This window comes from Haliotis rufescens, unplaced genomic scaffold (assembly GCF_023055435.1).
Source record: "Haliotis rufescens isolate VD_foot unplaced genomic scaffold, xgHalRufe1.0.p SCAF_2, whole genome shotgun sequence".
NCBI lineage: Eukaryota > Metazoa > Mollusca > Gastropoda > Lepetellida > Haliotidae > Haliotis > Haliotis rufescens.
Genome location: NW_025963890.1, coordinates 20,569,181 through 20,628,903, shown reverse-complemented (window position 1 = coordinate 20,628,903; position 59,723 = coordinate 20,569,181). Strand labels below are relative to the sequence as shown.

At 38.8% G+C, this 59,723-nt stretch overlaps 3 protein-coding genes across 3 annotated transcripts; 1 reads left to right on the top strand and 2 right to left on the bottom strand.

The window, feature by feature from the left end:
• Positions 1–13,218: 13,218 nt before the first annotated feature.
• LOC124114194 lies at positions 13,219–23,717 on the bottom strand. Its single transcript, XM_046474786.2, has 3 exons — positions 23,596–23,717; positions 19,571–19,673; positions 13,219–19,121 (listed from the first exon to the last, which is right to left on the bottom strand). Exons 2-3 carry the CDS (start codon positions 19,662–19,664, stop codon positions 15,238–15,240), a joined length of 3,978 nt encoding a protein of 1,325 aa, XP_046330742.1. The 5' UTR covers positions 19,665–19,673; positions 23,596–23,717; the 3' UTR covers positions 13,219–15,237.
• A 4,209-nt stretch (positions 23,718–27,926) lies between these two features.
• Positions 27,927–33,184, top strand: LOC124114193. Its single transcript, XM_046474784.2, has 2 exons — positions 27,927–28,012; positions 30,473–33,184. Exon 2 carries the CDS (start codon positions 30,489–30,491, stop codon positions 33,021–33,023), a length of 2,535 nt encoding a protein of 844 aa, XP_046330740.2. The 5' UTR covers positions 27,927–28,012; positions 30,473–30,488; the 3' UTR covers positions 33,024–33,184.
• Positions 33,185–39,441: 6,257 nt separating this feature from the next.
• LOC124114192 (platelet binding protein GspB-like) lies at positions 39,442–59,520 on the bottom strand. The gene is made up of 3 exons (XM_046474783.2): positions 59,168–59,520; positions 45,651–48,269; positions 39,442–44,892 (listed from the first exon to the last, which is right to left on the bottom strand). The coding sequence occupies exons 2-3, from the start codon at positions 48,240–48,242 to the stop codon at positions 44,872–44,874; spliced, it is 2,613 nt and encodes an 870-aa protein (XP_046330739.2). The 5' UTR covers positions 48,243–48,269; positions 59,168–59,520; the 3' UTR covers positions 39,442–44,871.
• Positions 59,521–59,723: the final 203 nt, after the last annotated feature.

Genomic DNA, 59,723 nt, shown 5'->3' with positions numbered 1-59,723 from the left:
ACACCCAGGATATAACACCACACAATCACCTAAGCCACACATTGCAAACACCCAGGATATAACACCACACAATCACCTAAGCCACACATTGCAAACACCCAGGATATAACACCACACAATCACCTAAGCCACACATTGCAAACACCCAGGATATAACACCACACAAACACCTAAGCCACACATTGCAAACACCCAGGATATAACACCACACAATCACCTAAGCCACACATTGCAAACACCCAGGATATAACACCACACAATCACTAAAGCCACACATTGCAAACATCCAGGATATAACACCAAACAATCACCTAAGCCACACATTGCAAACACCCAGGATATAACACCACACAATCACCTAAGCCACACATTGCAAACACCCAGGATATAACACCACACAATCACCTAAGCCACACATTGCAAACACCCAGGATATAACACCACACAATCACCTAAGCCACACATTGCAAACACCCAGGATATAACACCACACAATCACCTAAGCCACACATTGCAAACACCCAGGATATAACACCACACAATCACCTAAGCCACACATTGCAAACACCCAGGATATAACACCACACAATCACCTAAGCCACACATTGCAAACACCCAGGATATAACACCACACAATCACCTAAGCCACACATTGCAAACACCCAGGATATAACACCACACAATCACCTAAGCCACACATTGCAAACACCCAGGATATAACACCACACAATCACCTAAGCCACACATTGCAAACACCCAGGATATAACACCACACAATCACCTAAGCCACACATTGCAAACACCCAGGATATAACACCACACAATCACTAAAGCCACACATTGCAAACATCCAGGATATAACACCAAACAATCACCTAAGCCACACATTGCAAACACCCAGGATATAACACCACACAATCACCTAAGCAACACATTGCAAACACCCAGGATATAACACCACACAATCACCTAAGCCACACATTGCAAACACCCAGGATATAACACCACACAAACACCTAAGCCACACATTGCAAACACCCAGGATATAACACCACACAATCACCTAAGCCACACATTGCAAACACCCAGGATATAACACCACACAATCACCTAAGCCACACATTGCAAACACCCAGGATATAACACCACACAATCACCTAAGCCACACATTGCAAACACCCAGGATATAACACCACACAATCACCTAAGCCACACATTGCAAACACCCAGGATATAACACCACACAATCACCTAAGCCACACATTGCAAACACCCAGGATATAACACCAAACAATCACCTAAGCCACACATTGCAAACACCCAGGATATAACACCACACAATCACCTAAGCCACACATTGCAAACACCCAGGATATAACACCACACAATCACCTAAGCCACACATTGCAAACACCCAGGATATAACACCACACAATCACCTAAGCCACACATTGCAAACACCCAGGATATAACACCACACAATCACCTAAGCCACACATTGCAAACACCCAGGATATAACACCACACAATCACCTAAGCCAGGCACTTTAATAGCAAGGATTTTTGATCACACCTTCACCTACTGGTCTGCCTGGTCCAGACTTTAATATTTCCATGCTGCCATGATAAAGCGGAATATTGCCGACAGTGGCACACATCATTCACACGTACAATGAGAAACAGAAACTGACAAGACAAAGAATGATATTACTGAAAATCACTTTATTGCAGGTATTTTCCCAACAGTGACAGCTATAAATGTATGGTGTAGGTCGACATCCATTCGACAAGTCAGTGTTTACATGACTTAGTCTAAACAAAGATCCTTGACATATCAGTATGTACAACATTATTCCAGCACGTCCCTCCAAACTGTTACTAATGTAACAGTAGCCCGTGGTTCACAGACACACACACAAAGTTCACTGGTGGATCTAGAGGAAGCTGCAGGGGTGCACACCACTCCTTTTCTCAGACACCTATCATGCCTAACTATAATGTGTTTTTGTTCACTTCATAACTTGGGTAATGTTTGCACCCCTTCTTTCAAAATCATGGAGTGAGTTTGGTTTTACGCCGCTTTTAGCAATATTCCAGCAATATCACGACGGGGGACACCAGAAATTGTACCCATGTGGTAATAGAACCTGAACCTTCAGTGTGGCGAGCAAATGCTTTAACTAGGCCACACCACTGCCCCTCAAGATCCTGGATACTCCTCTGAAACCTTATCATTCAACAGTATATGCACAACACGACACAACACTAAACAGAATCGTAACATCAAACTGAAATATAGTTCAAGAACTCAAATTTACATTGTGTATCTAACTAAAGTATGACAAGAAGAAAATGGCCATATACAAATTGAAACAAGACTGGTGATCTTTTATATCTCCAAAATGTACATCTGATCACCTGGACAACAACTGACAATGTAGGTAATTAAGTCATTGCATGGGAGCAGGGCAGTTTCAATCTTATTTGCCAACTCTGGCATCAAGTTTGTTGTCTGGATCAAACCCTCTTGGGAGCTATGTATCTATCACCTTATTACAAAAGAGAAGTCATGATATGGACCCTTCTCTGCCCATCTGGTATTCAATCTACATAATCCAAGAAAAATTCATATGATGCAAGTAAAAACACATTTTTTGTTTGAAGTGTTGAAATTGTTAGGAAAGTTATCAACCATACATACACCTATGAATGACAAGTGTTTTTTTCAACACTTGCTAATCTTTGGCTTATTACTTAATACAAAATGTATCAAAAGGATATTACACATGCCCAAGTTATAGGTCCAAATTGAATTTCTTAGAGACGGGATAACATAAATCTTAACATAATCTTGGATCACAAGTTACACATAGTTACAGATTTACCAGGAGTTAGGAAAATAAGCTTTCTGCTCATTATAAAAATACTTAAGTACTGGATCAAGTCATAAGTTATTTTGCAATGGATAGAAAGAAGAAAGACTGCATGTCAGCCAGATCCTGTTCAATAACTGTCATTAAGATATTTTGAAACTTAAAGTGTTTCTGTTTCCAGTCCCCCCCAAAAGGACTATCATGACACCAAGTCCCTCGAGGTAGTACCGGCACAATACAGTAACACACACACTAACACACACACACTTGATTGTGTGTTAACCATTTGAAACTTATCTTGAAAAAAACATATTTTCCTTTGCACCATAACAAATTGATAGTTTGTCCATACAGCCAACAATAAATCGGTCAATAATAATCACCCAGGAAAAGATTAATTCTAATTGACAGTCGTATAGAAAATATGATGAAGTGAGTGAGTGAGTTTGGTTTACGCCGCTTTTAACAGTATTCCAGTTATATCGTGGCGTGTCAGCTTAATGTGGGAGGAAAGCCCGAAGTGATGCAGGTCTCAGATGTTTACCACTTCGGTGAAACCCACAAGCACGGGTATGGTGCTGACAAACCTAGAAACATAATCGGGGCGAACCGGGATTCGAACCCACAATCATAGGTTTCTGGTGTGCCCAAGGGACGCAACTCTGCACAGCTAATCGTGACGACTAGGCAACCTGTGCCCCCGAAAATTTGATGGAAGGAAGTGTAGCAGCCAATCCAGCACTTTCCTTTCACTTGAACATTAGGGACAATATAAATATGGCAATTTTCATGTAAACTATTTTTAGCAGGGGCTGCAACCAGCCAGCCTCCCCCTCTTCAAAACTCCTCACATGTCAACATATGTTTTTGTTCACTGAGACCTGGTATAGTGTGCACCTCTTTTTCCAACTCCTGGATCCACCTCTGTATTGCTACAGCTATCGTAAGTGTACTTCTTCCACAGAGTGCCTTAAACATTTATTTTCAGAAAATAATATTCCGGTGGTGATTGCTTTTAAAAATTCAAGGCTCTTTCAACACTGTTTAATGAACTTTATCCATTTTTACTTGCAATGAGTTTTTGGTCACATTACTGGTGTTGTTAAAATAACCTGGACATTTGATATAAAAAGGTGATGTAAAATCAGCTTCTTTTTGCCTTTGTTATATAAACAAAAATGTATTCACAACATATCTTGAACACTATATTGCAATACATCTTGTACATACTGTATTATGATGTCAGTCTATTGTTCGGCCTGATGTCACTTCTAATAGTTTCATTTTTGTTCACACCCCAAGACAGAGTTAAAAGGACCCAAGCTTCTACATAAGTTAAAGAGAAATTCAGCCTAAAAGCTGTGTGCCTAGCAATATGAACAAAATGCATCAGTACCTTCATGTCTACTCTACAAAACACATGATTTGATTGGAATTTGACAAACTTTCACAGGCAAAAAGCAATGACTCAAAACAACAAGTGATACAGTATCTGTTAATTCAATTCACAGTGAAAACTGACTGTTGAAAAATCAACGTTACATGTATCAAAAAACATACATGATGAATGATGAAATGACAAATTTACAGCATGAGATATGATTAGTTACTTTGTAAATGCTAATTCTTTAGTCACCATGTTGGAACAAGGCTCAACTATGCCCTGAATAGAAGTCACCAAGAGTTGCCTCCCCTTGACTGCATGGTTTTGAAATGTGAGTAGTCACAGCACACACACCTGTGTACCAATTCCATTGTTAATAATGTAATACAGACTAAGTAGGGTATCTAGGATAATACACTCAAATTTCACAAGTAATTTTTTATACTGAAAATATCATGGATTTTATGTTTATGTAAAAACTGTAGCTTCTGTTCAAATTGCAAAAAAACACATCTCAGATGATAAGAAATCGCCAATGACAAAGACAATTGTATTTCACATCATGAAAATGACATATACTAAATCCTGACTTCCATTGAAACTATTCTAAAACCACTATTTTGATAAGAAACATGTCCAAACTCATTTTCATTCATGACAGCCAAACAAAATGCGTACAAACTCTGCCTTATTGAAAAAGTATATGAACTAAATCAAGTGTGCAGAAAAGGTTGACATAAAAAAGCACACAAAAGTTCAAACTTTTCCAAAATGTTATAAATAGTTTGAACATTTCTCAAAGGTTTTCCTTTTTTACAAGACATATTTACAATTACATATGCATACATCTCATCAAGTGGCAGAATTCACACCTTTTGGTTTTGTACAGCATGTCAAATGAAATCAAAGTTTACTTCCAAGATAGCATACACGTACCCTTGGTACTAAAGAGTCTCATACTTGAATGATGCTCCCTTGTTCATCTTGCTAATGCATTTGTAGCATCACCCATGACAAACTGTTTTGTAACAAAATGCCAAACCTCATACTGGCTCAGCATCATCAATACTGATACACAAAGACTGTGTTTGCAAAGTAGATTTCTAGAAAATCAAAGATGGCTTACAAACAGCCATATTGAAAATCATATTTGAGCCTTAAAAATATCTGAACAAAACTTCATGCACACCAATTTTCACCTCAGTCTGAACCTATTTGGTCTTCACAAGAAAGGGAAATTCAGAATATGTTCTGAAGGATGACAGAAAACGTTGTGACACATTTTCTAACCCATGCTCTTTAGAATCAGATCAGCTAACTCTCAGGGCACAAAGCCAAGGCTCTTTAGACCAGGTCAGGTAGCACTCTGCCTGAGTACACAACCAGGCTCTTGGGACCAGGCTCTTGGGACCAGGCTCTTGGGACCAGGCGAGCTAACACTGCCTGAGTACACAACCAGGCTCTTGGGACCAGGTGAGCTAACACTGCCTGAGTACACAACCAGGCTCTTGGGACCAGGTGAGCTAACACTGCCTGAGTACACAACCAGGCTCTTGGGACCAGGTCAGCCAACTCCATGGATATACAGCCATGGCTCTTGGGACCAGGTGAGCTAACACTGCCTGAGTACACAACCAGGCTCTTGGGACCAGGTCAGCCAACTCCATGGATATACAGCCATGGCTCTTGGGACCAGATGAGCAAACTCCGTTGGTATTCGGCCTTCTTACTGTCAACAAGGAATGGGACAACTCCGGCAAACTTCCAGGGCTGGTACAAGTCTTCTCCTTCATCAAGCCTAGCAACACACAAGTATAGAAAGAGACCATTAGAATATTGTTTTGTCATGGCAAAGACAATTTGTTTTCATTTTCAGGTATTTTGAACTTATCAACATTTAGCAAACACACGTGTTAAATATTCTGAACATACTAAATTTAATTTGTGTAAATAAAAAAACGAAGAACATAACATGTTGTGTTATCGAAGAGCCTTGATGTATTTGAGGGACTGTGAGAACTCAAGACAATTCATATCCATAATTAAGCAAATCAGGATCAAACAAAACAATCAAGATGGCACCAAAGAAACGTGTTTCAAACAGTAATTTTTATGTTCTAGTTTACAAATAAGGTGGAATGCAAACAACATTTTGAAAAACTGATATGGGATATTTCTGAAAAATTATTTAAAAATATGAACAGGCTTTTTGTCTTACAAAAGCAATTCTTTTCAAAAGTTTCACAAACGATTACTTCAGATATTATCCAACAGCAAACGTTTGCATTGCTACCTGCATGTGAACTCAAAAATGCCCTCTTTGAAATTTGCCAGATCAACGAGATATTTTTGTAACACAAACCCTCTTACATGTCAATTCTCACACAATTATGTTCCAGAATAAGTTGCATTCATGCAATCATGGTCTTTGGGATATTCCTAGGATATGACAGTGATCTTAACAAAAAGAATATGAAAAGAAAAAAGAATAAAGGATCAAATTAATCTGGTTTTATCATCTGATTGTATTATTTATCCATGACAAGCATATATCTTATAGATAAGTTGTCACTTATATGATAAATCTAGGATTCATCACAAGTGTTGTTTTTTTTAATTCTAACCATGTCCCTGTATATCATGCATGGGAAATAACGACAGAGTTGATACTTCCCATATTAAAAAAATAACACTTTATCCTCAATTTATTTTAGATTATACAAATCAAATCTTAACAAAATAAATATGTCAATTGTTCTTTCTATATTCAATATAAACTAAGGTGTCCTGTTCTTGAAAAATACCAACTATGTGACCAAATGGCTTGTTATTTTGGCCACTTCTAAACAGACTCGCATCCAAAGGCTGAATGCCAAGGGCATGTTTCTCAGGCCAAATGGTCTAAACACTAAGATATCCTTGTAAACAAAGGTAACAAAAATTACCATCTGTCATTTTCACGGACCCTGCAAAAACCTGTTATCAGACTAACACCACAATAAATATGTCACAGTAAGTATAAACAGGACACATAGTTTTCAAAGTTTTATTCAATCACAAATGATCACACGTTTCCAACACAATAACCTGATAAATCTTTCTCATGTGAACAATACAAATACCCAGTCAACAGACACCCTTACATTACAGTCTTTCTTGCATATACAGGCTTTGTGTAAAACATAGCACGAAACAAGGATATAAACATTTGAGCAAACATTCTCTACAATTTCCTGAATATCAGCTGCATGATTTGGACCCATAATCTGGGAAAGGAATTAATAAATGAAATCTACCCTTAATAGTGGCAAAATATAAGTACACACCCCAAAATGGTTGACATTCAACTAGATTTGAGAAGACCTTTCAATTAGTGGAAAATATCAATGGCAAGCGGCAGAGATCCAACCCAAAATTGAGCCAATTAGGAATATCTGGGATCTGCGTCTCAAATTAGACATATTCTGATTAAATGGTTTGAGGAAAATAAATCATTGTATTAAATATTATTGCCTAAGCTCCTCAAAATCTAAAACCCTTCAACAGCAGCTAAAACAAGCAATTATTACTTGATTGCATATGTAGCAATGTCTGCAGTGTAGACATGGTAGATGGGTCCACAACAGTTTTTGTACAAAATTTGCAATATATTTCACTTAATAGCATTGGCAGAATTTGGTTCAAAATATTGTAATGATTCCCCAAAAGGCATGATTGGCATATCTGCTAGAGGACTACTGTTAAAAGGCCATAATGTAATGTTTTCAATTTGTCGGATCAAAGAATCTGGAGGGAATGAAGGATACAACCTCAACCTAGGTCTGGTGATATGTTAACCCTGTAAGTGTGGGAGATGTCAGCTTTTCTTGGAAGATTAATGGAGATAATTCATGTGTAAACTACTAACTCGGTACAACTGATTTGCCAAAGTATTAACATCAAATGAGCATCACACATGTATTGGTTTATTTGTCATTTTATAAATCACCGAGTAGCCTCAAATGTTTTTGTGTTACATGCAAGTCGGGAATAGGTGCACATTTTGAATGTGTTCAGATAAACACATGGTCCGCTGATACGTGATCCAAGAAAGGAAAAAATAATGGCCTAAGGATAAATGATATTCTTCTTTCATAGCAAATACTAGGAAATAGATACTGATGCAGCCTCTGCATAAAATATCCTCGAAGCTGAATGCATACAAGTATAATTGATTGCTGAACCTTAAGTTATTACACAGCAAGAATAAATTGTTTTAAAGTTTAGCATTGATCATAGTTTTGTGATAATTTTTCTCTCTCCCTAAAATATCAATATTTTCCAAAAAAATAATGGGTTTTCCTTGAATTTGAACACAAAGAAGTCAATCAAAAAACATGAAAAAGTCAACTTACAACATTCTTAAACTTCATATCTAATCCAAAGACCTTTACATTTTATTTGGTTTACACAATTTTTGGCTTAAAATTCAATGAAGGTGGATGTTAAAAATGTGAATGAAACTTGCAGATTAGTTCTGCTACAAATGAATGATAAGCAAACTTGTAGGTCGACTTCACGGAAGTAAGATTGCGAAAACGAATTCGCAAGATAATTAAGGTGGATAATTTTCTCAGAATAAAGATTTTTATATGTACAGACATGCTAAAATAATGTTTCTTCATTCCATTTGATTGTAAAACAGAAAAATCTGAATCAATAACATATATACGTTAATCTCCAAATTTGAACCAAAAATAACAGCCACCACTTGTGTCTAAACAATCACATTTAAAAACATTTATGAGAAAAATATAATCTGATCACAGCCATGAACGTTATTTCAAAATGAAACTAACAACAATAATTTGTCTCGATTTAAAATGCAAGATCAGATTACACTGGTAAAGGGGAATGATACTTTTCACTGCCTATTTCCTTGGTGTATTACATACTGGTTGAATGAGGTTATCAAATCATTACATCAAGATAAGGGTGATGCATCTGGTCAACATCAGTCAGTGTCGACTAGAGCATTTGAATACAATCAAAAGTATTGTACTTTAAAACATTAACTCTGAAAGAAAATGTCAGAAACACTTTCAAATCTGATCTTGCAACTTAAACATGCTCTCTAAAGCGGGAGGAAATGTAGCCAATAGGCTCTGTAGCTCACAAAATAAATGAAATTCTCCAAAATGTCATACATCAGGTCACAGAGGGGTTTATATTACAATAGTAGAAGTACACCAACAAAGAAAAAACTATTTATACACAACAGGTATCCTAACACTGAGTCACAGCATGCATATTAAAGTGGGACAAAAAATTACATTTTCAACATGGTCACCATGGCAGCCACCGTTTTCATAGATCAAAATTGAAATTGCAAAGGAATCACAATGAAAAAACATTAATTCTAAACTTGATATCCCAATAGGATCATGTCAAATCATGTGAGTGAAAGAGCAGCCATGCTCCATGGTCTGTTGTCCACGTCTCTACAGGTCTGATTGTAATGCGTGCTGGATGTGAAACAGGTACATTGGCGCTTTAAGCAGTAACTACTAGACATCTTAAAATTTCAAATATAAATCAAACTGTTAATATTTTCTAGGTATAGGACAACCAACTGTCAAAGTTACTGACTAATAAACAAAACACTTCAGTAGGCTCAAACACAGTTTCGGTCACAAAATGCAAGGTCTTTCAAAGGCCATGGAAATTAAGTGCTTTTAATGTCAAGTGGCTAAAATTCAGTAAAACCATATCCAAATGACCTAGCAAACACCATCCCATCATATGCATATGAAATAGTACATTTCATGCCCTTTCATTCAATTTGTTATGGAATCATATTCAACTCACACTGAAGCGTCTGATCATTAGAAGGGAGATAACTCTATTGTTGATTGTATATAACCTGTTTCTTTGAAGTTTTTAACAAGTAACACTTAAGGCTTTTCCAAGCCAGGGTGAAATCGGTTTTGTCTGATAGTACACAGGTATTGATGTGTGAATTATACAGGTATTTCTCAAATGCTATATTTGCAATACAATACTTGCTACACAATGATACACTTTACACTTGCATAGTACACGTAAAGGAGGACACAATGGCGACTAACTGAATTAGCAACTTCACCATCTCACTACCATGACCACAATGACCAAATTTTTGTGAAGACATTTTCTGTCTATTTTAGTTCAACATCATAACTAATCTTGAAATACATAAAGTATGAATCCAACTTGATACCATAAGTTTGGTTCCCTAAATTGCAAGAGCCAGCACTTAGCAGGGTGTAAGGTCTGCAATTTTAATGATGAAATATAGAAGAGTTAGATTTGGAGCTGTGCATCTGAAACTAAACTACACTGAGAAATAGATGGACTGACCCATCACATTGGGAGACTACTGGGTTACTACAATAATAGTGTTGTGATCCACTGTAATAGTTACACCACAGTTGCAGTGGCACCGCTGGTATCAAACCAACCATCTCCCAGAATCAGCAGATTGCTTGACATCATGTTGGAAACTACTGGGTTACTATTATAATAGTGTTGTGATCCACTGTAATAGTTACACCACAGTTGCAGTGGCACCGCTGGTATCAAACCAACCATCTCCCAGAATCAGCAGATTGCTTGACATCATGTTGGAAACTACTGGGTTACTATTATAATAGTGTTGTGATCCACTGTAATAGTTACACCACAGTTGCAGTGGCACCGCTGGTATCAAACCAACCATCTCCCAGAATCAGCAGATTGCTTGACATCGTGTTGGATGTTTAAGTGAGGTAGCTCTGGTGTAGATGTCAACTTTCAATTATGTCGTGACTAAATTCAACAGTACAGTATTAACTAGAGGTGATCATTAACCCTGTTTTCCATCGTTTTACATCTATTGAAATTATCAATAATCAAGCAGGGTATCGATGTCAACTATCAACATTTTAACTTCACTGATGCATCACCATTGGCCCATAGACATTCACAATGCATCGATTGCTATTTATCACATCTCATGCTTGTGAAACAGCTATTTTCAACTAGAGTGAAGAGTTGCGCAGTGTGGTGTTCTCAGACAATGTAGAGTGAACAGGACAAACAATATGAAAAAACTCATGGTAGTATCATCAGACAAATTTAACAACATGATACCAAAAAACTAACTCACACCATGAACGTATTCTCAGTCAACAAATACAATAATCACTCATCTTGACTACATGTACAACTAGGATACATTTCTGTGTGATTAATAACGTGTCCACTGACTGGTCAGTACAATGTAGTGAATGTGTGACTCAGTGGACGGTCAGAGGCCATTAACAATCAACAGTTGGCCAATCAAGCAACAATCAAATCTGGAAGAAACCTTGCATAGTTTACTTTAAATATATAAAAAACAAACAGAGACACAGACACACAGGTGAACACGAACTTCTCCCATTAATTAAAACCTTGATAATCAATCTTTCTTATGAAATGGTAGGTTTTACATATACAAGGATCCAAACTTATGGAAATAAGAAATAAAATAAAAAGTTTTCAGTTCAAGCAGGGTTACTTAAATTTGAAACAATGCACAGCCACACATGTATTATATTATAGTTACCGCAAATCTGCATTTAATAACCTATAACTATACATAATTATTTACAAATGCCTTCTGTCAATGACTGACAAAGAAGTACTTTCGCTGTGATTCGGTCGTCAAATCGATTGTTTCAATCAGAGGCGGTTACTGTGATTTGATACCTCTCACTGACCAATCAGAATCAAGTATTTAAAAATTAATGGTAGAATTCTCATTAGATATTTTCACCAAGCATGCAACACAATTCAGTCTAAAAAAATCTCATAGGAAGATAGATTCGGAAAGGGAAGTGACACTTTGAGACTAATAATAACTGTCTAGAAAATCATATAGATTGAAATATATCCCATTCTCTCGGAGCTTCTGGCAACCATAGAAATAGTTTGACTTATCAGGGGTTCGATGCATCTGACTCCACCTCATTATCACCTGACCTACTTAGAAAGTATCCAAATATACCACAATGCGCATGACATGTAAATAATATTTATGTAATAAATAAAAACAGAAGCATTTGACATGTCTAGATTTATGCATCTGTAGGACAATATGCTTTATACAAATTCTATCTTGTCCTGTTTCTCCAAAACATTTCATTTCTGCTATCATGGTAACACATGCGAGTTCAAGAAAATGGGGTTTGACTAGGTTCGACTAGTTTGAGCAAATCCTAACATTGAAATGTGCTGCGACAGTACCCTAAGCATCAAATACAACCCAGACTCATTTTCTCCAGTTATCTGTATGTTGCATTGTCATCACAAGCTTGTGTCATGATACGCATCTCATCGCAATTTTGGGTATCCTATCCAGTCCTACGCACAGAAGTGTTTCAGTATAAGTACAAAGACACTCACACTGGGCTGAAACCATTCGGCCAAAATTGACAAGTGTTGACCTTACTTAATGTAGTGAGAATAACTTTTAGAAATTCTTACAATTTCAGTGTAAATCTGGAATGATAGCAGAGGTTCATGAGCAAATAATCAGCCCAATACAGTTAGCGTAGTCATGCTAATATTAGATATCCTTATAAATGTTAGTGGTGGGACGATACACCGATGCATCTTGATTTTTACTTCCGGATCCAAGTATCGATCACAGTCGCACACTAAGTAAATAATTTCGATTCATACCTTAAATGTTTACTTTAATGGCGGTTACACCAAACACTAATTAGTCGTGAAAAAGTAAATATTTTCGTCCATTGCACCATACTCAGCATTAGAACTTGGCACTAGTCCTGTTGTCCTTGCAATAGCTAAGGTATCACAAGGACTAGTAGAAAATTGCCATTTTAAGGGTTTTGCTATATGCTATCATTGTAAGGACTAGTGGACTAAAAATGTGAGTTAAATCATCAGTGTGCCAGGTATTCGACAATCCTGTCTATGAAAAAGATGGCTAACGCACCTCAGATAAGAGCACATACAAGTATCATGATACATATCGGATCGCACAGTTGGCGTATCGTCCCAGCCCTAGTAAATGTATTAGTTAGCCTGAGTTTGGTTCGTAGAAATGTAAATAGTCTTTTGGTTTTCAAATCCAATGCTTAACAAGAATCATAAACAATGAAAGGGGTCAATAACCGTTAGCAAGGTTGGTCAGAAATAAGGTTGTAAAAGTACTTTCTTGGCGGGTCAGTAACCTAGGGGACAAACAAGCATGTACTTATTTTGGCCTCTTAGTCACAGGGGTCCTGAGGGATTGTAGATTCTTTTTGTATCATGGATACTTACCATCTTCCGACTCCATACTTGACGGGTGTGAATGTACCACATTCCTCCATCATCCATGAATACATACAGCTGATGAAATGAGGCTGTTTACAACTCACAGAAGTCAAATGAGCGTTGCACCTTGCATGAGTTTTGTGTGCACCCTACCAGTGCTTGATAGGTAAGTAATGTGTGGAGTTCCGTCATGTCCGTAGATGGTGTAAGGCTATGACACATTGCATGAGATTATTTGGCGATGGAATCACGTGTGGTTGAGGAACGTAGTGTAGACACACCCTCAATGGTATGAAGATTAATACCATTACATTCAGGACACTGATATTCATTTAAATGCATCAGTTGTCATTTCAGTAGTTCAAATGCTATCAAAGCAATAACACTCCATTAGCTACAAAACACTCTAAACCTACCATGCCTATGCTGCTACTCTGGTATTCTAACATCAGCATCAAGCAGAACATACATCACACATATCGGAAAAACACAAACCTGTTTAAAATCACAGTCAAAAAATATTAAAAGGGCTCTAAAATAATTTAAATTATACATATGACAATAAAGAATGTTGCTTTACACAACATCAACAACACAGCTATACAGACAGCGATAAATACAGCTGCAATAAATCAAGTACAGTGTTACCCATGACGTTTGAAACTGCCAGTCCCAGTGGACTGGCAACTCTAAGCACTACCAGTCCCACCCTATTTTTGAATGATGTCAGATATTCAATGATGAATGGATAGGGTGAAGCAGTAACCACAGCTGGGACCAAATAAACAAACGCAGTCAGTATGATGCCACACTACCAGCCAGGTAATACAATGACTTGGTCATTGCCACCACTTGATCCTCTTCTCGGTGGGCTCACAACTAAATTATGCAAACATCTCTTTCATATCAATAACAGCTCATAACAGGAAAATAATAACTCTTACTCCCTACCATGAATACATACAGTTTTCTTACATATCTATCACAGCAATAATCAGCTATATATAAACAAATTGGCTGCGTTTGTATGAGTTTAACTGCCTCATTTATATACCATTTTGTATCAAAACACCTTAAGTGCAGCATTTACACAAATCTAAACTAAAATGATCCTTTTGATATGTTTAAAGAGCCAACATACATAGCAGCCTGATCTAAGTACCAGTACTTGGGAGTTTATCTCACTGTAAGCATCATGTGTGCTTCCCCGACCTGATGTCTGATTGAAGACTGCTTGATCAGCAAGAATTGGGGTTATTTTATATTGTCTCCATCACTGATAAAATTGTTAAAAATAAAGTGCAAATTTATTTCATCTAATTTGCAGTGATTTGTGTTTTACAAGGATGTCAATATTCAATCAAAACAATTAGCTTTTGAAACCAATTAAGTATTTTTCAGTTCATTTAGCCAGGGAAAAGTGAGCATCTTCAGTTTTCAACATCCAATATAATTATATCAAATCAATCAACATGGTCAAATGTCCAAAATATTCCTGATATATTATGTTCACTAAATATCAATTAAGTATACTACATGTTTGGATCATGATCATGATGACAGAGACGAGGCACAGCCTCATTCATACTTAGGCCCATCTACATGGTTCCTGCTCAGACTGTTACGTTACAATACGTTCTACACCTGAATCTAAATCTACATGTTGGCTGTCTTTGCAGGCCCATCACAAAGTTTCCTAACAGTTCTGCCGTCTTCGTCCAACTCCAGGTTGATGTACAAGATGTCAGCATCATCGTTATCGTGGAAGTCGTTGAGGTGGTCCATGACCTTCATCAGCTTGGGGTGACTCCAGTGACATTCGGAACATTCAAATACAGGGCTGTGGGAGTGGGCCAGTTGGTGGAGGAGGAGAGCTTGGGCATCCAGGAAGTGATGGAGACATGTTGCCTCCCGACAAACGTACCAACGGGACGGCAGTTTGTTTTTCCGTGCATTCAGGTCCCGCATGACAATGTCCTCATCTGGGTGATTGTCCTTGTAGTGGTCCTTCATGCCCTGTTTGGTTTCCGTGAAAAAGTTTGACTCGCACAGTAAGCAACAATATTTTGAAGGTGAAACCGATGCTGAGGTAGATGGGAAAATAGCACTAATATCACAGTCAGTGAAAAGGTTCCTTTCACGATGTTCACTGGTTTCTAAGGCAGTGTTAGTCTCACTATTGTCACTGCAAAATAAGGCACCGTCGGCGGGATCAGGCAGCTCAAGTTCATTGGCAGGATCAGTGTCAGACATGAGATTATCGTCCAAGCCTGAATGTTCTTTACCATAATGAAGTTCCACAGTCCAAACATCAGAGTGAGTGTAGGGACACATCCCATGTGAACAAATATGAAAGATACTTCTAGCTTTCTGTTTCCTCTTTCTCAAATTGACAAACGTCATGGGCTCCCCTTCATGAACTTTCATCAGATGCTCCTTCATTGTGAGAACTCCAATACAAGAGAAAGCACAGTACTGGCATCTCAGCATGGCTGGTACGAAGCTAACCGACCTTGGGCCAATAGAACTCCCTCGACCTTTCTTGGATTTTGACATAAATTCGGGCCGTCTGATACGGGGAGCAGAAGGCACCTGCAACTTGACAGGTGGACTACCTGCCTCCTCTGCACTGCCATTGTTCACTGTGGATGAAGCATGAACTTTCTTATTGTGCTCACAAACTTTCTCAGTATTGACCCCCGAGTAAATACATTTTTCAAAAGGACACAAATAGAAGTAGCTTTGGATTTTCTGCGCTTTCTTCTGCATGTCATAAAAAGCTAACACTTGTCCTGTATGTGTGAACTGCAAATGCTCCTTGATGTTGACGATTCCAATACAACTAAAGTCACAATGGCTACACTGAAGAACAGGAGGCAGTATTGACACCATCTTGGGAACACTTTGTTCATTTTTTATGCTTGTCAACAACTCTGGCTGGACCTCTACGAGGCTGGGAGGGCTAGAATCATTGCCAGATGATATGTGTAAAGGAATAAAAGTTTCAACACAATCTGTTTCCATTGAAATTTCTGGTGACAAAATTGGAGGATCGTTGAAATCCGTTTCATCCTGTGTCAAACTCTTTTTCTTCTTCTTTGACTTGAGTTTGGATTTGCGAGATGCTGGCTTCTCTCCGCTTGGACCAGCATAGCACGCCTTGATATCTCTCCAGAAGTCCTCCTCAGGGAGCTGGTGCTCCTTGACCCCATGCTCAATCCACTCCTCCCTGTCCCTGTTCTCCCAATCACAAACCCTACAGCGGTAGATGAAACACTTCCTCTTCAACCTACGTAACACCAAATCTTTCACAATGACACTCCTGTCAGCATGCAGCATGGTAATGTGATAAGAGACATTCTCGAGGAAACAACCTGTAAAAGTGCAATAGATACATGAGTACTCTTCTGTTGTCCTTACCTGTTCCTTCATCTTCTCAGCTAGCTGCACTGTGTTGTCCAGACACTTCAGCAGGTACGGCTCCACAGTCACATTCAGATCCTTGTTGTGCCAAGGTGTGCACCTCTCTACGTGATTCAGGTACGCTGTGGGGTTCTTTGCTCGGAATGGGCAATCGTCCCGAGGACAGAAGTACATGTATTTGTCTGGGCTCTCACAGTGAACATCATAGCCAACCAGACTCAGTCCTCTATGCTTGTAGGACATGTGTCCTTTCAGTAGTCCTGGTTTCTTCACCTCATAGAAGCAATGGAAGCATTTGTATGTGGGGGGTTCTCCCACCTTTTTGGAATTCTCTACTGATGTGTCTACTGAGCCACCGTCATCAGCATGGTCGATCTCTATGTCCTTACTGGTGACCGTGGATGTGGATGTAGGTGAAGATGAATTGTTCTTGTTGGCATCAGCTTCATCAGGCTTCTTCTCTGGGGGTCGAATTAAAGCAACATAGCGATGTGGTCGGCCTCTGTGGGTTTTCTGAGAATGTTCTTTGATTTCGCCTTGACTATGACTGGTGAAGTTGCAGTAGCCACAACTCCAGTACAGATTGGATGAGACTGAGGATCCTGATCGCATCTTATTAGGTGGTGGTGGTGGAGGAGGTGGGCGATTCTCAAATGGTTTGGCAGGTGCAGGGGCTCTGAGGGGAGGTGTTACGTTCCGAATCCCCAAAACTCTTCTTGGGCCCACGGGAGTGTACACTGCGTTTTGTGTCTGAAACCGGGTGTTTGACCCACTCTGAATATTTTGTGAGGCAACCAATGAAACCGGCTGAACTTGTGATGGTTGCCCTTGGATTTGGGACTTGTCTAGCAGAACCTGGATGGCATTGCCACTGCTTTGGACATTTGTGATCATTTTTGAAACATCATAAGTAGACTGGGCACCCATGACCTGCTTGTCCGAAGGGACATCTTCACTTGCAACGTTTCCATCAACAGTCTCAACTTCCATGTCAAAGTACTCATAGTCTTTCTGAAGAGCATTGTACACGTCCATCTTCTTTGGATCAGATGGGTCAATGTTTGCATAGAGACCAGACAGATTCTTTGCATCAACTTTTGATATCTTGGCTGGGGGTTCGTCATCTGACCCACCTCCAGCTCGTTTCTTCTTGTCCTCTTCCGTATCCTGAGAATATATCTGAAGATAATCTGACAACAATGTACAATACTTGAGAGAGGCAGCAGCCTCGGAGAACTCTGAATGAGCATCTGCTGTGTGATGGATGACATCTGCCCGGGAAAATGACTGATACCTGCAGAACTTGCAGTGGAATCGGTGCTCCATCACATGCTGCAGCAACTGAGCTTTGGTGGTTGTGTGGTAGGGGCAGAAGTTGCACCAGTAAAAGTGAAGGTCAAAATTGGCAACAAGAGATCCTCCCTGTGTCATAAACATGGCTCTACACGACACAGCACAAACCATTTCATGAGTGTTCACTCGGAATATCTTCTCACTGGATTTGTCATTCACTTTAGATTCCATCACTGCATGATTAAAATGGGATTTGTCCTTCTCGGGAATGCTACATTTGCGGGTAGGACTTCTTGGTCTCAAAATCCGTCCAGGACCAAGGTTTTTACTGGGTGGGTTCTCAGCCTTTGATATTCGTGCTTGAGATGTCTGGGAGACCAAGAAAGTTGTCCCATTAGTATCTAAAGCATTGTCCGGTTTCTTCATCATTTCGTTAGGATTCCGAGATTTCCTAGGATTGGGCTTGAAGCCACCAGCATCGTTCTGGGCCAGCAGATACTCATTCTTACGAAGTAGCTGCTCTATAACATTGGACACGGAGGCGTCTGCTTTCTTGGTCTCCTTAGGCTTCTTACTCCCTGACCAGAGACTGGATGATATCTGAACAGGAGGCTTGTCCCCTGACTGGGTAGATGATGGTGGTGGAGTGTCATTCCTGTTGTTGTCTGAAGAGGCAGGAGAGTTGGTTGCCTGTTCATAGCCAGGATCTACAGGTTCTGCTTTCACCTGGAAGTGGACTGGCGGCTCACTGTCAGAGGAGTCGCTGCGTCGCCGTGGTGCCGGGGAGCTGTCACTCTGGGCTTCAGGCTGCTTACTGTTCTCAGCTGGAACACAAAAATAGGACACTAGTCAGCCAGTATCTTATTTCAGTGTCTGCAACTCAGTTGTCCTTGTTGTAACCATGCTGTTGAAATTAATAGATTTAACCATATACAGGTGGCCTTTCCCTTGATTCAATAGACAGAAATGTCAAGGTCCCCTGGATTCCCCTTACTTTCTGATACTTTACCTCTACTGCATAATTGTCTACTATCTACTCGATTCAAATACCCCTTACATATTACAACAACTCTAGTGAACATTTCTGAATCATAATCTGTTGAATATTCAACAGAATTCATTCCTGTGAAGGATGTTTTGGAAGGAGTGTGAATTAACCAACACGGGTTCCGGTACACAAAATGGACACAACTGTGTGAATTGTGTCGCCTGAGATGACAGCATCACCCGTGCGTCCAGAAGGAGCAGAATCTACTATAGTAGTGTCATTTACCTGTGGTGTTACTGGCCTGATCCTCAGGGTTACAGAACACCTGGTAGCCCTCTATGACCCCCAGAGGGTTGGTCCCTCCGTCCCCACTGCTCATGTCTCACACCTGCAACAACACAATCATAACTATACAATTCTGTAGGTTCAAAGATGATGTACAGTTTCACTGCATCATAATATACTGCTTGCCATAAACACAAAAAATATGTAGAAATAAAATGCTAAAGGTTAATACAAAGTTCAACCAGACTGTTAATGAACATGATGAATGAGTTTAACATTGCCCTGTTTAAAAGGGCATATTATAGCAGATATAGCAGATATAGTATATACAGTATATACAGTATATTACAAATTACGCCATCTTAAACCACTAGGCCACTTGTGACCCAACCAACAAAGGAGCATTCAGGGGCCATTGTTGAAGTGAGCTCTGATAATGAACTCTGTGACAGGGCTGACAGCATGAGCCACGACTGTCATAATCAACTCTGTGACAGGGCTGACAGCATGAGCCACCACTTTCATAATCAACTCTGTGACAGGGCTGACAGCATGAGCCACCACTGTCATAATGAACTCTGTGACAGGGCTGACAGCATGAGCCATGACTGTCATAATGAACTCTGTGACAGGGCTGACAGCATGAGCCACGACTGTCATAATGAACTCTGTGACAGGGCTGACAGCATGAGCCATGACTGTCATAATCAACTCTGTGACAGGGCTGACAGCATGAGACATGACTGTAATAATGAACTCTGTGACAGGGCTGACAGCATGAGCCACCACTGTCATAATGAACTCTGTGACAGGGCTGACAGCATGAGCCACGACTGTCATAATCAACTCTGTAGGAGGACTGACAGCGTCAGCCACGACTGTCATAATCAACTCTGTGACAGGGCTGACAGCATGAGCCACCACTGTCATAATGAACTCTGTGACAGGGCTGACAGCATGAGCCACGTCTGTCATAATCAACTCTGTAAGAGGACTGACAGCGTCAGCCACGACTGTCATAATCAACTCTGTGACAGGGCTGACAGCATGAGCCATGACTGTCATAATCAACTCTGTGACAGGGCTGACAGCATGAGCCACGTCTGTCATAATCAACTCTGTAAGAGGACTGACAGCGTCAGCCACGACTGTCATAATCAACTCTGTGACAGGGCTGACAGCATGAGCCATGACTGTCATAATGAACTCTGTGACAGGGCTGACAGCATGAGCCACCACTGTCATAATCAACTCTCTGACAGGGATGACAGCATGAGCCACAACTGAATTTGTAACCTTAAATACATTCACACTGACTGTTGGTTCTCACATTGAAACAATCACATCACCTTATTAGCATGTCTATACGACTCTGAAGCAACTTTTGAAAAGAATATAAAATTTATCATTAACTGTACACAGATTAAACCAGATAAGAATAAACACCATCCAAAACCCCTGTGTCCATCGCCACTTTAATGCCAGAATGTCTTGTAAAGAAGTGGACAGGAAAAATCAGTCATCTTAACATGCACTACAAATTCTACTCTGATCTATGAAGTGTAAAGTTGGGAACACAATAAAATTCTTTTTATTCCACCTTGTGCAAATATACGTGCTAATCTTAGGCAAACACTTGATTTTACTGTAAGAATGACAAGACATGCTTAATTAACGCTGCCCACACGAATACAAACTGTCTTGGTTTTTAACAGTAAAAGCAGCATGCAAGTATGTTTGTCACACGGTCCTATAATGATAACGTTAAGGCTGTCAACTACACACTTGAATTCCCTGAACTGAAATGATTACTGTTGGGTCTTTGTCTGATTAAGCCAATTGTATTTTGATGTTCTCCCTATTAGACTTGCTTACACCACAGCCATCAAATTCCAGCCATGACCACAGCAGTTTATGTGTACCAGAATCTCAGCCAGGGAAACCAGCAGTGTTTGAAATAAAAAAATTATTCCAGGCTGCCATCAGGACCCACAGACTTAGAACGTACAGGCCCTGAATAAACTCTTTAGGCCCTCTTTCAAAACACTGAAGCTTATTGTGACAAATAAATCAACACATACATTTACAGCTGGCCATTAGGACCCATACAAATTTGAAACTAAAGGCCAGACACAAGATCTACATGCCCCGGGCCTGCAAGCAGGCGACCCGTAAGTATTGCCTGCCCCTCTTCAAGGTTTCCTGCCCGCAATCAGACATAATAAATATTGAAAAACCGCAAAAAATAAGAGACAAATCATGTCTTGAATAAGTCAAAATAGTTATTTCAGTTATCAAAAAACTGAATACGTAAGTAGTCTTAAAATTATTTGCCAGACAGTCAGGCAGGTAGAGGAAAATATCATGCAGCCCAATGGAAAGGTTACCAGGCACGAACACAGGCAATTGTTTCGGACACTGTGACTGTGAGGTACCATGATTCACAAGCAGCCAGGTATGACATTGTGGTCGGCCTGTGAAGATTCAGGGTTAGCATTGGTCTTCAACAGCCCATGCTTTCCGTAAGAGCCGACTAACGGGATCGGGTGGTCAGGTTCACTGACTTGGTTAATGCATTTCATTGTATCCCAATTGCGTGAATCGATGGCTCAATGCCCATGATGTCAATCACTGGATTGTCCGGTTCAGTCTTGATTATTTACAGACCGCTGTTGTATACATATGCTGAATGTGGCGTTAAACATCAAACTAAGGAAAAAAATCACATTGTGATCACCCAATTCTAGTAAGTCTGCTCTTACAAGCATGGGGGGGGGGGAGAAGAGAGAGAAAGTACTGAGGACATATTCGGTGAGTGAGGGAGTTTGGTTAAAGCCAACTATATCATATATTTCAGTTATATCATGTGTGTCTGCTTTATGTGGGAGGAAAGCCTAAAGTTAATCGAGGCAAAACTGTGATCTGAACTGGGAACAAAGGACAAAATCATCATGCGTAAGCAACTTAGTGGCAGCAGATATATATAATATGCAGGGGCATTTTAATCCAATGTTGTTTTTACAAACAAGCACTTCATCACATCAGTCAAGAATAAGTGGCTTCTTGTCCAATTTGTACAATAGGTTTGAAAATGCTCTGTTTCGAAAAGAATCAACTTGATTGAAAGGTCCATGTTGCAAAATATAACACTAATAGTTAGATGACATGAGTAAAAAAATACTCCATCAAATTAAACTGTTTTGAAATATATTTATTAGTTTCTAGTTAACAATGTCGAAGGAATGCCAAAATGGAACTGTCCTGAGGTCATCTATGGTGGGTCGAGAGAGAATGGCATGGCTATTTCAAAACACACCCCTCAGCATGCTGAGAGGCAAAATGTTGTTTTCGCAGTGTTCTCTGTATATGAATCACAATTCATGGACAATGATGAAAAATCTTTTGTTCTGTTTTCCAAAAGTCATATACCTGTATGGCTTTCTGTCTTGTTTGAGGGCTACAACATTTTCTTACAATAGGCTACCACATGCTATTAATGAATTAGGTTAATTTCTCGATTCTCTTATAGCATAAATTTTAAATATGATGTTACACAACCTGAACCTAAATGAATGGAGTGACCGGCGTTAAGGAAAAAAAATGTCTTCCCATAATATCATTGACAGAGTGGAGTGGGGAATGGTCGTGAAACAATCGCCACACCGGTGACCTAAATATAAGTGGCCTTCCCAGTCTCGTGTCCCACTCCGCCTCCTTATAACGCTACAATGCGGACACGGTAGCATTACGTTTACATGTCACACGTTGGTAAATTGACCAAACACGTGTAGACAAAACATCCGCATACCAGTATATATGTGCACTTATTACAAACAATGAGACTACGGTTGCATCATGCTGTATAACGAGACCGGCAGGTGCCCGTCGCGCCGACAACGAACCCGCGCGCCATAGCCCACGATAGGAGCAGTAACATGGTTGCACTGCACGGGCTCAAAAACCCTACATTACGTTTAGATTATTACATATTTGGTATATAAATATTATATAACAACCACGCTTACCTACTACCGCTTCGCCTATGCCAAGTAATCACAATAATGCTTGTCGAGGTCACTAAAAGTATGTACGGCACCCGGAAAGCTCTCCCCGCTTTCTTCCACCTCTCTGTATGTGCGTGACGCGCTACGAATGACGTCACCAGAAGGGAGCTAACCCCTGCAGATCTAGTGGAGTTCGCTTGACCCAGTATTTTCTTTCCGCCATGAAATTTGAAATTAGGGAATCAGTTATTGTCTAACTAGTGTTTGACGTTTGTTATTAGTAATTTTCAAAATGATTTTTATCAATAGGTTTTTTATCTCCATTTCGCATGAAATCAAGAATAATTTGTTTTCAAGAAAAAAATTATTATATCAATAACATTTAAATGTGAGAGTTTATACCAAATTGATAGCTCTTTTGGTTCTTCTTGGTTTCATATTTATATTTGCATATTTTATATGTTGAACGATCACACCCCAACTTTACAACTATATGATACGGATTTGGTCTGTCTCACTACAGTCCCTGAACCATATTAACTATGTTCCCTTCCGCCCAGCCCGTATTGTTGTGCCATATCTCTAAATGAAGCAAGTCTAGAAATTTCCACAGGTCCTGAAACTCCCACCTCACTGGTCAATGGGGCTCCTTTTCAATTTTAATGTAGTTGCTTTTTTCTATTAAAATTTATATATTTTCTGAGGCTATAAGACTAGATATGGACATTACGTTGTATTTTCAACACATAATGAGTTAACCATGTTATATTAGGAGACGCCGAATGGTTAAAGGTTCGTTGGTCACGCTGAAGATCCTATTTCGCTTCGCCACATGGCGTGAGTGAGTGAGTTTAATTTACGATCCTTTTAGCCATATTCCAGCAATATCACTGCGAAGGACACCAGAAATTGGCTTCATACATTGTACCCACCCTCTCGAAACCGGGCCTTCGGCGTCATGGGCGAACGCTTTAATCACTAATCGCTCGTTCGTTCCTGCCCCACGGGTGGCACCCGCCACAAACACATGCAAAGGCAAATCAATTGTTAACCTAACAACACGGGTAGATATGGTACAAGTCAAAATAGAGAATTGCATCGGACATCATTTTTGTCACTGATGGGTCAAATTTGGAAATGTGCTCCACATGTCTCCCATAAAACGTTTTGAAAGCTTTACCGAGGCCTTGCATGTTGTAACCTTCATCACACAACTTCTGAACAAGAGTTGTATATGACGAGTTCCATTGTACCTCAAAAGTTGTGAGATGTAGACACCAAGGGCCGGAGCTGCAGGAATATTGCTCGACATAAAGGGAAAGTTGACTATTGGAAAGTTGAAATCGTCCTCTTTGTCAAACAGTCTTGCGGAGAGTGAATTGTCACTCTGAATTTTGTGAGGTCTTTATTAAGCCTCAAAATGAGATTGACCAATCAGAGAGCAGAACAACTGACCCACCTCCTACCCCCACCCCCAGCCCCACCCCATCCCCCCATACACACACGTGAGCCCGTATACCGTAAATAAAAATCCAAGATGGTTGTTACTGACCTAATATGAGACCGCGTCTACCGTCAGTGACAGCCATTTTCCAACACCCACACATTCATCACATGAAAAGACTGGAACATAAATTGCTTATTCGACACTGTTTTGTGTTTTCATATCATTAATTGTGATGTGCAAGGACATTAATCTTTTTTTTTAAATCACGATCGTGACTTTATTAATAAAGATTATAGTTAAACATTGTCAACAAGGAGTAGTCTCCCTCTGACCCTTAACGTCAGCGTACAAAGCTTAGAAGAGTAGTGCGATATGGATATCACATAGTACAAACGTTTCGGCATGATAAATTCGTTATTGTGCCCTTAGTTGCCGTATACGGTGTTATATAAGGTTAGCAGAAACATATTGGGCTCAGCTCATAACTAGTAATATGCGTTGACATGACGTCACGTTGCCTCTTTTCGCAAACAATGAAAACGATGGATCACTAGCAAACCAGCAGGAGGTAAAAACTATAATGATCTGTGAGAATATTACAGTAAATATTATTCAGCTATATCCGTGACCCAATGGGTAAGATTAATAATTATTGTTCAGCATATAATGGATGTTATTATCGATAAACCGATACGATTACCGTGGTATCACGATCCGATACATGTGCAAACGAGGTCACCCAGAAGGGAACTACTTTCAAGCTCCATCCATCGATTCAATGTCTTCTTGGTCAGTTTATTGTCTGATGTTCCCCAATGTTTAGATAGGGGTTTCACTGCGGAATCTGTGGTGTTTCTGCTGACAAACAAGGCTGTAAATCAGTTGGCACTATATGATGAATGGGGCGGTTCACTCAAACATTGTATTCATACGCATTGTCAAAATACGCCTTAACGACTATTTAAGGAATGGCATTATATGATATAGAGATCAATACCCTCGTGTGTATCCGTATAGTAAATATCATATATCAGGAATACAAAAAATGTATTATATGCTCGCCAAAGGCGAACCGCATAATATTTTCCTTTTATTCTTGACATATGATATTTACGATACGGAAACGGACTCGACCAATACTCTCTATTAACGTAATAAACACATTATTGTTAACAGTGTTCAATTGCGTCAAAATGAAAATGACGCCTGAGGGCATATATCACTGTTCACTCTGCAATTTTCTCGCCACGCATTCCCATAAAGAAGATAAATACACTTTTTGACAATACTACACCTAATTTCAAACTATGGATGATAAGCATATTACTACACTGGTTTTGTTTGTCTGCAGTTTAACGCCGGATTCAGCAACTTTCCAGCGATATGATGTCGGTCTGTAAATAATCGAACCTGGGCCAGACAATCCAATGGTTGACATCATGAGCATCGATCTAGGCAACTGGGATACGATGACATGTATCAAGCAAATCAGCGAGCCTGACCACCCGATCCCATTAGTCGCCTCTTACGACAAGGGGGCACGGGTCCAGTCGTCTAATATAAGGCGCTGCGGTTCGCTGTGCAGACTGGCGTCCCTTGGCACGCCAGACACCTATGATCGTGGGTTCGAACTGGTTCGCCCCGATTATGTTTCTAGGTTTGTCAGCACCATACCCTTGCTCGTGGCTTTCACCGAAGTCGTAAACGTCTGAGACCTGCATCCCTTCGGTCTTTCGATCCTCCCAATTTAAGCTGATACGCCGTGCTATAACTGGAATGCTGTTAAAAGCGGCGTTAAACCCAACTCACTGTTACGACAAACATAGTCGCCTCTTACGACAAGCATGGTTTCATAGGTTCAGTTGGAAACCTACAATTTCTCTTAAAAAAATTCGAATAAAGTTTGTAGATGCAAATATATAATTCAAAGACGACTCGCTCGTTTGTCCGGCTTTATAGTAACAGAAACTGCAGTAAATATTCATTACTTTGGAATATAGATAAAGGAATTCTTAGGTTTCAGTGTTGATTATTTCAATTATTCCATTTCATTTTCGGGTTGGGTGGGTAGTTGGAATGGTTGGTTTGAGATCAGCTTTTTTTCAATGTTTAGGAGTCCAATTGTTCAATGAAAAACAGGTGCTTATTTTTAATTTCAGTAAACTACGTTTATAACGAACACGCTTTTAACGAACTGACCGATATAACGAACTTATTTTTTATTCCCAGCCATTTGTGGTATATATGCTGAATATATGCTTATAACAAACTACGGTTATTGCAAAATAAAATTAGTGGTCCCTTTGAGTTCGTTATAACCGTATTTTAATGTAGATTAAAAAAACCCACCTGTATTCCTTGGACTCTTGTCTGCAAGAAACGGGCACATTTTTTGTTTTCCCACAATGTATTTTTTTCAACAAAACAGGGACTTTATATATATTTTTTTAGAAAACAACCTGCCCCACCCGTTAAAATCAAATGGTTGATCCCCATTAAAACGTTTTACATTCATGGAACATTATTTATTACGTTAACTTTATTAAATAAACGAGAGAGTTCGAACTGGTTCGAAATATATCTCTGTATAACGCGCAAATCTCTTTGCTATGTTTGACAAGGAAACAGTGACGATCGAAACCTTTAAGTGCCCTAGCCTGATTAGATGAGGGTTATGTATGAGTCCAAGGAAGTTTGATTTGCGTCTTTAAAACGCCACAATCTTGAAGAGAACGATAATCCCAATTATACGGAGACGTTAGTTTATCACGTGTTAATAATTACAATGTCAAGTAAACTACAGGAAATATAATTATTTAAATACGCTTGATAGAGACGTACTAGTTGACTGATTTATAAAAAAGTACTTTGAACTCAAGGAGGACCAGGTTAGGAGTTACTTGCCCTTGTTTCCGAAGGTCATAGAAGACTTTCAAAAATCCGCAGACGTGAGTTTGAGACTAACATCGTTGCAAGAACGACATAAATAATGTAAGAATGTTAGTTTAAGTATGTTGGATATTTGATTGGTCTTGTCAAAATAACACGCTAAATAAATCTATCCCGTTCATCACATTTTGTCAAGAAAATACTTTTCGTGAGTTAGAGACACTATTCCATGGATCCAATGAAAGTGGCAACTTTGACCAAGCATTTTGTGACTGAGATATATGTATGTTACAAGACGCTGTTATTCTTACACAACATAGGCCTCATTAAAATAACTTTAGATCGAATTCCCTCATTTCTTTTAATCAATAGAATCTTAGTGATGTCATCTGATTGTCAAGCATCAACATTGTTCCATGACGTAATCATGCCAGCATTAACAATGTGAAATGATTGGCGTTACATCTTATTGTTTTGGCGTAAATATATTGGATTCAACAAGTACCAATTAGACTAACATTCCGGCAGTTTTCCAAAACTGCAATTTGAAAGAACTTCTACAAGTGTGAAAAGGTGAAATTGTAAGACCAAAGAATCGTGCAGTCTTATGTAATGGTGTATTGTCCCTATTAACATATATATGTCCCATTTTCAACATGTCTGCATTGGTAATAGTGAAATGAATATGAAGATCTGACAACCCTTCCAAAGGCAATAGCCTAGTGGTTAAAGCGTTCGCTTGTCACGCCGAAGACCGGGGTTCAATTCCAGACAACGGTACAATGTGTGAAGCCCATTTCTGGTGTCCCCTGATGTGATATTGCTGGAATATTGCTATAAAAAATACTCACTCACTTACTCACTCCATAGGCCATGTCAAGTGAACTTTCTAATCCACCAATTACTGCTGAGCATTCCAAATTCTTGGTACAAGTTAGCATTCATTCAGAGCAGCATATCTGATTTCTCTATCACGAAAATGAACTTTAATAAACATCCAAATACAAAATGAAATACATAAGGCGTAACAAGGCCTGCGTGGTTACAATTTACTACCCAGGTATTCGCAACACTATTACCCAACCCGGGCACTCATTACTCAGATTAAGTTATATAGTTATCTTCCACATTTAACGCTCCTAACGAGACCAGCAATGGCTGGCAAAATACAAGCAGATAATAGAAAAGTGAGGTTTGAAAGTATTTCAAAATCATATCTGGAGACAAGAAAAATGTAAAGTTCTGTCTAATTCTGGTTTTGGGAATTTAATTCATTTCATTAATTAAATTCATAATTTCATTAAATATTGTGTACATTAATTTCAGCAAATTCATGTGTGAAGTGATTAACAGCAACACGATCAGATCGCTGCTGTTGACGCCTGAGTTGTTAGTTGTTGTTATTTGACATTTGTAGGTCATAGTCATATATTTTGGGATTAAAACAGCACAGCCGTTGGGGGGCTTCATGTCAGTCCAAGGTTGGTTGATCTCAAACAGAGACTCTTTCAAACTAACGTGTAACATGCAGAAAACAAAAAGATAACTCTGGAGTCAAAGGCGGATAGCCAGGGATATTAGTTGAGTTTTATTATTAGTTGAGTTTTATTATGACAAACCCTAGGTTTCTATTTACTGTATCAATATTTGCATCTTTGCCCAAGATGACTTGAATCTTGAACCACCAGTCCACTACTCGCATGAAATAGATCATGGCTCCTGCGTAATGTTTTGTCTTTACAACAAGCTGCTGATAAATCTTGCCAAACTGAAGACGAAACAAAGACCCGTTGTAAATGATTTATTTCTCGTTATCTACTGTCACATGATCACGGAATGGGGCTATAATGAATTTTGAGCCTGTGAAATGTTATCATGGGAACATTTGTGTTTCTTTTGGTAAAATAAAAAATGGTGAATCTGTGGTTAAGAAATGAAGCTTAACCATTTTAGAAAACTAACATTTCAAGAACCTATGCATCCTACATATGGATTGGACAGTCAATGTTTGTTCAGGTTTCACCTGACATGACCTATTATGGAGGTGTTGTTAGATCTTTATGCATAGGGGTTTATCACATCAGAGTAAAATAGGGAGCATGGGTGGCCCAATCATCTAAGGCGCCGCGATTCACTGTGCAGAGTTGCGTCCCTTGGGCATGCCAGACACCTATGATTGTGGGTTCGAATCCCACGATTATGTTTCTAGGTTTGTCAGCACCATACCCTTGTTCGTGGGTTTCACCGAAGTGGTAAACGTCTAGGACCTGCATCCCTTTGGGCTTTCCTCCCACATTAAGCTGACACGCCATGATATAACTGGAATACTGTTAAAAGCGGCATTAAACCCAACTCACTCACTCACTCACTCACTCATAGTAAAATATCCTATTTCAGTGAGACTATCCTATTTCATGAATAGCACATGTAGAAATGTCTTTGTCAAAAAGGAAACATGATGATATGGATTCCAGTTAAAAGGGTATCTGGTTAATGTTTTTAATATCATGGGTGTAGAGAAACCACACCACAATGTTTGCACTTTTTCTGATTGGTTTACAGACAGAGGGAACCCACTATGAAGAGCATGTTTGTCAGTCGCTTGAATAGTCCAACAACAAGTGTAACCCATCCCTCTCCTTTGGTGAGCCTAGGGTTTGTGGAGACTCCTCTCTCTGACCTTGCTAGCGCCTGTTCCCACTGTACCCAGACCTTCAGTGCCGTGGCTTCAAAGACATTCTTGAAGACAAACAATACAACAGTCCTTTCCTCATTGGACTCCAGGTTTTACTGGTGTAATTTTTGCCACTTTTCTGGAGACAGCAAAGATGCCATTGTGGACCATGTGGTCAAACAGCACCGGTTTGGGTGTAAGTGGTGCAGCTTCCAGTCCTTCTGTCGAGCATCAGTTCTCCGCCATTCCCTTCAGAAACATCAACACCAGATGAAGACAGCAGTGAACATGTCAGCACTGTGCAGCTTTGTGGAGGATAGATGCAGCATATGTATACAGAGACAGCCCAGCACCAGTAACCACGGTAACACCGACAGCCAGACATCTGCTCTTATCCCTAGAGATGTGCAGGATACCACACTTCTAAAGGCACTATTACTGGCAACACCTGCTGAAGAACTGGACAATATTGAAGAGACAGATAAAGCAGTTAAATCTGCTCAGGAACTTAAAGATTTCATTGACCAGGTTCAGATGTATAACACTGATCCTGTCTTTGTTGAAACTTCATCCTCATCAAAATCTCTTGTCAGTAGTTTTGGGGGTGGGAAACCGGAAGATCATATCGGCAGAGAATTATACCATCAGAATACGCTGAAGCCAGACAGTCGAGATATGAAGGTATTGTCGGTTAGATGTGATGATGCTAAACATGACACTACAGCTGAAATGAAGACATATGATGAGACTGTTGATCTTGCAAGAATGAGAAAACCAAAAATTTCAATTGAAACGCAGTGTAGAATCTATGACCCAATGAATGCTGACCATTTGGAGCCAGTCAGCAGAACTTTGATAAAAGATCAGAATTTCAAGGACAACTTGAATGTAGCTGGGAATAAAGAAATTTCACTTCCTCTCACTAAAGATGACACTGAGACACCAACAGAGCTTAAGGGTGTGACTGTGTCAATCAGTCCCATCAAACATGATTCTCATCATACAAATGAAAAATCATCCTGTATTATTAAACCTGTAGGAAAATTACATAAAAGTGGAAACAAAGGGAAGGAAAACGTGGATTCAAACTTCTGTCCTCCAGTTTTACCTGATACAGAAGCAGTGAAAGAGTCACCATATATTGTGCTGAACTTTCCAGATGTAGCAGAACAGTTACTGTGTACTAATGAAGGTGGAGTCCCTATTACCAAGCAGGCTGAAGGACTGTCTGTTGCCTTATTCCCTGAAGCACAACCCATGGAATGTTTGAGGGATACAGTGTGTCCACTGATAGACAGAGTTTCAGTGAAGGAACCACAACCAGGTAGGGCATACCTTGGAACAGAAAGCAGGAAGATTCCTTCACCAGATGATCATGCTGATGATGTGAGAACTACAGGGAGCTTTGCTGTGGCAGGGAGTAGTGTTACAAACATCAAAATGAAAATTACTAAAACTGTTGCAGATAACAATGGGTCTTTCACCAATTATCTGAAAGGAAATACACAACGCTGTCATAAGGACCATGTTACTCTGTATCCAGAAGTGCCATTTTACCCCATAGAAAGGTCGTCAAGAAGTGGGATTTCTTCAGCAGCATCCCAGTCCTTAGATTTAGAGCATAAACCTCAGAAACTGGAGGAAGACTCTCTCATTCCTGCTGGTCAATGTCGTGAAGGTAAGGAGGCAAAGTCTTTACCTTCTGTGGGTTCAAAGAAAGCGGCAACAATTGATGATACCACAAGTATTGAACCTAATCACTCTCCTGGTATAATTGCACAGCTATTGCAGTCTCCATCTGTCAAACAATATGATGCAAACATGCCTCAGGGACCTGGTCAAATTCAAGAAATAGCCCTATCAGAATCAGAGGCTAAAAGGTCAAGATTGTCTTCAAATGATCATCAGTTTCAAAAGATGTTGATGAAGGATGTCAGTTTGGGTCTCATCAAAAAGCAGACCAGTGAAATGATAATCAAGGCTTTGGAGGATCAGGAACGCTCTGTTGCAACAGCATCAGAACAATCTGAGGATTTAGAAACTGGCCAGATAATGTCACACCTGCAGACACAGTGTGAGCAAAGCGAAAGCAAGATGAGGACAACTCTACTTAGACCCAGATATCTTCCTGAATTAACCCCAGAAAGTACCCATGCAACTCACAAAGATACTGGGGGTCCAACAACTGGTCATTCCAAAACTCTCATTAGCACAGACACAAACCTTTTGATTAATAACTCAAGAGGGAGTGTTCAATTGGGCATGGCCTGTTTTGATCAGGTTTCTACTGGGAGTACATTCTGCCAGCATTCTAGAAGCCTAGGGGAGGTTGTCAAGAGACTTCATAGGAGATGTAGGGAGACTGACAAGAAGGCAGCATCTTATTGCAAGGAAGTGCTCCCAATTTCAAAGAAAAGAAAGATAATGAAAAAGAAGTAAGATAACTTTAGATGAAGGAACATTTTGGAGGATACTACTGTATCCTTTAAGAATCTCCCCCGGAAGGATATACTTTGTGTATATGACTGGGGTGTTGTCATGTTAAATATCAGTAGACATCCCCATGACATTACAAATTTCCCACTTTATGTTATATGATCACAAAGAATTCTGGGTACCATATACCATTTTGGTAATGAATGTGCACAAGATGTTTCCTAAATAACAGTCTCTTAGCTGCCTCAGTAAAAAGGCAAATGCTAACATAATTAAATGTCATTTTAAGTTTCCATGTTAAAGTTAATGTAAAATATTCTGTTTGTTGAAAAGTGGACTCAATGGATGTCTCTGATGCTTAGTTTTATCTTCATCTCCCTATTTTAATAGTCTGCTGTTGTGTGCTGTTAGATATTAGTAGTAGCAAAATACATGGTGGATAGGATTTAATATTTTGTAGGTGTACTGCTCATGTTATGGCTTTGTAGAGGTGACTAATTTGAGCACGATAATGATTTCTTCCCAGATTTCCTGCCATGGGCACTTTATTTGGAATCATTGATATATCCCTGTATGTCTGAATGGAAAGTTTGGTTTCTAGAGAATTTATAAATGCAACTTGAATGCAAAAGAATGAATCAGAGTGACCTGACAGGATGATTCAATTATTGACAGGATGATTCAAGAATTATTCACAGGATGATTCAGGAGGTATTGACAGTATTATTCAGGAAGTATTGACAGGAAGGTCCAGGTATTGACAGGATGATTCAGGAGGAACTGATGGGATGATTCAAGAGGCACTGACAGGATGATTCAGGAAGTATTGTCAGGATGATTCAGGTGGTACTGACAGGATGATTCAGGATGTATTAACAGGATGATTTAGGAAGTATTAACAGGATGATTCAGGAGATACAGACAGGATGATTCAGGAGGTATCGACAGGAGGTACTGACAGGATGATGCAGCAGGTATTGACAGGATATTTACAGACTTGTTTGGGGTATACATTTTTCTCTTTTTAAATTTTAAGGTCATTTTTTACAAAATAGAATCCAACAACTTGTGAATTCATCTTTCTTTCTGTTTAACCAAGTATTAACATCTCCAGGCATGGTGAGTACTTAATTGGTTTGTACACCCTCCTCCATCTCACTTGAATACATACAGCCACTTGTGGTGTAGGCGCTACTTATGACCTGAGAATCAAGCCACAGCCTGGTTCCAGCCAGAAGGAAACAAGTGAATACTTTGACTAATTAAACGTATGTACGTATTCACGGATGATGGATACGCATACGCATACTGATGAAGCATTGACAAGGATCTGCAGTTTGATAAGGATCTGATTATTGGGTTTTTGTTATGTTTAAATAATGTCATGTTTAAAATTAAAAAAGATTCCAGTGATGAGCCTGTTACTCAAGATTGTGGTGATAAGAGCAGGTCATCTGCCAGCAAACACTGCAGGGAGACTTTTGTTATTGTTGTCTTGGTTTTACATCAGCACAAGTGTATGTTGATTATTCTTGTTATTGTCCATGAGTATCGCCACACAAACCTAAAGGCAGGCTTTGTGACTTGACTGATTGTGTGTCACCGTGCCATCCTGATGCCATGGATTGTTTTCAGTCACTGGTTTGCTTGGTTCAGACTTTATTTTTATAATCATGATAATGCCTGTTCATTAGTAATTGTCATGTTTAACAAGAGTTCCTCAATCCTTCACTATTTGCATTTGTTTCCCACATATATAGTATATACATTATATCAGGTGATCATTGTCTTCACAAGCTTGTGTCATATACATGAACCATATTTTCTTGTGTATGATGCATACATGAGCATAAAGCGGTACCTCACATTCTTGGGGACGAGTTTCAGTAAAAACTGCTATTTCATACATTGTGAGCATTCTAAAACTACATCATAACGCTGAAGCTAAAGGAACAGGAGATAACAAACATGGTCAATGAAAATTTGAAATTTGCAATAAAACATCACCAGACATGAAAACTTAATTTTTCAATTTTATTTCCTGTTATGCTAGGCTTTGTTTTTTTTTCAGTGATTCAGATTATAGTGTTATTATCTCATAAAATAAACCAGAAATGTCAGTAGCTGTAAACACATTTTCTCCAGATCTGCCTTGGATTTGATTAAATAATGTTAGAACTAAAAACCATTGGATCGAAAGAAATTGTTTCTGCTAAGACAGTTGTTACTTAAAGACAACACAACAGCACTGTTTTGTACTACTTTCGGGCAGACAATTTTATCTCCAGTATGTCAAGATGTATGAAGGCTGACCAACTGGGCATGGTGGAATGATGCTCACTTACGAAGCAAAAAGGTCAATTTTATATCAGTGCCATAGAATTGAGATTATCACTTAGAAATGCTTGAAAATGTTTTCTCCAAGAGGTCCTGTTTCAAAAGTTTAGTTACAGTTGCCAACAAGCAGGGTAGCATATAACAAGCTCAGCATTTTTTCGTTTTCATATGTGCAGAAGTTAGGGCAAGATTATCTGTGAAGCAACCACAAGACAAAAAGAAAAACTCCAACTAGGTCTCCATGGTTTGCCATACTTAACCAATATACCATATTCTGAATCATATTGTTGCTTTTAACAACATGGTAGTCGAAGCAGCATTGTGAAAGCATCTAATGACCATGATAACCTGATAATAAGCACTAGATTATATTGGTCTTGCAGTTGCATTTTTGTTATTTTTACTGAGTAAATGTTTGATGTATAAATCTGTTGTTCTTATGTTGCAAACATATGACCTGTTGAACATGAGGACATGTTAGTTGTATGCTACGCAGGCTTCCAACAACCTGATAGAGTGAGTGAGTGAGTGAGTGAGTGAAATTGGCTTCACAGTATTGTCAGCAAGGTGGGGTAGAAACAACAAGCAGCAGGTTCTACAATCATGGATTGCCGTAGGATTCCTGCTGTCATCATTCATGTTCTGAAGTCCAGACACTAAATATTGGTCCAACCTCTTTAGGTCAGATCTCAGATACGATACTTTTCTACTTTCTCTACTACGATACTTGTGTGAAAATCTGCTGACACCTACAGAGGAGGTCGCGTCAGGTGTGAACTATGACAGCTGGTAATGTCTCTTGGGGCTATTTTCATAATTGCGATTGTCTTGCAATAGTAGCCCGCACTTCTTCAGTAGTGTTGTGATAGTTGTTAACTCTTGCAATTGTATTGTTATAGTATTAAACAAACTTTAAGACTTGGTAATTACTATTAATCAACATAACAGAAATGAATAAGGTATTGCCGACAATGTCAGAAGTAACTCTAGTCTCCACTCAGGCAGTGTTGAAATTAGCAAAACACATTGAAATTGTCAATTCTTATGCATGCTATCGACAATACTTGATCCGTCTATAAAGACCATTGGCGCACAGCCCATCTCTGGTGTTGCCAAGCCCACCCCAATCTTTGCCACCTATGGTGCGCTGTTAGGGTCTCACCCTTCACAAGATGCCTTGCTTTCAGGTGGGCTGCATGGAGTTGGTTTTTAATGGTAGATGTTGTATATGGATTATCTATTGATAACAGGAGCAGATTTGAATCTATTGCATAGTACAATTAATGTAATGTTTTGTTTGTTTAATGCCGCACTCAGCAATATTCCAGCTTTATGACAGCGGTCTGTAAATAATTGAGTCTGGACCAGACAATCCAGTGATTGACATAATGAGCATCGATCCACGCAATTGGGATATGAGACAATGTTATAAACCAATGACCAGCAGGTCCTGATCACTAAGGGAGGCAACCCTGCACAGCAACATGTGCCACCTTAGCCCACACAGGTTGGCAATGAATGAAGATTCCTTGTGTCAATATTTTGTGTGTTTATGGAGGTATAAACATAAGAACTGATGTGCATGCTTTGCAAGACCAGTGAAAATCTATAAGGACCAGTTGTTTTCTACCAAAATCAAGCTATTTCACATACATAGTCATAAAAGAAGTGCTGTATATGACCAATGATGTCTTCCCGACATGAGTGAGTTAGGTTTCAAATCGCTTTGAAATGCCTGAAGTGATGCAGTTCTTTGACTTTTACCGCCTTGCTGAAACACACAAGCATGGGTATTGTTCTGATAAACATAGAAACATAATCAGAGGAAACTGGGATTTGAACCCTCGATGTTGTTTCTGGTATGCCTAAGGAGACAACTCTGGACAGTGAATTGTGGCACTTAAGACAACAGGGTGACCTGGGACCCCTCCACTACAAGAGACCGTGACACACTGATGGAATGTGACGGGGCAGTGTTTCATGTGTAAAATGATTACCTTCTGCCTGAGGGAGGATTCCAGGGTGGAATGTTATAAGTATCTCATACTTGTCATCAGAGCTTGGCATCTGATGATTAACATGTGTGACCTTACTGTCTTTGGAACCTGAATTAAAGATTTATCCCAGTCCATTAGGTCTATTATACAACATCATGCATATAAAGGAGGAGATTTTATGATGCTTCAGGTGGTTAGGTTAGGATAATGTGCATATCAAATGTGAAGGGTTATTTCCCATGAAAAGAAAAAAACATTCTTATAGAAATACTACTTTACGAACAGTCAGGCCGACTTTACCTGTTTTATACACATACTATCAACCACTGGATTGTCTGGACCAAGCTTTCTACTTTCTAAATTGTAATATGACTAACATCATACTTTATATTTTTGACTCACTTGTGGATATATCAACTTGTTCTTTTTGCTCTATGGCTGAAATAATGCCGATGCCACGTTCAATTTTAACTCACTCACTGTAACATCATGGACAATCACGAAATCATAATCAAATCTATTTACAAAAAAATTCATGAGCACTAGATAATGATACTTGCACGTCATGTCACATTGGAATTTCAATTTGAGTTTCAATACTAAGAGTCAGTTGAAATTGTAGTGATAACTATCTTACATGTGTCAATACCAGGGGGTACAGGATCTAGTGAGGGTGAATGTTCATGTACACCAACAGCCCTCTGTCTCATGATGTACAAATCCTGTAAACCCCTTGAGTGACAACGTAACGTCAGATGACATTCTGAAAATCTTATCTCAATCTTGTGCAGAAATTGTCACTGGAAGAAATACATACCCCCTTGGAGTTGTTTACACATTAACATGGCCACAAACGGTGCACAACAGGCCATGAAAAGCTCATTTGACCAATTGTCAGGATGAAAGCATAATTTTTTTAATATTCTTGCATTCCATATGGATTCTGGGTCAGTACCCCCTTGAAAGTCCCCTACTTCGAGGTACGAAAAACTCGCCTAATACACAGCGATATATGGTAAATACCTGGAATCTGTCATGAGCTGTCTCATTTGAGTATGGTGGTCTTGGTCGGCATTGGTACCCAATATCTCACGCTTCTCGTGAGAGCTGACTCACTTGGGTCAGCGACCTGTGAAGACCTGGGTTTAGAATAAATCTTCAGCAACCCATGTTTGCCATAAAAGGCGACTATGCTTGTAGTAAGAGGAAACTAATGGGATCAGAAGTTAGGCACGCTGACTTGGTTCATGCATGTCATCGTATCCCAATTGCATGGATCGATGCTCATGATGTCAATCACTGGATTGTCTGGTTCAGACTTGATTATTTACAGACCACCGTCATATAGCTGGAATATTGTTGAGTGCAGCATTAAACAACAAACAAACACTTGGGTCAGGTGGTCTTGGTCGGTCCTGGTACTCTGTATCTAACACTTGTCATAACAGCTGATTCAATTGGGTCAGGTTCTGTTCTGGCTTGATGCGTGCCATGGATTGTTGCTCATATTTTGTCTAGTTGAGACTCAATTACTGACAGCCTGCCCTGACATTGTCTTATTGTGTGCGATAACATTCACTAACTTGTTCATTTTATTGCTACATATGAAGAATCGAAAATTAATATGGATAATGAAACCTCTGAGGAAATTAGGAAACGTTGTCTTTTCTACAAGCTTGTCCTATGCCATCCATGGGCATCAAGTCCATGTTAGTGTAGGCTAATTCCACATCCGTAATGTCAAGGTCATTTTGTGGACCAGATTCCACTGATTGAGTTGGGTTCAAAGCTGCTTTGAACAGTATTCCAGTTATATCATGGCGTGTCTGCTTAATGTGTGAGAAAAGCCCGAAGTGATGCAGGTCTCAGAAGTTTACCACTTTGGTGAACCCATGACCACGGGTATGGTGCTGACGAACCCTAGAGACATAATCAGGGCGAACCAGGATTTTCAGACCCACAATCGTAAGCTTCTGGCATGCAGCGCCTTATTTGCCTTGGCAACCCATGTCCACACCAGATTCCAGATTTTATTCCTAATGACGAGCAGCCATCACCTGTCTCCAATTACAACACGAAAAACAAAGGTATAAGTAGAATTTATGATGCATTTAAAGTACATTGACATGTACACCATATAGGTGGTTGACCAGAGATGCAAAGAGGCAAGTGTCTAAAGTTACCACTATGAAATAAATAAAATGGAAGCATAAAATATTCTGATGTTCCATCACATAAGTGATTACTAGCACACACATGAATTCACAAAAGCAGAGCAATATGGGTGCAATGATTGGCCCATTGACATTTGTGTTTGTCCATAGCTCTATGACAATACATTGACTTTTTGACAAGTAAAAAGATGAAGTTGACATCAAAAGACATAATGAAATGAAAATATCCTGATAATGATCATTATATCAATCAGTTCAGTTCATGCTCACCACTTGGAGTGTAATGATTGATCAACCCACTGATGGATCATAATTGTCAATACATTACTATATCGATAGTTACCATCAATGCTGTGCTACAATATTCTAATAAGAACTTGCATACTAATAATGCGCTTGTCAATAGGATTCATTATTATATGCATTAACAAACATTGTCACATTTCAAGATCCGAAGAAAATTATGGTGATGTAAAATGAATATGCTTTTGTAACAATTGGTGTCACAATGGAGATGGTCATGGTGGTCATAGGGTGATTCTTCAAGAACTGATAGTTCCTTTCACCTCACTCTTTATAAAACCAAAGATTTGTTTACAAAGCCTTTTTGTCAAAAGTCAATGCTTCAATGTTGCAGTTACAAAAGTCCTAGCTATGAAACACGGCCCAGGTCATTCCTAGGGGAAGACTACATCAGCTTCATAAAAGGTGGCTTGCGAACTGGCCCCAAAACTGAATGAACTGGAAGTAACTAATCTTTGGAAATAAACTTGTCTCAGATTTGAGAGAACTGACTAATTCCATTGGTTTCAGTTCTACCTATGACAAATCAACTGATAAATGAACAACCCAACAATTCACCCATTACTGTCATCCTCACTGTTCCATGCACTGACTTAATCTGGCAAAATACTACAATTTTTACATGCTCTGAAAGTCCAAGTACACATATATTATGTTGCATTTCAATCATATTCTGGTGGCACATGTTTTTAAAGAGCCTTTGTATTGTTTTGTCTAATGTTTTATGTCACCTCTGGCAATATTCCGGCTCCATCATGATGAACTGACAATAAATGTGTCTGGACCAGACCAAGAAGTGACTGATGATGTGAGCATTGACCATGTGGTCATGGATCGATGACACAAAATCAACCGAGGCACTGAGCATGACTACCCGATTCAACTTAAGTCACCTCTTACAACAAGAGACAGAGTGTTGGGGAGCTATTTTCACCTGGGGGTTCCAGAGTTGGACATAGAATGATCAGACAGGACACCATTGGATTATCCAGGGTATCATATCTGTTCTTTGATGATAATTATCTTTGACCCATTTAATACCATAGCTATGGGTCATATTAATAACAGCTACCCAGCCAAATTAGACTTGTGTGAAAGATAAATTCTGTTAAAAGTAAGAGCTGCTAAACAAAACTATGGTAGCGATCAGTTCAGGTTATTTATCCTATTAGAATACCCTGGATAATTGAGGATGCATGAAGGGGTATCACAAGCTGTTCAGTTCTGCTCATGATCACATCAGACAGGACACGAGAGGCCATCACAAACTTTGCCCAACTGCAAAGCATACTGAGCCAATTTTACAAGCGCCCCTTCTTCTAGCTCTTGGGTCTAAGATTATTTCATTTTGGCATAAGACTACAGTTTAAAAGCATAAACATTACCAAGAGATCTTCTCCACAAGCTCTAGCCAGTAGGTATCTAAATCTATAGCAGAAATAGTCCACTACCATTGATCCAACAGACTATCATACTAATGACATCTAAACAGGTAGGAAAGCATTCCTGAGTCTGTCTATACTACATTCGTCCATCAACCATGAATACATACAGCCGCTTTGCAGTGTACTATCTTTGCAAACAAATCCAGTCGCAACCTGGTTCCTACAACATTTCTTGTCCACATTGCGACGGAAAGGTTTGTACAGTATTTGTGCAGGGAGTAGGGATGAATTCCATAAATTTATACATCTTATACAAATGGCATTTTCTTGATTCTATTGACTTGTGATAGGACAATCTCCCTTATGAGTACCAAATTTAAAAAAAAACTGATCTGAAACTCTGTGGAGAAAATATCATATATTTTTAAAAGAAATTAAGATCTAGCATTCATCAAATAAAGTATTCCTAGTCATAAGTCTGGCCTTACAAAGAAATAGTTCATATATTTAATGATAAACATGCATACGTCTTTCTTTTTCAATCTTTTTGTTTTCTACTTTTCTATTCACATGAATCCTGGTTGCATGAATAAATGACCAATTCTTAAGTGATCTAAATCTCACTTTAAACTTATGGTGAAGTTGCAATACACATTTTAAGGAAGGTGTAGATGGTAGATATAGACATAACATGCAAGATTATTGTACACTGAATGATATGATATTGTTTATTTGTTTGTTGTTTAACGCCGCACTCAGCAATATTCCAGCTACATGACGACGGTCTCTAAATAATCGAGTCTGGACCAGACAATCCAGTGATTGACATCATGAGCATCAGACAACGCAATTGGGAAACGATGACATGCATCAACCAAATGAGCATGTCTGACCACTTGATCCCGTTAGTAGCCTTTTACGACAAGCATAGGCGCCTTTTACAGCAAGCATGCGTTGCTGAAGACCTATTCTACCCCTGATAAGATATTGAACTGATAGGTTGAAAACACAGTTGGTTTATCTCCATTCTTCCATGACACATGGCCAAATAAAAGGTGATTAATATATTAACAGAGGTTGAATTATCAAATTCAGGGATCTGCAATGATCGCTTCTTATCAAGATATGTTTGTTTTCTAATACTCAAAACAGAATTTTCGTGATAATACTGTAATTAATTGATAATTGAAGATGAGACACTAAAATCACCCAGTAGAGATGCCATGCAAGTTTGATTCAAATGGTCTTGATATGACATACACACAACTATTGTAAGGTTATGTTCTACAGAAGGGGAGGCGGTCGGGTAGCCTAGTGGTTAAAGCGTTCGCTCGTCACGCGGAAGACCCGGGTTCAAATTCCGAAATGGGTACAATGTGTGAAGCCCATTTCTGGTGTCCCCCGCCGTGATATTGCTGGAATATTGCTTAAACCGGCGTAAAACCAAACTCACTCACTCACCCTACAGAAGGGACGTCCAAGCATTGTCCTACAGCAGACATGACACCTCAGTGTGTGACAGAGAAGTGCCAAATGTCCAACTGTGTTGATATTACTGAATTTCAAAAACACTTTTTTAGTCACTGTTCATCAGGTTCTGTTTAAATAGATGGCTAAACTTGCTAAGAATATTCTAGGTACCACAACTCCGTCTTTTATTATGTAAAATCAGTAATTGAAATTGTCTACAGGAAAGGGACTTTCTTTCACGGTGATGCTGTCATCAGCATAATTGTGGTCTAACATAGATTTGGTATTGTTGGCAGACCATTCAGAATGCAGGATGTCATTGTGGTATAGAATAAACATTCCTTTAAAATATTCAACACAAAAAATGACAATGGTCTGAAAAGCATCTTTGGAGTGTATTAAGTGTCTGAGGTCCTGAAAGATAAAGTGAATAAAATATATATTGAAATAGAAAATAATACAGGACATCAAATAACTGTACATGACTAAGTAAAACATTCTAGTGTTATCATAGTAATAACTGACTACAAATAGTTGAAAAAGAATCATAATAAGGTCAGCATCAATGCACTGGGGATATAAGCAACTCATATTCAGGGTCTGTCTTTGAGGGTGGAGGTATGGCAGAAATTATGTTCATTTCAGACCAGTAACAAGTCACTTCACATTTCTCATTTGTTAATCTTACTAAAATCAAATCTTTTACTCCATTTCACTTCCTCTCAAGATCTGAGTGAGTGAGTTGGTTTTAACGCTGCTTTGAATAGTATTTAAGTAATAACACAGAGTGTCAGCTAACTGCGGGATAAAAGCCTGAAGTGATGCAGGTCTCAGATGTTTACCACTTTGGTGAAACCAATGAGCACAGGTATGGTGCTGACAATGTGGGCAAACCGTGATTCAACCCACGACCCATTGGAGAATACCACAAATGAACAATCTAAGCACACAATCAGTGTAGAGACTTCTAAAAACATTGGGAGCAGCCTATTAGACTATAAATCATTGTTTTGGCCAACCTTCCTCAACTAATCGGTTTTCCTTTGGAGACAGTGGCCAACATAATTCATTGATACATGTTCATTTTTTGGTTTCTGCTCCCACAACAAACACTTCCTTTTTATTTTAATGGTCTTACATTGTTTCAGTTTTACAGGTTGGACTAAAATGAAAAAGATGTGTCTTCATCTTCGATTATCCAGTGAACTAAATGTCAGTTCTATCATCATTCTGAACCAGCAGAACTTTGTCTTGGAAGTGTTGTTGCCATCTCCAGCTCTCTTTCAGGTAACTTAACACGGAATATCTCTCCATTCTAACCATGAAATCAACTAAAACAAAAATGCCTTGTCCAAGCGAGCCCTTAGCCTATTTAAACAAACAGAAGACTGTCACAAATGAAGTTTAGCTGACAACAGGGAAGGAAGTTCTTTTGCTGCAAGATGTTCTGGGTGTATTTGAGATGAAACAAAAGTCAAGCCCAGTTTCGAGTATTGTCTTCACATTTGTTCTTGTCCAGCCGCCACTTTGAAACTATAATATAGATACATGAGCATCATATGCACAGAAAGAATTCAATGATAATGACAAAGAGAACTGGTAAATGTTTAAATAATCAGTGCAGCATTGAACACAAAGCACATACATACTGGCCTCATGACAAGAGGAGCTTGTGAGTTACTGATTAACACACTGTCGAATGTACAAAGATGGTCATGTCAGAATCTATTCTTTACCCTTCTGACCCCCCCAAAAGGCCTGGGTAAAATCTTGTCAGGTGCAAACAGGACATGCTGAAAGATATCCACATCCAGTAGATTATCCAGTAGATATGTTCTGAGAGTGAGGCTGTAATGCAGAAGTACCTCTATCCCATGAGCTTGAAGAAGAGGAATTCCAGGTACAGAATAACAGTTCTCCAGCTGATTATGTTTATGAGTTTTGTGGACCTTATTATGTATTACTGAAATGGTTACCATGGTAACAACGTTTATAGTGACCAATACAAAATATATATAAATCTCGATCCGTCAAAATGGCTGAATGCATCAGCACAGAGTGGCCTGGGTTGAGGCTTTGACTTTACAAACAGTATTGCAGGTCAACGTCATTTCTTGGTTGGCATCGATGGGTGACCACTTCCATAAGCGAGACCAAAACAGACTTGCAACATGCTTTTGGCCCATCACTGAGTCAGCATTTGGAGCTGAAACGAAAAAGGTACAATGTCAAAACAATACCAAACATATCAAACACCAACACACCAAAAAGGTTGATTTAACAATTTAAGATTGTTAGAATTTGCTCAATGTTTTTTCTAAGTATTTCACTCTCATGAAAATCAGATCATAGGTTTTGCTAACGCTAATCAAAGATCCGAGGAATCCCATTCAAGTCACGTCAGAACCACCTTTCATCCGACCAATCATCAGAGCAGAGAAAGGGACAGTCAGAATGTGTTTTTTACTCAAGCAACCTGGAAAGCGTTAACACAAGGTATTCCAAACGACAGTTATGTGCAGTACAACTGATTCCCTCAAAATCATTGTTTCTCTGTCGCTTCAGTTGGATAAACATTTGAAACAGAAGAGACTTTCCCTAGCCTGTGGGAAGTACTGCCATACAATCTCGGGCATCTATTAGACATTCCAGAATTTTCTTTTGTTCAGTTTCTACATTTTGAATAGAGAACTAAGTCAAAATATTTTTCACTTCTTGTTAAGTCATTTCATTGATCGGTCAAAGATCGCAAAAAGTCATTCTGACGTGACCCATAATGGGATGTTCTCAGATCTTTGTTCAGCTTCTGTGAATCTACAATAATCTGAATCTGAATAAGTCATTGGATTCACTTTTAAACGTGTTAAAGAAAAACTAAGAAAAAATTAATTATTTATTAAACACTATCTAAATCTCAGCATTACCTAAACTTTAGGATGAAAAATGAATTACAAATATATTAACCTTCTTAAGTGTCGATAAAGCGAAATTTCGCGTGACCTCCAGTCTCTTCTTGTACTCATCAGTGAAGTTCCCGCCATTATCAACACTAGCACACTCATCCAAATGCTTCAGAAACAAGTCCTTCCCTTTTGTACAAAATTTGCATTTGTCTTTAGGGCAGAAAAGCATAAACCGTGGCACCTTGCACTCCTCGGCCAGCATGTCTAGACCATACAGAGGGTTCATTTTGTGTCTGTCAATCATGTGTGTCCGGACCTCCAGAGCCTTTGCAGCCAGATACCGACAATGGGCACACTTGTAATTTCCTTTCTTTTCAACATCAAACTGGACATTAGAGTCTACAGACTTATTTGGAGAATTTGGGGGGGAGGATGGCCATGAAGTCTTGCCTGATGGAAGATTGTAAGGATTGGGAGACCTTGTTGTTGGTGGTGTGGCCACAGCATTAGTTGGTGGTGTAGATCTATTCAGAGATGCAGCAAGGGTGTTACTTGTTGCTGGACTTCTGTTGTTGTGTGGCACAGAGTTGCTGCTATTTCTGTTTGCTGAAGTAGTACTAGTTCTGGTTGCCAAGGTGCTGCTGGTGGCAGGGGTTGTGGTGGTGGTGGTGGTGGTTGCTGAGGTGCTGGTGTTGCTGTTGGCTGTGCTGGTTGAACTAACTGCAGACGAAGCCAGATGACTGTTCATCTTCCTGATCATCATCATATTGACTATTGCATTTTTGGACTGACTAATATTTAGTGGAGGAACAACTGGCACAATCTTTTCAGACGATGACACAGCTTGAGCCGATGATGAAGATGAGGAGGACACAGAATCTGAAATTAAGGATCCTTGAACAAGGGTTTGTGAGGGTGGCTGTTGGTCTTGAAGCATTTCATTCTGCTTACCACAGGTTGGAGCCTCTGATTCGTAAACATACACAGTAGGAGGTAACTGTGGTTCAGTTTTAATATGCACTGCAGGAACATAACCAAGAGGAGCAGAACCTTTCACAGATGTCCCTGCATCCACTGGACCAGGCTGAGCTTGATTCATCAGCAGCATGTTTTCCCTCACAGCATTCACTGTGTTTTTCATACTTGCATCTAGACTGTTACATAGATTTGGATTTTCATAAGCTTCTTTCTGGCATATCCGACAATGTTCCAACCATGATGTTGGATTAGTGGTGTGAAAAAAACAATCTGTGGTGACACAGAAATAGATCCACTGTACGACACTATTGACGGACGTTGACTCACCCATCACCAATGTTCCTCCAGGATGACTATCAAAGTAATGGTTCTTTACAACTGAAAAGGTAGAGTCATGAATCGTTGAGCACAACAAACATGTATAGATGCTTGGATTGACGATCACTGCAGGCTTTATATGATCACCGAGCACAGGATGTTTTGTTTCTATTGTAGACTTCATGTCAGGCACAAGGCCTTTATTTGTTTCTTCATCTACACCAGCATCCTCATCCTCATCTTCATCATCTTCCTCAGCATAATCCATTTCAACTACAGCGTCATTAACTTCCTCTTCTTCATCCTCTGTATCTTTTTTACAAGGTTCAGAGTCTGGCACACTTGCAGTTTTTTCCTTTTCCTTTTCAGTTTTTTTTTTTTCTTTAGAGGACGAAGGAACTGTGTCCTTCAAAATAGATTTATTCTTCTCATCACTTGCATCAATGTCTTGAGCTTGTGACAGGGAAACAATCTTTAAGGCAAACTTTGGTCGTGCTGCATCATGGTCAAGTTCAGTGTGTTTTCCTAAGATTGCCTTCTTAAAAGTCCTAAATTTACAAACACTACATTCAAAACACACACCAGGCATTCGATCTTTTTTAACCAACTTTGGTGAAGACCTGGTCAGTCTCTCTGTCGGTTTGCTCTCATCTTCACTGCTGGATCGAACAGTTCGTTCAGATTCAAGTTTACTTTTTGGCGCAGAAACAGCTTTACGCGGTCTCCCACGTTTACTTTTAGTGCGACCTCTCTTTGCTTGACCTTCACCTTTATACACTTTGGTGTCTTCTTCACTCACAGACAATGTCCTCTTCCTTTTTGAATTTGGGGATTCAGTTTCCTCAGCTTCAGATTCTGACTTTAATTTTGACTTTTCTTTAGGAGATTTTTTGGAGTTGTCATTGCTTTGGTTGAGACCATGTTTCAAGAGATCGGGGAGTAGAACACAGACCTTGAGGTCACTGCCGTCAAACTCTGAGTGCTCCTGCACAGTATGTCGGACAACATCAACACGAGAGAAGGTCTGAAACACACAATACTGGCAGGAGAACCGATGATCCATCAGGTGAGTCAACAGCTGGTGTTTTTCCTCTGTCTTGAAGGTACAGAAGTTACACCAGTAGTATGGCAGATCTATGTTTGATATGACCTGTCCTGAGTTCGACAGGTATATTGTTTTGGAGGACAGTGCACACACAATTTCATTTGTTCTGACACTCAGGAGTTTCTCACATGACTTTTCCGTGACTCTTGATTCGCTCAAAATGAGTCCAATGTGACTCTTGTCACTCGGATTAATGCTGCATGTCCTTGTCGGACTTTGTGGTCGAACGATCTTTCCTAATTCGTCCGCCATGATGTCAGAAATTCGGGAGGACAAATCCTGAAAATAATTAAACAAGTTTGATAATTACTTGGACTGAAACATTAATACAGTAATGTAATGAACTCCTAAAATAATTCAACTGAATGTCTATAAAGGCTTATCACGTCTGTATTACAACATAGTTCTACGGCACTGCAGGTCAGGTGGATAAGTGGTCAACAATTTAAAATGTCAACAGAGACAGACATCTAAAACTTCAAAAAAGTTGCTTTCATCATTGCTATTCAAATATTTTCAGCATTTTGACGGAGAACGGAAGTGTCAACAAATATGAAACAAGTAATAAAAAAACAAGTAATACACGGATAACTACACTGTCACAACCTGGGTTGTACATTCACTTCATACACATCTTATATTTCCTGCTCGAATCACCTTGGGACCTCCACATTGTATTTCCCCGGTTAAGTAGTACCATGAAGGGGTGCAACAAAAGGAACAAAAAGAATAAGGCCAATCCATAGAATGATTAGTCCGGCATAAACCTGGGTTGTAACCAATCTCCCTAATGGGACTAAATTCATCACCCGCTGACTAAAATTGATATGACAAACAAGAAAGAGATATTGTGTGTGTGTGTGTGTGTGTGTGTGTGTGTGTGTGTTGGGAAGAGCATGGGTTAACTTCCTTGTTTTGTTTGAGCTTTGTTTTGTTTTAACCCCCTCTTTCATTTAATTGAACTTTTTCAAGCCCCAAAAAGATCAGCCGAAACTCTTCCTCAGTTATCTTACCATCAAACACTGTTATTGAGATATGATATGAAATATGCTTCAGGATTTAACCTGGATTCATATATCAAAATAACGCAAATCTACCTAATCTAGCCTATCCTAACTGACACTATGATTTGGCTAAAGAGGTACTTTTACAGGTAAAATGATGAAAAACTTCATATTAATATTCATGTGTTGTCATGCATGATTGAAATGGCCTATAGCCTGAGGTAATTACCTAACACCTGTCCCAAGGTGATGACCTCACCGTGGATTCTCACAGGTGCAAATGTCACCTGAGTAGGGGGTGGTCTCAAAGTATTGCCGTCATAATACTTTATTGAGATATGTGTTGACGGGGGCAACGATTAAGATATGAACTGCATTATATTTGCTTGGAAATATTATGGAATAGTTAAAAGCTATAAACCAGGATGAGTATTGGAAGGATGGGGGTTTGTTCTACAAATGATTCAGCCAGCATCTGACTCAGCTGATGACATATCTGAATCTGTACTATCACCCAAAGGTATAACAAGGCTGATATATATGCCATCACATTGGTGATACTGACATTCTATTTCAAGAAAGTGATCTTCAGCCTTTTGCCATATATCTGGTGGGATGCTAGAAATGGCTGGGTATAATCCTTTGACATTTTTTAGTTTGAGTTTGAATGTTCTGTTATGTCTTGCCGCAAACCCTTCACAGTAAGCCCCGATAAGCTAAATAGGTTTGAGTTGACAATGTCTGCCTGGTGTACGTAAGACAATGTGACAGTGTTGTGCCGCAGGACATGTCTTGTACTTTACTGGTTCCGTATTCTGGCGAATTTTCTTCATTCTTTCATTTCAGATGGTCCGATGTCGACATGTCAGATATAGATATAGATATGCAAGATGTCAGATATGGTCGCTTTCAGACTACTGATGGTTGGCGTGACACTATCTGGTTCCCGGACACTATGATAACTGGCGTTATCCATGACAGTAACACTAGGGTTGATTAGATTGGGCAGTAGCTGATGTCACAACAAGTCTATGAACACCTCACCAATCATTTCTTTATGATCTTTTCCGTCTAGAATACTAGCTCACATCCATCAATAAGCCCTAGATCATGGGCTCCGGCATACAAAACCATAGCACGATTACCTTTACCTGATGGTACCATCGGTGTGTTTTCTTCCATCTGACATTAGACACGTGTACTCAGTAGAATGAGTCTTATTCAATGATCTGGAAGTACTGACTGTGATGTATGATGCGGAGATAATGTAACCTCATAGACAGGATAGAATATTTTCACCTGAAAACTGCTAGGTCATCACCACATTGTGTATCAAAATCCCATCTCGTGAAGAGCAATAATTAATGTTGTCCAGGAAACATTAATTGTGTCTTAATTCCTTCCCAAATTCTACTACAAGTCGGGGGTACCTTTTGCTTATAAGCTTGCACACTAAATGCCTAATCACCCCTGTATGAAAGCTGTCTAATATCTGTTTGCGTCCTGGGTTTGTACTGACACGACCCCTACCTTCTTCGTTTTATTTCTCATACCAGACTTCTTGGTACGAAAGCCCCAGAGCTTGAGAAGTTTGGCAATACAAAATTTATTAATCTTAACTAATAAATGGTTTCCCTCTATCTTTTAAGATGCAAATATAGAATATTCTCCAATTGACAGTACTATAGTTTGAAATCAGCCAGAACACAAATCTTATTGTGTTTTGTTGGGATCCAGGTGAGGATGTATGTGACTGGCTACAAGTAATTCAACCCTTATCATCATAGATAACAGCAGTACAAAAAAAAGAAAGATATGCTTTCTTACTTAGCATTCTCAGTTTGGCATACAGAAAAATTTTCTTTGGGAGCAGACACATTGGACTGCCTCATTCCATTGTAACGAATGTGATTCTTTTGAGGAATGCCTTCTTGAGAATGATATTATTCCAACAAAGACTAAACGAAATGAAGTTCTAAAACTGCTGGCAGAAACAAAACATGCCAAACTTATATCAGTGTATATTGAAGACTGGCCAGCTTATATTTATATACATAGTTGTTTAACAACAGGTAGCATTTCCAGGACCTGAGACTGTTCCTAGGCCTGTATCCATTTTTAATAGGACCTATAAAATCATAGGTTAAAAAAACCCTGTTTTTTCTTTAGTTATGGCATAATTGATAAAAACAAGACCTACATGGTAGTAGTATTTCCATGATTAGAGCCAAGTCCAGGTCACTTGAGGTCGTACCCCAACACAACTATGTAAAATTCTATGTCTAATGACATTATTGATAGAAACATAGCCTACATGGCAACAGTTCCAGGACCTGACATTTCTGTGGCATTGTGCCCCCCTTTTAACTACTACTCATCGGAGTAAAACTTTTCATGAGATGGAATTACCCAGATAACTTGTCATACCATGAGAGGAAAACAAACACTTTTTAATTTTTTCTCTCTCAATTTTACAAGATTGACAATTCATTTTATAAAATAGTGCCTTGGCACTGTAGCTCACCATGATATGTGGTCAACAATATAAAATGTATGAAGAGACAGACAAAAGTAAATATTCAAATATTTTCTCCACAAATACTGAGGACTAAAAACCAAAACATATAACTAGAATTATGACATCATCATAAGGAGTAACATATATGCCAAAGTTCAGCTCTGTCAGTCGGGGGAATTTCAGGGGAGAAGATGTCAAATATACCTTTGGAGAGAAAGAACGAGCTTCATCAAAACAAGCTTGTCTTGCAAAAACACGGAACATACATGTGGAATCCCACAACTAACTAAACAAATACCAATTTTAATTCAATTTTGAACAACAATGTCAGACTAATGGCCTTTAAATATATTTTACAATATGTCTGCTTTTGTGGCTACATTGGAAATTGGAATCAAACAAATTCAATAGTCATCACTGGTGGAAACTTACATGTGAAGTTTCAACAGTTTGTGAGGAGATGATGTTTAAAGTGTGAGGAAAAGCATTTTGAGAGACTTTAGTAGCAGAGTTGAAGTGGAAAGGTTAAGTAAAAGTCAAAAGGAAGTATCATGTAGACAAAATGAGTTGAGCCCCACTACTAAAGTTTCTTACATTTTGAGTCAAATTGGCTGAGTAATGTACATAAGAATATTCAGCTTTCAGTATTGCAAACATACAAAGGGAAGCAACTCTGCATAGCAAATTGCAGCACCTAAGACGGCTGGGGCACAAGTGGTGGCCATATTGAATATTGGATTCGAACCTCTTCAACGAATTCAAGTGTCCTCATTGATGGGAACAAGCATGTGAAGTTTCAGCTTCATTGATCCAGTGGTTCCTTAACAGATGATGTATACAGTGAGAGGAAAATGGGAGAGAATTTAAGAGCATGGTCATGAGCAAAAGGTCAATTAAAGAATAAAATTATTTTGAAAAGAGAGGGCTGAGTAATGGCCAATACAAATTTTATTTCTCAACATGGACAAAGTGCAAACATCAAATCAAGTTCAATTTTAAAAACTGACAAAAAGAACTACATATATGGTGACTCCCACTACTAACTACAGGCGCATCAAATGTCCTTTCACTTTAATAAAGATGACTGCATAATGGTCCTAAAAACCTTTTCATTATGGCTACCAGTGTGGCGATATGAAAAATTGGATCGGAACCACTTGAACAAGTTTAGGTGTTATCATTGGTGGGAACAAGCATGGGAAGCTTCAGCTTCATTGGTCCAACGGTCCCAGGGGAGATGATGTTTTCAGTGAGAGTACCGTATTTTCTTGAGTAACTGATTTTAACGAACAAAGGTCATCGTTTATAAAACATAGAGAAATCAGAACGTGTGGAGCCTTGCTATGTCTAAGCTTATACTAAATTTTGAAAAGAAATGGCTTAGTTATGGCCAAGAGGTTTTAGATTTTGGTATGGTTGAAGTGCAAAGGTGAAATTGAGGTCAAAACTTAAAATATCACAAATACATGTCACACAATGGATGACTGACAAACAGGCCATAACATAAGCTCATTTGACTTTCAGTCAGGTGAGCTACAAAACTTGTTAGACGATAATCATATTTCAACAACCAGTTACATCAGTGGGATGTCAGGTCCAGGTGAGCTAAGAATTGATTTAAAGCTTTATTTTGAAAATAATACATAGTTAATAGACACTGTGTTTCGAACACCCTATTATAATTTCATCAAATGAATTTGTTACTGAAAATCCCACATGTCGGCCATTTGGATGTTTTTGTTTCTGAAGATCCTGAAACATACATTTCAGGGTTTTTTTCCAATAAAAAGGAAAACCTATAGTTTCAATACCATCTCTTATCATTGCATCAAAGAAGACAAGAGAATGCTGCAGGCCATAAGCTCACTCTTGGTGAGCTAAAAAACACTAACCAGGGTGTTACCTAGGTTACAAAAGGGTCCAGATGACTCCCCCATTAATTTATTTTAAGGGTTCTTGGAGGCAATATGAGGGTCATGTAAAGGTATGAAATGGTGAAGTGTACTGTATGCTTAGATAATTACTTTAGAGCCTGGAATGAATCCATGATCATATGGACAGTGGACGCCCATAAGTGCTCACAATGCACTGAAGGTGTAATGAATATTATTGTGTGTCGCTATGCATATATTCTTGTTCTGCGTCCTTTCTCAACAATTGTGCATACTGGACACACAAATGTGCGCGCTCAAACCCTGACTAACATATTTCTGAAATCAGAGCTTGCATCTTTAATTATGTACATTCTCCAGTGTCTAGGCCAGTAACATGCCTTATGTCCATCTGGGATTGTCCTGTGAACATCTGTCAGTGGTCCCAAGATATCAGATATCACAGTGTGAAAAGTAAATATTTATCTGCCAGGCCTAATAGCAGGCTAGGTAAAATGTTACACTAACCAAACTTCTCTTCACTTTAGGCCACATCAAAAATTGACTTACCCAAAAAATGTATTTAACTTTAACATGTAAGTTCTCATAAATAATTTTGCATGCTAAATTTGGTTATTTTTCATTCCAAAGTTGCACTGTTTGATGTTACCCATTCTGATAAACATTCAACAAGTCCAATGCCAGTCAGAGAATGCAGTTGGGTTTCATTCGTTTGTTTGTTGTTTTTACATTGCATTCGCATCCCTGCATACAGCCCAGCAACTGTGTTACATGACCTCAGGTTAGTTACCTAAGAGGAGGAGGTCACTATACACGCAGTATTGTTTGTTTGTTTCTTAAATAATGCAGCACTATTGTTCCAGCTAAGACGGAGGTCTGGAAAGAATTGACTTCGGACCAGACAATCCAGAGATTGACATCATAACCATCAATCTATGCAATTGGGATACGATGACATGCACTAAGTCAGTGAGTCTGACCACCCGAACCCGTTAGTCACCTCTTATGACAATCATGGGTTACTGAAGACCAATTCAAAACCAGGATCTTCTCAGGTAGCAGGGCTTTAAAGCCTTGGACCAGTGTTACTATTGATATACAGTAAATCTAGAAATTAATGCATCTCCAAATTAAAACAACTGCTGACCCCTAACCTAAATGTGACTCAATATCAATGTGACTCTCTCCATCCCATCCCCAGTGAAATGATACATATCCTTACCTTAATCAAACCTTAAATTAATCCAATTAATATATACTTGTTACAACTGCTGCTCAATAAACTCGGTTTGTGTTTATATTCAAGTTGGTATTTCTGCTATCCAAAGTGTGCAGTGAGGCCGTCTTATTGGTGATAGTCATATTGGAGACACAAATGTGAAGTTAAAACAGACAAAGACCACTTGCATTTTTTACATATAATTCATGAACACTCGCATTAATTTCACGATTTACAGTAGTACAACTATGAACAAAGGCTGGAGTGGTTATGAAATCGAGCTAACACACTACAATAAACATCAACCTTTCTAAAAAAACAAAAAGGGAAAAAGTAATGACACTTATGAGCTCATGGTAATATTTTAAAATGAGTAATTATAAAATCAAAACATTACTATAACATGTATGACCTAGAGGTATGTGTTACGCTTTAAAGTCTTCTTTGTGTAGTGCATAAAGACACTACAAAGTAATTATAAACTTTTGGATCATGGTTTTACATCATTATGGCTGCAATATAACTTACTGGTGTAAAACAACAACAAAGCAATGTTACTGTCAACACACAGATTTCTAACAGCTGGGTAGCGATTTCACACACTGTAAACTGCACTGCTATGGGACATCATGATTAAACACTGATCACCATGATATCGTGTTCTGATCCATGTGTCCCAGACGTTTGGGTTCCTGCAGCTGTGACACTTGTTCACACAAAACTTATCAGTGAGCTCCCATCATAAATACTTGTTCTCAAATATAGAATAACCTGAAGCTGTATTCAAAACAAATCATCTTGCTGTACTTCATTGCCAAACAGATAATTCTTGAGAAACATATGGCATGGGAACATTGCAGACACGTTGCTTTGATAAGATGGATGTATAAGATAAGATAAGATAAGATAGAAGATATACTAAGATCTGACTTTTGTTAAGTATTGACATGATCTTTTTTCCTTTGTTTTTCTTTATAGCTGCAGAGATTAGATCCAATACTAGTTACAAACAATATTTACACATATTCTATCGTTGTTTTGATTACGTAAGATTTAAGGCTGGTAAGGGTAACACGCATACTCGGGTCGGGTGAGTACTGTGTTGGATCCGGGTGCCCACACGACTACCATGACCCATGGTTAGTCATGTGATATATTGTACTATGACAAAAAATTCACTATGGTTACACTAAAATGCTCTAATGTTCGCATTTCTTTCTGACTATGCAAGCTTTCTTTCTGACTATAAGATGTTAGAATAAGATCGTTTTATATGTGTATCGACATAGTTTTTGCCAGGCTCTAGTAAAACAATTCCCAATCGGAAATTTTGCACCTAACTTTTGAGACCTATAGCAGGTACCTAGGTAGGGTAGGGTAATAGGGGGTTGGGTACCTGAGTAGTAAATTTGGACTGGTAGGTTTCCATTCAAGCAGTGGGAATTGAAAGTGATACTCAATGTAAAATGTTTTTGATAAATGAGGGTACCCAGATCAGGGTTAGAAATTGGCACTAGTCCTATAGTCCTTGCCAAACTGTCCAATGGTAAAGGTATCATAAGGACTAGTAGAAAATTGTCATTTTTAAGGGTTTTACTACATGTTATGATTATAAGAACTAGTGGACGAAAACTGTTAGTTTCTAACGCTGCAGATCAGTGGTAGAAAATGACACTAGTCCTATAGTCCTTGCCAAATCGCCCAGTAGTTAAGGAATCATTAAGACTTGTAGAAATTTGCCATTCTTAGGGTTTTGCTATATGTTATTATAAGGACGAGTGGAGTAAAATTGTTAGTTTCTACTGCTGCAGATACTACATTAGTTCACAATTTCAATTTCTTCATCACAATTATTGAAATCTGGTTTCTTTTTTAAATATTTAGGCCTTTTTTCATTTGTTTATGAACATGTTGAATACACATAAGTTGTATTGCACCATTCCTTAAATATTGTAATGTCATAACTGTAAATCAAGTCAGAGGTTTTGTGCTAAACCCAAAGAGTATGTGGAAAATTCCTATCTTTAATAATTTGCTGATCATAATTCCTGTGAGAGCTGAGAAAAAAACAACCCTAAATGAACGAACAAAAATCTTCTCACACCATGTCTGCCCCCAAACAGATTATACAATCCACTTTATTTCAAATTTCATAGTGTTTTCATTATGGCCTTAAGTTATGTGAGGTGCATCGGTAGTGCACAAAGCCAACTGATAGTATTCAAGAAGGAAATGTTATTGTCAATTTATTTCACAGGAATCGTAAGTTTCCAGTGTGTGGTGAGACATAATAGTCCTATGCAGCTGTATGCAATATTAGGGAATGCTGCAGTAGGAAATTCATATCTTGTGGATATTTCCTTCCTTTTTGATCCAGAAAACACAGTAGTGCATGTACAAGGTCAGGGGTAACAACAGATCAGCATTATAGTCAATCATAGTATAATACCCACATATACCCATAAATACATATATGACCCACCTTTGCAACTAGGGGAAAACATTATTTCCGAGAGAGAAGTGTCTAGTGACGTGTTGCCCATATATGTAGCTGGGCAACGCAGATGAACGCAATGACAAACGGTCACATTCAAAAGTGGGAGAGGTATGACAATCGTTACTGGGAAGAAGGTACAGATAATCAACATGAAAACTGAGAGAATATCCGGAAAGTACCAATCTTCTCTCTCTCTCTCTCTCTCACTCACTCACTCACTCACTCTCACACACACACACACAAACACAAACACAAACACACACACACACACACACACACACAGATTGTATCCAGGGAGTCATCCTTATTTAAATATGGGTAAGTATTTTTTTAAGCTTGTACATTAAATGAACATCCTTAAAGAGGAAAAAAAAAAAAAAAGAATATTTGGAAAACATACGAGTCCCAGTAGTCCAGTTGTTTTATTATCCTTTTACCCATTAGTTAATTAAGAAATAAATGACTTGTGTTCGTTTTTTATCGTACAATAAAACACTGCTGCACCCCGAGTGGTTTATTTTCATTGCAGTGTTTTGTTGTATGGTAAACAACGACCACAAGTCATTTATTTCTTATATGAGATATGAACATTATGTACAGCCTTGTCAAGGATGTTGATAAAATGTACAATCTTTAAAAATATTTACCCAAAATAATATAATGATGACTCCCTGAATAGAATCCAACCTTGGAAATAACGGACAAGTCCATTTTACAAACAGTGGGTTAAGTTTGGTATTTCCCGCCTATTCTCAAAATCCTCTCGTCGATCATTTGTACCTTTTCCCCTCATACAGATTGTCATATCTTTCCCTTGTTTGATGCGTTTATCTACATAGCCCAGCTGCATCTACTTACTTGACACTTCCCTCTAAAAAATAACATCGTCCTATAACTGACATCATCAAGTTTCGAGTGCATATTCAAATCTCCAGAAATGATGTCATGATAGAACAATGTTTTATTGTGAAACAAAAACCATGATTCATTCTTCATTGTTCTTTGCAATTTATTGCTTAGCTATCATACATTGTATGATAAACAACTCCCACTCGTCGTTTACTTCTTAATTAACCAATGGGTAAAAAGATCATACAACATCTTGACTACAAATGTTGGTTTGTTGTTTAGCACCACACTCAGCAAAATCCCAGCCATTTAACGGCGGTCTATAAATAATCGAGTGATTGATATCATGACCACCTATCCACGCAAATGGAATACGATGACATGCATCAACCAAGTCAGCACCTGATCCTGTTAGTTGCCTCCTACAACAGGCATAATGACCATTTACAGCAAGAATGGGTTGCTGAAGACCTATTCTAACACAGATCTTCATGGGTTTGTTTCCCAAATGAAAATTACATTGGCATATTAACTAGGGTCATTAATGAGAATTAAACATTAATCAAAACTGTATGCAAAATCTTATCAGTACAATAATAAAACCATGAATATTACAGTTATTCTAACTGAAATAAAAAGCACGGTTTTATGAATAGATGACAAACGTCTAAGTACAGTCTTTGAAATGACAGAAGTCCACGTCACATTTCCCTGAACAAGTGCTTTTTGAGGACCATCACTTTTACAAATAAAATGTAATCTTTTGCAGATCACTTTGGTGACTGGTGACAACACGAAATCAGTTCAAGTCTAACCCGAAGTACGATGTCAACACTGTAAATTATCAGCGACTGGGAACAGGTTTCTTATGACAGTGTTTCAGATGTAAATATTTCCACAGACCGTTGACAAAATCACCCATTTATATACAGCTTCATGAACCCAATCGATTCTGTGTAGGACATGTAATAAGCGGAAACTGCACGAACCACGAATTATTGCTTGTTTTAATAGGTCCGGATCGACGTACGTCAAGCTTACATCTAGGCTACACTAGGCAAATAGTTTTTCCGGAAAATACCATGATCACAATATAACGATCCATAGCAGTTTTATCTTGTTTCAAAAACGAGCCCTGAACATTCACCCACGGTAGGTTTTTCCCAGCGTATCGGGGAATCGTATATATATTACTCACCTTGAATTTTCAACATGAAGTTCAATAGATTGACCGAGTCAACAACAGCGAACAAAAATCATCATACGGTCCTTGCCTCGCCATGTTTGTAAAAAGGGAGCTAACTTGAACAACGGATGTATTCGTTTCTGTGTGCCCGAGAATGTGACTGGACAGGGCGGATTCATGTTTACTTATCATGGCGGTCCATGAACCAACGCGAATGGTTTTTTTTGTTTTTTCTTTCAGTGCTTTTCAAATACAGAATAAGTTCTGTTGTTGGAATTATTATCTCAGTTGAACATACTAATCAACTGATTCAGTGATATTTTTTTTATATTTGGCTATTCAGAGTTATCTCCCTTGATGGTTGCCCTGCCTGATGGTTTCGATTCAGCAGTGAAGACTTTGGCAAGAGTTGTCTGACACAGCAGGTTTTAGTGTTTTACAGATCATGTTTAACATGTAGTAATTGTAATTGCAAAATGAATAAAATATAAAAATATAATTTGTTTATCTTCTTAATTGATTAGATAGATCAAAGATGTACACAGATCCATGTAGATCGACTTCGCAA

Bases quoted from the DNA above. Each gene is read 5' to 3' on its own strand.
- LOC124114193 (XM_046474784.2), top strand. From the start codon at position 30,489: ATGAAGAGCATGTTTGTCAGTCGCTTGAATAGTCCAACAACAAGTGTA.
- LOC124114194 (XM_046474786.2), bottom strand. From the start codon at position 19,664: ATGAGCAGTGGGGACGGAGGGACCAACCCTCTGGGGGTCATAGAGGGC. The intron at 19,122-19,570 runs GTAAATGACACT...TTTGTGTTCCAG, and splicing joins TCAGGCCAGTAACACCACAG to CTGAGAACAGTAAGCAGCCT.
- LOC124114192 (XM_046474783.2), bottom strand. From the start codon at position 48,242: ATGGCGGACGAATTAGGAAAGATCGTTCGACCACAAAGTCCGACAAGG. The intron at 44,893-45,650 runs GTTAATATATTT...TTTTCGTTTCAG, and splicing joins CTTTATCGACACTTAAGAAG to CTCCAAATGCTGACTCAGTG.